Source organism: Oncorhynchus clarkii, chromosome 17 (genome assembly GCF_045791955.1).
Source record: "Oncorhynchus clarkii lewisi isolate Uvic-CL-2024 chromosome 17, UVic_Ocla_1.0, whole genome shotgun sequence".
Classification (NCBI taxonomy): Eukaryota; Metazoa; Chordata; class Actinopteri; order Salmoniformes; family Salmonidae; genus Oncorhynchus; species Oncorhynchus clarkii.
The window spans coordinates 44,050,002-44,110,949 of record NC_092163.1 but is presented as its reverse complement, the minus strand read 5'-3'; the positions used below and the strand labels follow the sequence as shown (position 1 = coordinate 44,110,949).

At 41.7% G+C, this 60,948-nt stretch overlaps 1 protein-coding gene across 1 annotated transcript; it reads right to left on the bottom strand.

Annotated features, from left to right (window-relative positions):
- Positions 1 to 6,155: 6,155 nt before the first annotated feature.
- On the bottom strand, positions 6,156 to 46,282 carry LOC139370892 (sodium- and chloride-dependent GABA transporter 2-like). Its single transcript, XM_071110755.1, has 15 exons — positions 46,240 to 46,282; positions 24,520 to 24,728; positions 18,242 to 18,376; positions 16,996 to 17,136; positions 16,535 to 16,625; positions 16,260 to 16,392; positions 16,013 to 16,147; positions 15,535 to 15,638; positions 13,851 to 13,975; positions 13,546 to 13,658; positions 13,236 to 13,373; positions 12,799 to 12,901; positions 10,932 to 11,032; positions 7,674 to 7,844; positions 6,156 to 7,008 (listed from the first exon to the last, which is right to left on the bottom strand). The coding sequence occupies exons 2-15, from the start codon at positions 24,722 to 24,724 to the stop codon at positions 6,847 to 6,849; spliced, it is 1,857 nt and encodes a 618-aa protein (XP_070966856.1). The 5' UTR covers positions 24,725 to 24,728; positions 46,240 to 46,282; the 3' UTR covers positions 6,156 to 6,846.
- Positions 46,283 to 60,948: the final 14,666 nt, after the last annotated feature.

Sequence of the window (60,948 nt, the reverse complement as noted above, 5' to 3'; positions counted from 1 at the left end):
TATTGAATTTGGCCATCAATGGCCCTTCAATAATTTGGTGCGTGACACCTCTGGTACCATAATAATCATCTTATTATTATTATTATTATTACAAAAGTACAATCAATGTATGTATATTCAATCAATATGACTTTACCACAACCATATCCATGTCACAGTTGTAGTGCGTTAGTACCACCAACTGTTCATGCAATGTTACTACAGGTGGTTCTGAGTTCCTTGGTGAGTGAGTGGTGATCGTTTTTGTCCCAGTGAAAGTAAGTCATTTACCTACAAGTAGTTGTACTGTAGGTGGCAATAGCGCACTAGTTTCAAGCACTTGTCATGCAGTCAGTACCATTTGAATGATGTCAGAATGTAAGACTGTAGTGGTCTACGGGTATGGGTGGACTGTGACCAGAAATTGTTATTTCACTGCTGCTCTTCAATTACTTGTTACTTTTATTTCTTATTCTTATTTGTATTTGTATTATTATTTTTTTTACTGCATTGTTGGTTAGGGGCTCGTAAGTAAGCATTTCACCTGTTGTATTCAGTGCATGTGACTAATAAAATTTTATTTGATTTGATTTCTTTGCCACATTCTTTGCAATTTTACTTTAGTGCCTTATTGCAAACCGGATGCATGTTTTGGAATATTTTTACAGACTTCATACTTTTCACTGTGTAATTTGGTTAATATTGTGGAGTAGCTACAACGTTGTTGTCACATCTTCTCCTGCTCCTCCCCTCTGGCATACGATGTTGCCGGAATACTAACCACCGGTCCTGGGATTCATCATTACGCACACCTGGCTATCGTCATTACGCACACCTGTTAATCCTTATGATTCACACCTGGTATTCATTACCTTTGTAAGGCGTCTAGGCATAGCAGGTAAGGCAGAGTCAGGCACAGGACACAGAGATGAGTAATTCACGTAACTTTACTCAAAACAACAAATATTCCAAGAAGGAAAATAATCAAGCTCACAAATATTGACCAACAAACAAACACACACAAAACCATGGGAGAACCAGAGGGTTAAATAAGGAACATATAATTTTGGGAATGGAAACCAGGTGTATACAATGAAGACAAGACAAATGGAAAATGAAAAGTTGATCGGTGGCGGCTAGAAAACCGGTGACGTCGACCGCCGCCCGAACAAGGAGAGGGACCAACTTTGGCGGAAGTCGTGACAACCTTCATCATTTCCTACCCTTTATATGTCAGTCTTTTATGGTCACTCACCAGTTGGTATCATTCGTATGTACCGGCGTGTAGCCTTATGGAATTGTTTCGTTCCTGGTTTTGATGTTTTATTAAACGTTTCACCTGCACCTACTTCCCGACTCACAGCTCAATTATTACAGAGTACCAACTCAAACTATGGAAGCAGCAGGAAAATCAGATATCTATCAGACGGTCGACGAGCAAGGGTACCTTCTACGTCAACACAATGACCAGCTGGCTCAACTGGGGAAGGCCATGAAAGAGATTCTCCACAGTCTGCAGCATCTCGAACACCCCTGAAAGATGTTTCAGCCAAGCAGCGGAGGATACTCTAGAGCCAGTCTACACTGCGAGCCAGCGCAACGGCCCATTCAGCAACCCACTCAGGTCAGCGATGCCCGTCTATCCCTCCCGGAGAAAAATGACGGTACACCATCCAAAGGCAGTGGCTTCCTTCTTCAGTGAGCCATCTATTTTTCATACCTGATGGGAGCCCCACCACCGAGAGGTCTAAGGTTGCCACGGTTATTTCTCTGCTGACCGGGTGGGCATTGGAATGGGCTACGGCCATCTGGGAGAGAGGAGAGGAGGAGCTAGATTCTTATGAGTGGTTCATGGCTCTGTTTAAATGCATTTTTGATCATCCCGTGGAGGGTTAGAGAGGGAGGTGAGCATATGCTTCAGCTACAGCAAGGGGATCAGACGGCTGCTGAGTATGTGCTCAGCTTCCAGTGGATGGAGTGAGCCGGTGCTTCGCACACTATTTAGAAGAGGTCTGTGTGAGGGGGTCCAGAAGGAACTGGCCTGTCGTGACGGCAACCTCACCCTGGACGCACTCATTGTGATAGCCATCCATCTGGATAACCTTCTCTGGGAGCGTCGGAATTCTCATTACTTCTCTCCCTCTTTTATGGATCAGACCCTTGCCTCCTCCCTCAACATTACCATCTACCTGCTCTGCTGTCCTTTTCCAGTTCAGGGCCTCGACTGTCGGCCATTAGGATCTGGAACCATCACATACATCACTCAACCACTCACCCTCACTGTGGAGTCCAATCACCAGGAGAACATCCCCTTCTTCATCACCAGTGCACCAGTTCACAACATCATCATTGGCCTCCCTTGGCTCCAATGCCATGACCCTACCATCTCATGGTTGAATATGATAATCACAGACTGGTCACCTGAATGCCAGAAGACCTGCTTCCCTGTCCCCTGTGGTGCCACTTTGGTTGAGAGTCCTGTGGTTGCCCTTCAGCCCAAAATCCCGTAGGAATACCAGGATATAAGGGCGATATTCTCCAAAACCTGCGCTACCTGTCTCCCTCCTCATTGCCCCTGGGACTGTGCCATCGACGTGTTTTCCCGTGCTACACCTCCGCGCAGACGCATCTAGCTGAGACCCAGGCCATGGAGGATTACATTCAAGAGGCCCTCCAATAGGGTTTCATCCTCACTTCCACGTCTCCTAAATCGGCTGGTTTCTTCTTCGTGGCCAAGAAGGAGGGAGGATTATGCCCATCTATTGATTACGAGGACTCAATGACATCACCACAATGTATCGGTACTCCTGTTGGTGCCGTCAGCCATCGAGCAGCTCTGTTGGGCCCAGTTCTTCAAAAAACTGGTCCTGCGGAGTGCCAACAATCTCATCCGCATCCGGGTGGGGATGAGTGGAAGACAGTGTTCAGCATGATGTCAATGCTCCGTCAGTGTTCCAGGAATTCATCAACGAGGTGTTCAGGGACATGATTGTGTACATCGATGACATCCTGTTCTTCTCGACCAACCTGGAAGATCACATCACCTACGTTCGAGCAGTCCTGGAATGCCTCTTAGCCAATCACCTGTTCGCCAAGGCGGTCTCCTTCTTGGGTTATCAAATCAGCCCGCAGGGATTGAAGATGAAGGACAAGAAGGTAGATGCGGTAAGGTCATGGCCAGTCCCAACCACAAATCAAGGGGATACAACTGTTTTTGGGGTTTGCCAACTTCTACCGCCGCTTCATCAGGAACTTCCGTGCCGTCGCCGCCCCTCTCAGCTCAAGGGTTGGCCTCATAGGTTGGTTTGGTCTCCAGCAGCTGACGAGGCCTTTCGTCTCCTCAAGGGGCGTTTCACCTCTGTCCCCTTGCTAAAACACCCAGATCTAACTCTACCTTTTGCGGTTGAGGTAGACGCATCTGAGGTGGGCATGGGGGAAGTTTTGTCACAAAGACAGGGTAACCCATTGAGATTGTATCCTTGTGCTTTTTTTCTCCAAGAAACTGTCCTCCACAGAGAGGAATTACGATGTCGGCGATCGAAAGCTCCTTGCGGTGAAGTTGGCATTAGATAAATTTAGACACTGGCTGGAGGGCGCCAAGGAACCATTCGTCATACTCACCAACCATCGGAACCAAGAGTACATATGGACAGCAAGGAGACTGAATCCACACCAATCTAGGTGGGCACTTTTCTTCACCAGGTTCGACTTCTCACTAACCTATCGCCCAGGTTCTAAGAACATCAAGGCCGATGCCTTGTCCCGTATCTACGATTCGGCAGAGGTTCCTGTCCAGAGGGTACCCATAATCCCATCCTCCCAAGTCGTAGGGCCAGTGGTTTGGGAAGTAGATGTGGACATCCGCCATGGTCGAGAGAGGGAGCCCGCACCCGGAATTGTCCTCCAAATCGCATCTACAGTGGTTCCTCCTCTAAAAGTTGTGAGCTTACACCGCAGGACTCAGAGGGACCCAAAAATATATAAGCATGGAGAAACAAACATTTTCCATGATATTCTTAAGATATGTGTTGTCTGAATATAAGCAAGTGATGTCTGCTAAATAATCAAGTTATGTTTCTCCAGAAATACATTTTTCTAAATATCAAACTGACTTTATTTACAAATTAGTGAGAATGTCTCACCCTATGTTCAAGAACTGCCTTTTTCTTGCTCACTCTAGGTCAAATGAAAACGAAATCTCCAAAATATTGTTAGTTTTAAACAAATTGATTATTATTAATTAATTTAGAATTATATACTGTAAAAGCCACTTAGATATTCTCAGATATTATCACAGATCCTAATGGAAAATGACCCTTAGATATTAATTTAGAGTTCTCCAATCCTCTAAATGTAATTAGTGGGGGAGAGTCACGTCATTGAAAACAATATTTTTCGATATACTGTAGGCCTACCATAGATGAAATGAGTCTCACTAGTGTTGAGTAATGTGCTATTGAAAATGGTGTAGGTCTTATTTATTTAAAGAGCATATTGAAGCAAAAGCCTACAGCTATTTTAACATCGTTTCGCGTTGCTCTGAGGCAGGCATCGGGACCGGTCTTGATAAATCAATGAGATTTTTATTTTCACTTCATCTCCGTTTGGGTATTGGTTAGACAAAAATTAGAAAATTACAGTGCAGAAATGTTATGCTCTTAGTGTAACCTTTATTTAGCTAGGCAATGTTGTTGATCCATCCTCAGTTGTCTCCTATCTATGGAAATAAAAGTGAAGTCAGAAGACACCATTTCAGTTGATGAGATAGTGTGTCGCTGTTGTAGGCTTAGATGTATTATATATTCACTACAAGTCATATTTTACCTGTTGTAACTCGTGTGTTATTTTTTACTGCAGAACCCATAAGTTCTCAGGTGGAGGTAATGTAAAATATCTTCAACCAGAAATAAGGCTTGTTATACTCAGGCACTAAGCTCTCAGCTCTCTTTCCTTCTGGCCCGAAATGTCAAATACAGAAAGGGTCCAAGTGTCATTTTATAATTTGACATATGAATGCAGAAGGCAATAAGACAAAATACAACTTGTCACTCATCACAGTCACAATGAGAGATCTCATCGTACTACATACGGTAGGCATGTTGTACGACCTGATAACTGGCACACTTTTAATAAGCATTCTGTCTTACCTTACATACAACGATAAACTTGTCTAGTATTACAGCTATTACAACTTGCTGAAGCACTCCAGATGATAGCCTGACATGTGGAGTGACACAACCAACTACTGGACCACAATGGCAAATACTAGTGGAATACATCATGTGCAGCTGGGGAATTGTGTAAAATGATAACGAGAACAACAATAAAATATCAAAACCTTGAAACTCTATTATCACCCTAACCTGCTACACTGAGGGTTGTAATGGTATCTATAAATGAAGAAACACAAACTGTCATCAGGGATAGTAGAGCTGGAGCTGACACCTTTGGTCAGCAATCAGAGAAATGTGTACACTGTAATACAGCCCATAATAAGTAATTAAAGGATGAACATAGATATTGTACAAACAACTGTCTAAAGCTACGAGTACTAATTTTTCAAATCAGGCTAAATTCGCCTTAGACACAATTGCAGGCGGGGTGTGCTCTGTGTTGGTTTAGCCTGAACTGGCAGTTAATAACTGCTGTTACCTACTGGTCTTATCAGTAACTCATAGAAGGGCATTGTTCCTGTATTTGTCTTCAGCTCGGCTATGGAACACAGTCTGTACCCTGTTTGGAAAAAGTATTTACATTCAGTGGAATGACGATGTCTCTGTTCAATTACCTCAGAGTAGGAGCGCTTATATAGGTTAAGTTTAGCCTTTTCTATGATCCTAGATCAGCACTTCTACTCTAGGACACTTTATAAATACAGGTGCAGGTCTCAGATGAATGTTACATCTGAATATATTTCTGCAGCGAATTACACTTTTAATTTAACGTACTCCAAAGAATAAGGGTGGAAAAATAAGATATAAATCATGGCACAAGGTTTGATGAGTTTATTGATATTGGCATCAAATCCTATCACAGTATTTTACAGTGTTTCTACTATATATGCATTGTTGTGTCTTTACTATCATTAAATTAAGACTTTTAGTTTTTATCAAAGATTCTCTGCAATTAGTTTTACGCGATCAAACTGACCGGCATCGCGGCAGCATCTACACAATCCCTTTTCATTAACCATCGATATATTTTCACAAATGTCATACTTCACAAAGTCTTAAGTAATTACATAGTAGTAGAAAAACTACTGTATGTCGGAATATTAAACCCACCCAAATATAAGATAAAATGTATCTTTAAAAAAATATTTGTTTGTTCACTTGTTTATACAGACTCAGTTAACCAACTGGGACCAAAAGTACGAATGTCATGTTTTTGTTTCCTCCATTACTCTGCCAAGACCCAAGTCTGCCATGACCCGGTCACTCTGTCATGACCTGGTTAATTCTTCCGGACCTTACGCAATATCTCATGCTTTCTCTGCATTCTGACATGAGACAGCAAGATGGACCTGTAATTCTATTAATTCTAGGTAGAGTTTTCTTGGTCAAACAGAATGACCACACCTCTTTTTTCACACCAAGACTTCCCAGAACCAGTGCTTCTACATCTCATCAGCGCTACATACAGGAAATAGTGTGTGTTTTGGAAACACCCACATCTCCCTCCCAAGAAAAAGGCATGGGGTGGATTATGTTCTGTACTAAGCCACTCAGACCTAGCAAAGGGTCACATTTGTCTCTGTTACACAACAGGAAGTATTTGTATTGTTTATGTCAGGACCTTGAGTGACTGGCTGGATCTGCTTATCTCTAGTCCTATAGGGATGGTAGCTGAGAGAGGGGGCCAGTGTCTCTACAGGGGGCCAGTGTCTCTGTCTTGGAGGTTGTGGCCCCAGGCTGGTATCTCCGTGTCCCCCAGGGGTCTGTCCTGCTCTGACTGCTTGGCCAGGAGGGAATGCTTCTGGGCATTGGTCATGGGGAGATCCTCTGACGGCTTGGTGAGGATGGACAGTCTCTGAGGAATAAGAGACAGAGTAGCATTTCAAAGAGAGACCACCAAAGGAATGAGACATAAAATAACTGGTGATGTTTGCAGAACGTTGATTGTTTTTCCTCTTTCTTAGTTGGTAGAAGAAACAACATCATCAGTGTGTATTGGGGAGTAAATGGGGTTTTGGTAATTGATCTGATCATTGTAGAAATAGAGACATAACTAGCGGTAACAACACAAATGGTACCTGCCAACTTTTAAAAGATCTGAAGTTTGGAATTGATAGTGAGAAATTAACCATGGCCTCTCATGACCATTGCTCCATCTTTGGAGAATGTACTCAAAGACTTAGGCTCTATCGCCAACCTACGTAACTAGCTATAGCTATGCTATCTATGATATATTGATTGTTTTTTGTTGCTTTTGGACCACTTTGAGATGCTTTTCTGTTTTGAAACTCCAGTGCTTGACTTGGGCTGAGACAGTTGCCGGTACTCATGTTTGGTGCCGGTACTGTTTACATTTAGGTGCAGGAGCTCCACAATACTTTTGAGATAATATTGTAAAAAAGGAACAGGAGCTCAAGCTGTTAAACATTTTAGGTGCCGGTACTCAGCTCCGGAGAGCTCCTGCCCAAGTCAAGCAATGTGAAACTCTATAGAAACATAATAAATGATGTCCCTATTTACCTGTCGCAGTGTACCAGGAGTGACGCTCACGATGTAAACCATCCATAGAGGAACCATGAGGGTGGAGGAGAGAGTGAACCACCAGCCAACGGCGGAACCCCACCAAGGATACTGAAAGGTGTTGTTGAACTTCAGCGGAGTAAACTTTATCAAGGAGAAGACAAATGTAGCCTAGAACAAAAGATATGGATGGATGTTGTATAATAAACATTAAAGAACACAATGTATTTTCTGATAGCATTGTACTAATTATAACATATTAGGGTAACAGTGAGGGTTGACTGAGGACAGAGATGAACAAGATAAGGTTTAGAACAAGGTTATAGTTTCTCCAGTACGTTTAGGTCAGGCTTCTGGTGAAACATTTATAATGGTCTAATAAAAAGCATGAGCTGGAGCACACCCAATATGTTCCCCCTGTTCATGATGCGTATCAGGCATTATAGTTGAAACAAAAGATTACATGTAACAAACATTTTATGAAATTGGAAACAATTAAATACACATTACTAGTCAAAAGTTTGGACACACTTAATCATTCAAGTTTTTACATTTATTTTTACTATTGTCTACATTGTAGAATAATAGTGAAAACATCAAAACCATGAAATAGCATACATGGAATAATGTAGTAACCAAAAAAGTGTTAAATCAAAATATATTTTATATTTGAGGTTCTTTAAATTATTCACCATTTGCCTTGATGACAGCTTTGCATACTCTTGGCATTCTCTCAACCAGTTTCATGAGGAATGCATTTCAATTAACAGGTGCGCCTTGTTAAAAGTTAATATGTGGAATTAATGCATTTGAGCCAATCAGTTGTGTTATGACAAGGTGGGGGTGGTATACAGAAGATAGCCCTATTTGGTAAAAGACCAAGTCCATAAGATTGCAAGAATAGCTCAAATAAGCAAAGAGAAATGACAGCCCATCATTACTTCAAGTCATGAAGGTAAGACAATGAGGAACATTTCAAGTGTTTCGAGTGTAGTTGCAAAAAACATCAAGGGCAACGATGAATCTGGCTCTCATGAGGACCGCCACAGGAAAGGAAGACCCAGAGTTACCTCTACTGCAGATGACAAGTTCATTAGTTAACTGCACCTCAGATTGCATCCCCAAAAAATGCAAATTCAATTCAATTAGAGTTCAATTAACTTAAGGTATAGGGGGCAGCATTTTCACTTTTGGATAAATAGTGTGCCCATTTTCAACTTTGCTACTCATGCCAGGAATATAAGATATGCATATTATTAGTAGATTTTGATAGAAAACACTGAAGTTTCTAAAACTGTTTCAATCATGTCTGTGAGTATAACAGAACTTATGTAGCATGCAAAACCCCGAGGACTAACCGTTCAGAATGGTATATTTTTGGTCTCTGTCCACTGAGTTCTCATTGGCAAATTCTATTTCTTAGGAACCTGTTTTCAGTTCCTACCACCAGTCTTTGGAATTTGGTTGAGGTTATTCATTTGTGCAATGAAGAAGTAGGCCATCTAGGAACTCGGGAACACTGTTGAGAGTGCGCAAGATGTGAAAAGTAGCGTTGGTTTGTTGTCTTCCTGTATTGAACACAGACCCGTCTACAATTTGATCAATTATTAACGTTTAAAAATACCTAAAGTTGTATTACAAAAGTCGTTTGAAAGATTTTGGCAAATTTTATAGGCAAATTTTGAAATATTTTGTTGTGACGTTGCGTTTTTAAGAAGCTGTTTTTTTCTGGATCAAACGCGTCAAATACATGGACATTTGGATATATATGGACGGAATTAATCGAACAAAAGGACCAATTTTGATGTTTATGGGACATATTGGAGTGCCAACAAAAGAAGCTCGTCAAAGGTAAGGCATGTTTTATATTTTATTTCTATGTTTTGTGTAGCGCCTGCAGGGTTGAAATATGCTACTCTCTTTGTTTACTGTTGTGCTGTCATCAGATAATAGCTTCTTATGCTTTCGCCGAAAAGCCTTTTAAAAATCTGACATGTTGGCTGGATTCACAACGAGTGTAGCTTAAATTGAGTATCTTACATGTGTGATTTAATGAAAGTTAGATTTTTATATAATTTTTTTGAATTTGCCGCACTGCATTTTCCCTGTTTTTTTGCCAAAGTGGGACGCAACCGTCCCCTATACCATAAGAAGTTAACAGATACATCTCAACATCAATTGTTCAGAGGAGACTGCGTGAATCAGGCCTTCATGGTCAAATTGCTGCAAAGGAACCACTACTAAAGGACATCAATAAGAAGAAGAGTCTTTATTGGGCCAAGAAACATGAGCAATTGACATTAGACCAGTGGAAATCTATCTTTTGGTCTGATGAGTTCAAATTTGAGATTTTTGGTTCCAACTTCCATGTCTTTGTGAGATGCAGAGTAGGGGAATGGATGATCTCAGCATGTGGGGTTCCCATCGTGAAGCATGGAGGAGGAGGTGTGATGGTGGGGGGTGGAGGGGGGCTTGGATGAGCATTCCTCATGAAGCTGGTTGAGAGAAAGTCTAGAGTTTGCAAAGCTGTCATCAAGGCAAAGGGTGGCTACTTTGAAGAATCTAATGTAAAAAATATATTTGATTAGTTAACACTTTTTTGGTTACTACATGATTCCATATGTGTTATTTCATAGTTGTGATATCTTCACTATTATTCTACAATGTAGAAAATAGTAAAAAGAAAGAAAAACCCTTGAATGATGAGATGTGTTCCAACTTTTGAGTGCAACTGAATATGTTAAATTAAATTAAACAGTAATGTATGTTAATGTTAATCCTATGCTTGTGCTAATGGTAACACAAGCCTAATATATTAAATATGTAGTAAACTATTGTCTCCTAATAGTTTCACTCCTAATCAACCTAGTAATTATGACACACCCCTCACTATTGTCATTAGTTGCACTAATTGCACTGTTTTGTCTACATAACCTGGTTCAGGCATTCATGACATTACCCTGAAGAGGGAACAATGATGTCGAAACGTTGGTGGTTTACCCAATAAATTACAGTGAGATTATACATAGAGTGTGCGACTCTCTTTGTTTTTATAGAAGCATTTATAATGAACATAAAGTTGGGATTTTCTACTTTACATAGGTTACACATAGGAATCCATTTATATTTCTCTGTATTGTCATCTTAACATTTGGCTTTCTGTAAATCACTTGTATTACTGTGACATCAATGTCATGTTTACTATAACTATAATTGGAAAAATAACAAATTAGCTGTTGACAGTGGGGTGTAACTTACAGTGCAGATGACTGGAGTGACATACTTCAAACAGTACTTAATGATGGGTAATGGTCGATAACCGATCATGTCCTCTATATTATCGTACAGACGGTCTGCACCTGTGGAGTAAACATATCAACAGGGACTCAAAATAACAGCAGTCAATAAAAGTGTTTGGTCAGTTGGTCTGTCAAATACCCAGGTAAACATTCTCAAACCACCAAGTGACAGACAGGTTCAGATTAGGAAACCTGGACAACAGCTCTAACCAGGGTTTCCCAAACCCGGTCCCGTGCCCCCCACAGCTGATTAACTCATAACTAACTCATCATCAAGCTTTTATTATTTGATTCAGTTGTGTAGTGCTATGGCAAAGAACTAAATATGCACCCAGGGGTGGGCCCCATGACCGAGTTTAGGAAACACTGGTCTAAGGTACCTGTATTTCTTTGTTTAGAAAAAAAGAGTTTATGTTATGGCCATTCTTCTGAAAAACTGGTGAAAAATAAATCGAATTAATATAAAAAGAGGACCAGTGTCAAGTGTACTCTCTCTCCGGCTCTCTAGGTCACCAAGGCCGCTCATCATTATGCACACCTGTCACTTCCGTTACGCGCACCAGCACCTCATCAGACTCACATGCATTTCATCACCTTCCTGATAAACCATCCCTATATATCTGTTCCTTCCCCAGGTGTTATTGTTTCTGTTCCGGTGTTCATGTCTGTACGCTACCTATATATTTTTTTATATGTTCGATGTTAATTGAGTTATTAAATACACTCCCTGAACTTGCTTCCCGACTCCCAGCGTACATGTTACAACCAGAACCTGTGATGTGAATCCTCAAGAACTATAAGGTTCTACGTGCAAAATTAATAGTTTTGAGATAATGAAAATGTTTCAAGTCACAGATCTAAGAACTGTTTTGTGATGTCCTCCTGTTTTCATGTATATCACCTTATGTACAATTATATTGACAACATAGCATTGTGATTGGATTACATATAGAACCTTATAGCACCAAGTTAAAAGGTGTTTGTGTAGATAGAACTTCCTATTTTTCATTTTCTTTCATTGTAAATTAACTTTTTCAAAAATACTACTTATCTCACACGTAAAGGACCACCTAAAGAGCAACGCCATGTGAATAACTCATTTTTGAACAACATGTCAGAACCTGATAATCTCAAGGTAATGAGATGTAGTTTCACATCAATTTCCAAAGTGGCAATGTCTGCTAGAGGAACAACTTGGAAAACGCCAAAAACTCCTTAAACAGAAACATCCTGAGGGAAGCTGACCTGCAATTAGGGTTTCTGTGATTGATTATCTGGGATTGATGGAATGGGGCCATGCAGGCAATTTTACAGCTCCTTGTTATCAGGGATCCTTGGGATGTTCCGACTCAATTGCAGTTAACATTTAAAATGGTTAAGGTAAGGGTTAAGGTAAGGGTAGGTGTTAAGGTTAGGGTTTAAGGTAGGGACGTCCCAAGGATCCCTGATAGCACTGACCATATTTTACTCTTGTCTTTTCATAACACCTTCAATGATAGTGGTAACAGTTAATAATAACTTACATGAAAATGCCTTCATGAACGTTTGTAATATAATACAAGGTTTAGATAGCTGGCTAGACTAACTTACCTAGCCAACTATAACATGGTAGCTGACATGGGCTAATTGGGTGACTGTCAGTGACCGACATAACAAGAGGAAAACTGCAGATGCACCACCACATTTCAAAATGTCACATAGTAGAATACACAATCTTAACTAACAGTAAGTTGAGACCCTGACTGACATTGAACAAAAGTGGTTGAGGGCCATAAATGGGAACTTATACTTAGAAACGGCACTGGGAGTAGGCCGGGCTATCTCACCATAAACCCAGCTGATACACACTGACTGTAGTATAGCGAAGAGAAGCAGAGTCATCCCACTGCATGCATAGTAATCAAACAGCTGGAAGATATACAGGCCTCCCTGCAAATAGAGGAGGGGTAGAAAGAAAGTGTAAGGTACAGTCTTACTGAGCACAACAATAAGACTATAATCTACCTCCAGAGTCTACAAAACACTCAGACAATGATCGTAGGTGTGTCCAGCAGCCCAATCGCTTACGGAATAAATCAACTAACAATTCTGCGGAACGAGGAGGTTTGTTGAAATACAGGGATATGTTGAAACAGATCACTTGGAAGGTGCATTTTTGATCATATCTCGTTACTGTCATGATTGATCTAATAATGATGGCATTTCAATTCTATATTTTATATCCTATATCCTTATAGAATGATGACTTCAAAAGACCTCTCACCTCTGTGACCATGACCAGGCCGATGAAGAAGCTACCCACACTGATGATGAGGAGGAGGACTTTACGCCGATGGCCAACCAGGAACAAAGAGGGATACATGTCTGAGATGGCTGTCATCAATGCCTCCAGACCTACAAACTGAAGGAGAGATGACGGGGTTCAGTGGAAACTCTCTTCTTTGAAATACTAGCTACTCATTCACAGTTTCACATCCAAAAGTTTAGTGATGATTGTAGCATCTACTGTAGGTTATGTAAATATCCTTCGCAAAGAAAATATTTTGTAGACCTTCAGGGCCACTCTAACACACCTCACTGTCTAAACCCAGTAGGATTATCATGATGAAGAAGAAGATGGCCCAAAGCTGGGGTAATGGCATCATGGCCACGGCACGAGGGTAGGCGATGAATGCCAGGCCAGGACCTGTATGCAGCAATACAGGTAAACTCATTACTGAACTCTCAGGGGCAGAGGGAATAGTTAGATCCCTGAAATGCTTAGACACCTGCCTTGTAACAAACCAGAATTTACAAGAGTATTTTAATTTGTTTGTTTGTGCATTAAGTTGTTTTTTCATGAATTCATTCATTCATATCTCACTGCTGCAACACTTACCTGATTCGGCCACGGTTGAGATGTCTGTCCCTTGTTCATAAGCCATGAAGCCCAGAACAGAGAAGATCGCAAAACCGGCCACAAAGCTGGTTCCACTGTTCAAAAGGCACAGGTACACACAGTCCCTAAAAAGAGATTCACTTCCCTGTTAGTCACAACACAAAGGCATCCAAATGACCTACAATATGTAGATCATTAAACTTTCCAGGTACTCTACCATTTCTTCAACCCAGCCTCCAAAGAATTATGTGCACAGGTGACGTTTTTGCAGGCAAGAGAAAACGTTCTGCCAGCACATTTTATCTAGTGTCGTGATGTTGTATTGATTAATGTGATGACTGCTGTTCATCGAATAATTAACTGTTTATAATTACGTGATTAAATTAATCAGGTAATTATTATCACTGCAACCTGGGCACCATGGGAAAGTTTGGTTTTATTGAGGTTCCATTTCCCAAATTAACTCAAAGAATGTCAGTATATTGATTTTTACAAAAGTCGCTAATTAATTAATTTCCTCCACAGTCTCGTCCTGAATATCGCATAATCTGTGAATCTGCACAAACCCGAGTCCCACTAAATAAGTCTGTACCACACCAATTGAGTTGATTATTTCTTTACTAACAAGCTAAATTATGATATAAGATACACAAGCACACAGTCTAGGCTATTGATTAGAACTTAGTACACTGAAACAGGTCCCTAGCGGGTCAACACAGTATGGCACGTGTTACACAAAATGGGGATTTAAAAAGAGAGAATGCACAAGTAAAAGGCACATTTGTGAACATTTGTAAACTATGCTAAATTTAGCCCTAACCTTGCCCCGAACTGCCGCTCTTATATGTTTAGAATATAATGATGTAATTATGTGTCGAAGGTCTCTGGTGGGGTAGCTCCTCGTGGACCGAGTTCCTCCTTCTCCACTGATGTTACCGGGTGTAAGTCTCTGATTGTCCACACGATTTAAGTGTCCTTTGTCTTAGTGGTCTGTTTCCTCGCTCTTGTTCTGAAAAGGGGTCTCCTGAGGACGACTAATTAGCGTATAGGTGGTTCCGGTGTGGGAATGAAAGCAGTGTAGACACACGATTCCTTGGAGAGAATAACCAGTTGGTCCTGCTTGCATTCACCCTCTTAGACACAGCTACTCATCTGTAGCATAGATTAAGAGCTTCCTTTGTCTTCTTCGATCTCGTGTTGCATTTTGTGTTTGCGACTACTGTACCATGACCCTGGTCACCTAGTCTGCTATGTAAATTCTTAACTCACATGTTTAATATCCTCGGGTCAGAAAGGGGCGTTTCCGCCTTATGGCAAGTTCTCTGGGCGTCGCTAGTTACGAGGCAAGGTCTGGATTTTACTCAGATCCAATTTAGACAACTAACTTCCCATTTCACCTTTACAAAAACATTCTATTTCATCTGGACATTTTCCACATAACGTACAGTATGTAAACATCAGGTACATATTATGAAAACTCTTCAAGTTACAATGTTTCCTTTATAACGTTGTAAGTTAACTTTTCATAACATAACAAAAACGACACTCGTTTTCATGTTCCATCTATCGTCATTACCCCCATTTTGACTGACGAAACATATTGTCCCAAAGTCCATTTATTGTATGTTACTGTTCTGAGTTAGGTTCTCCATAGGCCCATCATACATTCCATTCCTCCACTCACTTGTAACAGTTGTTGTCATATTTGTTGTAGCTGCCAAGAGCAGTCAGACAGCCGAGGCAGATAGCATAGGAAAAGAAGATTTGTGTTCCAGCATCCATCCACACCTGTGAGACACACCAGAGAGAGACACAATAGTCTTCATAGTTTCACAATTCCGATATACTAGTCTCATCCCAGGGTATTAGAGGTGAATTCAAATTGGTACCTATTTTGACCTTGTAGAGGTCAACAGGAAATGCATTTGTTTTTATCAGGTATTGATATTGTAACAAATCTGATGCTCTTAAAACCACAAACTGTTGCACCAAGGGAGTTACATTTCTTGTGCCAGTTGTAATGGTTACTGCCCTCGGTCATTTTGACCAGGGTTCAAACACCGACAGAGACGTTACCATTTATCCCCCACGAATCACTACAGTATGTACTGATAGTTTTTGTTACACCTGGACACAAATTATACAGTGAAGTGTGTTCCTACCTGTGGGTCAGTGAGGCGGGCTGGATCTGGGTAAAGGTAGAACTTGATGCCATCTATTGCCCCCGGCAGTGTGAGTCCACGGACCAGCAACACCACCAGCATCAGATAGGGGAAGGTGGCAGTGAAGTAGACCACCTGAGGGGAGGGGAACCAGACCAGCATTACATTCCCTCAGTCTATGGCTCATCTTAACAACTCTACAGTATTCATGGTGTCATCAGGTTGAATGGCAGAGATCCCACTTTACCTTCCCAGTAGACTTCACTCCTTTCCAGACACAGAAGTAACAGAGAATCCATGACAGTAGAAGACACAGAGCCAGCTCCCAGCGAACACTGCCTAGCATGTTTGGACTGTCTGTGAGACTCAAAACTCTCCTTCTGAAATCATATTTTCAGTTACAATCCCACCTCTTGCTTTTCACCATTCTCTCAACGCCTTCAAAACGGGAACATAGCCATGATTTCCATCTGTAAGGACTTAATAAGGAGTTGATAAATTGGAATGATTTTGTGTACTCACTCCCAGAACTCTCTCACTGGCGATGTTGCGTTCCCTGCTACTGTCCAATTTAGATGTCCCACTACTCTTCTGTCAAACTCCATGCAGGTTGCTGGTTAGGAGGAAATTACACAATAACAAGCATGTCTCAGAACTCTCTGAATCTTTCCTGGATAAGGAGACATTTACAAAAATAAAACATTAATCAACTCACTTGTCAAAAACGGAATATCTCAGTGGATATCCCAGTGGTGTCCAACAATTTAAGATACTATCTATAATTTGGGAATGACAAAGGTATGTCAACGTCAACATGTCTACACACTGAAGTTAAACTGGTCCCAGATCTGTTTGTGTTCTATGCAATGCCACCTCTATTGATGTCCTTGTCAATCCAAACAGGTTTGCTATGACAATGAATGACAGGCAGTTGGTATGACATCACAAGCAGACTGGCACTCAGGCTACACTGATATACATACCTGTGTTCCAGCTGTTTCTACAACTGGCCCAGGGGAGCTCAGAGCTGAATGAGGAGAAGAGGTAGAAGAAGGCCCAGGCTAGAATGATGATGTAATAGATGCTGGAATATAGAACCACCACCTGACTACCATAACCCAGTCCTGAGGAGGAAGATGAGGAGGAGGAGATTTTATAGACAAACATGGAGATTTAAATGCAAAAAAAAGGCTTCTTCTAAGAAATAGATGCGACATATGTTATATCCAATCACATTCTCAACCTAAAACCATAAAAAACATTGAACTGTGTTTCTTTTTGATGTGGATTAGACTCCTTTCAAAGTCGCCAGCTCTGATTAATAAGTTATGGTGCCATTCCAACAAGACAGACATTTGTGAATGTTTGAACACAAGACAAGTGTCCTGAATGCACGTGTCATGTCACATTAAAGACTCTATCATGTAATAGCTCATGAATTGGTGTGAGCCTGTGGTATCCTGTTGATGTTTAATCCAAGCTTCATCCAATAACTTGAGTGAAATGTCTTGAATCATGTTGAATCAGGTTAGAAACAGACCAGTCATTCCCAACCAAGCAATCTAAAATGTATCCTTATATTGTTTCAAACTGGTAAAGCAATGTGATTAAAATCATGGTGGATTGACTTTTACAAATACAATAGTGCAATATCATTTACAGAAGGAAAAGCCTGCTTGTACTGTGCATATACTGTACCTATTATGGCTAATTGTCTGGCCCTATATGTCACCCTCAACCAGCACATTATTGACAAAGGCTCCAGACAGAAACCTTGAGTTTACGTGCTGAATATCAATTAAAATCATATTGACATAGCTTTGGATTGCAATACTACTTTCTCAGTTTTCTTGAGTACAAATACAACAAACAGACTAAGTTTGTCCTGCAGTGCCTCTGAATGTTATCTATTTTTTACTGAAGGCTTTAGCCTTTCTTCCTTCTAGCTGTCAGGCTTTCATGTCTATTTCCCCAAGATGGCATCCACCGTAGGAAGTAAATGCTATCAATGGTCATATAAACACTGACAATTGAATCCCTAATATGGATGCAATACGTACAACAAGGCCCCATGGCCGCATTCATAAAGCATACCAGTAGGATGGCTGATCTAGAATCAGATTAGCCTTTTAGATCATAATGACTAAGCTTATACGGACAGAGACTACCTGATTCTAGATCGGCAGTCTTATTCAATGACCCTTTATAAATATGAGACCTGATATTTACCTTCAAACAAGGGGCAGATCTTCCTCCAGCAGGTGATGCTGCCCTGCGTGGTGTACTGGCCCAAGGAGGTCTCCAGGAGAAAGAGTGGAATGCCACAGGTGAACAGAAAGAGCACATAAGGGATGAAGAACACCCCTTACGAACAACACAAGTTAATCCACTGCCGAAATTGTTGCAGCCCATATTACTAGCCTGTTCAACCTCTTTCGTATCGTCTGAGATTCCCAAAGATTGGAAAGCTGACGTGGTCATCCCCCTCTTCAAAGGGGGTGACACTCTAGATCCAAACAGTTACAGACCTATATCTGTCCTACCCTGTCTTTCTAACGTCTTCGAAAGCCAAGTTAACCATCAGATTACCGACCATTTCGAATCCCACCGTACCTTCTCCACTATGCAATCTGGTTTCAGAGCTGGTCATGGGTGCACCTCAGCCACGCTCAAGGTGGTAAACGACATCATAACCACCATCGCTAAGAGACATTACTGTGCAGCCGTATTCATCGACCTGGCCAAGGCTTTCGACTCTGTCAATCACCACATTCGTATTGGCAGATTCGACAGCCTTGGTTTTTTAAAATGATTGCCTCGCCTGGTTAACCAACTACTTCTCTGATAGATTTCAGTGTGTCATATAGGAAAGGCCTATTGTCCGGACCTCGGGCAGTCTCTATGTGGGTGTCACAGGGTTCAATTCATGGGCCGACTCTCTTCTCTGTATACATCAATGATGTTGCATTTGCTGCTGGTTATTCTCTGATCCACCTCTACTCAGATTACACCATTCTGTATACTTCTGGCCCCTCTTTGGACACTGTGTTAACTAACCTCCAGACGAGCTTCAAATCCCTACAACTCTCCTTCCGTGGCCTCCAACTGCTCTTAAATGCAAGTAAAACTAAATGCATGCTATTCAATCGATCACTGCCCGCACCTGCCCGCCCACCCAGCATCACTACTCTGGACTGCTCTGACTTAGAATACGTGGACAAATACAAATACCCAGGTGTCTGGATAGACTGTAAACTCTCCTTCCAGACTCACATTAAGCATCTCCAATCCAAAATTAAATCTAGAATCGGCTTCCTATATCGCAACAAAGCATTCTTCACTCATGCTGCCAAACATACTCTCGTACAACTGAACATCCTACCGATCCTCGACTTCAGCGATACACTGTAAATATACTTTTTTTCCCTATTGTGTTATTGACTGTACGCTTGTTTATTCCATGTGTAATTCTGTGTTGTTGTTTGTGTCGCACCACTTTACTTTCTCTTGGCCAGGTCGCAGTTATAAATTAGAACTTGTTCTCAACTGACCTACCTGGATAAATAAAGGTGAAAAAAAATATATGTGTATATATATACAGTGGGGCAAAAAAGTATTTAGTCAGCCACATATTGTGCAAATTCTCACACTTCAAAAGATGAGAGGCCTGTAATTTTCATCATAGGTACACTTCAACTATGACAGACAAAATGAGGAAAAAAAATCCAGAAAATCACATTGTAGGATTTTTAATGAATTTATTTTCAAATTATGGTGGAAAATAAGTATTTGGTCAATAACAAAAGTTTATCTCAATACTTTGTTATATACCCTTTGTTGGCAATGACAGAGGTCAAACGTTTTCTGTAAGTCTTCATAAGGTTTTCACACACTGTTGCTGATATTTTGGCCCATTCCTCCATGCTGATCTCCTCTAGAGCAGTGATGTTTTGGAGCTGTTGCTGGGCAACACGGACTTTCACGGACCTCCCTCCAAAGATTTTCTATGGGGTTGAGATCTGGAGACTGGCTAGGCCACTCCAGGACCTTGAAATGCTTCTTACGAAGCCAGTCCTTCGTTGCCCAGGCGGTGTGTTTGGGATCATTGTCATGCTGAAAGACCCAGCCAAGTTTCATCTTCAATGCCCTTGTTGATGGTCGGCTTTGTTACTTCGGTCCCATTCACTAGGTCCCCCCGTGTGGTTCTGGGGTCCCCCGTGTGGTTCTTGTGATCATTTTGACCCCACGGGGTGAGATCTTGCGTGGAGCCCCAGATCGAGGAAGATTATCAGTGGTCTTGTATGTCTTCCATTTCCTAATAATTGCTCACACAGTTGATTTCTTCAAACCAAGCTGCTTACCTATTGCAGATTCAGTCTTCCCAGTCTGGTGCAGGTCTACAATTTTGTTTCTGGTGTCTTTTGACAGCTCTTTGGTCTTGGCGATAGTGGAGTTTGGAGTGTGACTGTTTGAGGTTGTGGACAGGTGTCTTTTATACTGATAACAAGTTCAAACAAGTGCCATTAATACAGGTAACGAGTGGAGGACAGAGGAGCCTCTTAAAGACGAAGTTACAGGTCTGTGAGACCCAGAAATCTTGCTTGTTTGTAGGTGACCAAATACTTATTTTCCACCATAATTTGCAAATAAATTCATAAAAAATCCTACAATGTGATTTTCTGGATTTTGTTCCCTCATTTTGTCTAGCATAGTTGAAGTGTACTCTCATCTTTTTAAGTGGGAGAACTTGCACAATTGGTGGCTGACTAAATACTTTTTTGCCCCACTGTATATATTATTCCCCGCAAACCCTACCACCCCTCCCCCAATTTCAGTAAACAAATAAATAATCAAACTTAGGCTTCTACTTCTAGCTTATACATACTATATACATTTTACAGACACAAAGTAATTTACAGTAGTTATACTTTTTTTTGTTGTCCTGGCCTTCCTCTATTTCTGATGTTTATATTTGCCATATACAGTGGGGAGAACAAGTATTTGATACATTGCTGATTTTGCAGGTTTTCCTACTTACAAAGCATGTAGAGGTCTGTAATTTTTTATCATAGGTACACTTCAATTGTGAGAGACGGAATCTAAAACAAAAATCCAGAAAATCACATTGTATGATTTTTAAGTAATTAATTAGCATTTTATTGCATGACATAAGTATTTGATACATCAGAAAAGCAGAACTTAATATTTGGTACAGAAACCTTTGTTAGCAATTACAGAGATCATACGATTCCTGTTGTTCTTGATCAGGTTTGCACACACTGCAGCAGGGATTTTGGCCCACTCCTCCATACAGACCAGATCCTTCAGGTTTCGGGGCTGTCGCTGGGCAATACTGACTTTCAGCTCCCTCCAAAGATTTTCTATTGGGTTCAGGTCTGGAGACTGGCTAGGCCATTCCAGGACCTTGAGATGCTTCTTACGGAGCCACTCCTTAGTTGCCCTAGCTGTGTGTTTCGGGTCGTTGTCATGCTGGAAGACCCAGCCACGACCCATCTTCAATGTTCTTACTGAGGGAAGGAGGTTGTTTGCCAAGATCTCGCGATACATGGCCCTATCCATCCTCCCTCAATACGGTGCAGTCGTCCTGTCCCATTTTCAGAAAAGCATCCCCAAAGAATGATGTTTCCACCTCCATGCTTCACGGTTGGGATGGTGTTCTTGGGGTTGTACTCATCCTTCTTCTTCCTCCAAACACGGCGAGTGGAGATTAGACCAAAAAGCTCTAAATTTTGTCTCATCAGACCACATGACCGTCTCCCATTACTCCTCTGGATCATCCAGATGGTCAATGGCAAACTTCAGACAGGCCTGGACATGCGCTGGCTTGAGTAGGGGGACCTTGCGTGCGCTGCAGGATTTTAATCCATGACAGCGTAGTGTGTTACTAATGGTTTTCTTTGAGACTGTGGTCCCAGCTCTCTTCAGGTCATTGACCAGATCCTCCCGTGTAGTTCTGGGCTGATCCCTCACCTTCCTCATGATCATTGATGCCCCACGAGGTGAGATCTTGCATGGAGCCCCAGACTGAGGGTGATTGACCGTCATCTTGAACTTCTTCCATTTTCTAATAATTGCGCCAACAGTTGTTGCCTTCTCACCAAGCTGCTTGCCTATTGTCCTGTAGCCCACCCAGCCTTGTGCAGGTCTACAATTTTATCCCTGATGTCCTTACACAGCTCTCTGTTCTTGTCCATTGTGGAGAGGTTGGAGTCTGTTTGATTGAGTGTGTGGACAGGTGTCTTTTATACAGGTAACGAGTTCAAACAGGTGCAGTTAATACAGGTAATGAGTGGAGAACAGGAGGGCTTCTTAAAGAAAAACGAACAGGTCTGTGAGAGCCGGAATTCTTACTGGTTGGTGGGTGATCAAATACTTATGTCATGCAATAAAATGCAAATTAATTACTTAAAAATCATACAATGTGATTTTCTGGATTTGTGTTTTAGATTCCGTCTCTCACAGTTGAAGTGTACCTATGATAAAAATTACAGACCTCTACATGCTTTGTAAGTAGGGAAACCTGCAAAATCGGCAGTGTATCAAATACTTGTTCTCCCCACTGTATTTATAACTGTGCTATTTCACAACAGTTCTGAACCTATATACATTTTACAGACCCCATATGTTTTACATTTGTTATCTTGTTGCTATTATTCCCACCCTTCAGCTCCATTCAACCCCTCCCATCTATCTCTTAACACCATCCACATTGGATTTTCCTTTTTCTACATTTTCCTTTTTATTTAAAATGTCGCCAAAACAAGAAAGAAAGCAAGAAAGCAAGAAAGCAAGAAAGCAAGAAAGAAAGAAAGAAAGAAAGAAAGAAAGAACCGTGAAGCTTACAGGACTATTGTGCCACTAACAAAAGTCAACTACCCACACTGAAAGGAGGGAAAAAGGGATACCTAAGTATGATTCCTAATCAGAGACAACGATAGACAGCTGTCCCTGATTGAGAACCATACCCGGCCAAAACATTGAAATAAATAAACATAGAAAACAAAACATAGAATGCCCACTCCACATCACACCCTGACCTAACCAAAAAGAGAAATAAAACGGCTCTCTAAGGTCAGGGCGTGACAGATGATTCACAAAAGTACTGAACCTTTCTATTCTCATAGTTTCTACAGATTATAAATGAAAGATAAACATTTTTGCTAAAATAATAATTATTTCATTGATCAATGGACTATGACTTTTTAAATCACCTAGTATTGCTATCTGCAGCATTAGCTCAAGGTAAATGTTGCAATTCTTCAGCTACATATGGACGGTACCAAAATAAATGATCTGATGACTCTGCCTTCACGCAGCAAAATCTGCAGAGCTGGGAAAATTGTATCCCCTATATATATAACATTCTATTGGTTGCAAGAATTTAGCAAATTAATTTAAATTGAACAATTCAAAGTTTTGAATCCGGTGTCGCTTTTTGTGTCAATTCATAAACCACGTGCCATGGAATCAGTGCATCAAAAATCTCTTCACAACTATTTTGCAATTTTTATGGCACAGCTGTCAATGTTTTGGTCCTTAAATAAAACTGGTATATATTTTTATTTATCACAATGTTCTTTAACCAATTTTGGTCTTTAAGGCAGGGCCGACAGACAAGTTCCTTACTTTATGCCCCTTCCACTTGCCTTTTCCATTTTTGAGGAAATGCTGCAATTACTTGGTTATAATTTTAGGTAGAGCAGACATTTCCACATGTCTGTGTTAGCTGCATGTGTGACATAACTCCACCAGTCCTATTCATGATATAATTCATAAAGATTATACTTTTTTTTTTAAATATCGAAAAAAAATCTATTAGTATGTTTGAATTTAACCACAGGAATGCAAGTATGTGTTTGTGTAGCTGACGGACTTAGCTACCACCTGAAGTGTTGTGCGTCCATTTGTCATGTAAATGTTAGGGATATTATCATGGGGTTGCTGGGAAACGCTCAGTCGCCTAACATCATCGAACATTGCAGATAGAAAGGCCATGAAGAGTCATTGTGATTCCTAATTCTACATGTCAGAGAGGCATGTTTGTACTTCATAGCATATTTCTATCAGAGCGCAACAAAACGTTGTACAGTAGTGATGTGCATATCAGTATAGAGATTCTGGAAGCACCTAGAAGGGTTTGGATCCTTTTGGGCACACAGGCAGGCGCTGTTGTTTTTATGATTGTGCCCGCCTGATACCCTGGTGTGTAAATATCCCTATAATATTATAGCAACCACTGATATGTTTATATCAGGCCATGATTACACATCTCTTAATGATTATTCCATTACCGTCTTGTAATTGTGTGATTTCAATATTAGCCTAAGATATGAAATGAACAACTCTGTACTGTCTCCACCACAATGAAGTTAAATGAAGTGACTAGCTCGTTTGCATTGATAATGTAAAAGACAAAGGCTCACCTTGCCATACATTTAATGTGTGTTTAAATGTATGACCATGTAAAGATGCTATGTGAGACTCACCTCCTCCATTTTTGTAGCACAGATATGGGAACCTCCATACATTCCCCAAGCCTATGATCTGTCCGGCCACAGCCAGGAGGAACTCCAGCTTGCTTGACCACTGTCCCCTGGTCTGGGTGCTTGGCACAGGGACAGGATGGACCAGACCCATCTCCTGCTGGGAAAGCATATTGAACCTCAAATTGGGATCATTATGCTTTTCCATAACACTGAGGAAGACAAAGACAAAGTTGGTTTTATGCGGTGAACACACGTTAATCTAACATAGTCTGTGTGTTATGAAGACAGTATAAGGACACACAGCTAACAGCTACATACTGTATGACCTGCTACATGAGAACAGCTACATATGACCAGCTCCATTTGACCAGTTACATATGAACAGCTACATATGAACAGTTACATATGAACAGCTACATATGACCAGTTACATATGAACAGTTACATATGAACAGCTACATATGACCAGCTACATTTGACCAGCTACATTTGACCAGCTACATATGAACAGCTACATATGACCAGTTACATATGAACAGTTACATATGAACAGCTACATATGACCAGCTACATATGACCAGCTCCATATGACCAGCTACATTTGACCAGTTACATATGAACAGCTACATATGACCAGCTACAGTACATGTGACCAGCTACATATAAACAGTTACATGTGACAAGCTACATATGACCTGCTACACATGACCAGCTACATATGAACAGTTACATATGACCAGCTACATATGAACAGCAAGACTAAATCAAATCAAATGTATTTATATAGACATTCGTACATCAGCTGATATCTTAAAGTGCTGTACAGAAACCCAGCCTAAAACCCCAAACAGCAAGCAATGCAGGTGTAGAAGCACGGTGGCTAGGAAAAACTCCCTAGAAAGGCCAAAACCTAGGAAGAAACCTAGAGAGGAACCAGGCTATGTGGGGTGGCCAGTCCTCTTCTGGCTGTGCCGGGTGGAGATTATAACAGAACATGGCCAAGATGTTCAAATGTTCATACATGACCAGCATGGTCCAATAATAATAAGCCAGAACAGTTGAAACTGGAGCAGCAGCACGGCCAGGTGGACTGGGGACAGCAAGGAGTCATCATGTCAGGTAGTCCTGAGGCATAGTCCTAGGGCTCAGGTCCTCCGAGAGAGAGAAAGAAAGAGAGAAAGAGAGTCAGGATGACCACATCAGTGACTCAACCCACTCAGGTGACGCACCCCTACCAGAGACGGTATGAGAGAGCCCCAGTAAGCCAGTGACTCAGCCCCTGTAATAGGGTTAGAGGCAGAGAATCCCAGTGGAAAGAGGGGAACCGGCCAGGCAGAGACAGCAAGGGCGGTTCGTTGCTCCAGAGCCTTTCCATTCACCTTCCCACTCCTGGGCCAGACTACACTCAATCATATGACCCACTGAAGAGATGAGTCTTCAGTAAAGACTTAAATGTTGAGACCGAGTTTGCGTCTCTGACATGGGTAGGCAGACCATTCCATAAAAATGGAGCTCTATAGGAGAAAGCCCTGCCTCCAGCTGTTTGCTTAGAAATTCTAGGGACAATTAGGAGGCCTGCATCTTGTGACCGTAGCGTACGTGTAGGTATGTACGGCAGGGCCAAATCAGAGAGATAGGTAGGAGCAAGCCCATGTAATGCTTTGTAGGTTAGCAGTAAAACCTTGAAATCAGCCCTTGCTTTGACAGGAAGCCAGTGTAGGGAGGCTAGCACTGGAGTAATATGATCAAATTTGTTGGTTCTAGTCAGGATTCTAGCAGCCGTATTTAGCACTAACTGAAGTTTATTTAGTGCTTTATCCGGGTAGCCGGAAAGTAGAGCATTGCAGTAGTCTAACCTAGAAGTGACAAAAGCATGGATTCATTTTTCTGCATAATTTTTGGACAGAAAGTTTCATATTTTTGCAATGTTACGTAGATGGAAAAAAGCTGTCCTTGAAATGGTCTTGATATGTTCTTCAAAAGAGAGATCAGGGTCCAGAGTAACGCCGAGGTCCTTCACAGTTTTATTTGAGACGACTGTACAACCATTAAGATTAATTGTCAGATTCAACAGAAGATCTTTGCTTCTTGGGAACTAGAACAAGCATCTCTGTTTTGTCCGAGTTTAAAAGTAGAAAGTTTGCAGCCATCCACTTCCTTATGTCTGAAACACACGCTTCTAGCGAGGGCAATTTTGGGGCTTCACCATGTTTCATTGAAATGTACAGCTGTGACATATGACCAGCTACATATAAACAGTTACATATCACCAGCTACATATGAACAGTTACATATGAACAGTTACATATGACCAGCTACATATGAACAGCTACATATGACCAGCTACATATGAAAAGTTACATATGACCAGCTACATATGACCAGCTACATATGACCTGCTACATATGACCTGCTACATATGACCTGCTACATATGACCAGCTACATATGAACAGCTACATACGACCAGCTATAGTACTGTCTGCTGTGAATTACAAGTATATTTTATACAAATGTTTAACTTGGCTATAAAACCTTTGTAACTTTGTCTCAGGGCTCTCAACGAATCATCTGAGGGTGATTCATCGACCAGCTATCATTATTGTAGATCACTCAATTGATTCACTTTGTGTGTTGTATTGACTTGCTCCCTTATTAATAAGTCAATAAAGATTTGGTTTAAGTATAACTTTGACTTGTGTGATAAGTATTTTTCTTCTCATTTGATAGTAAATAAATGAACCACCACATTTGGCGACGAGGATGGGATGTGAATCTTCACTTGGTGACCGCTCCTGACGACCTGTGTAAATGGTGCACCAGGGATCCCTCAAACTTGGGATCTCAGGGAGACCACACTTTGGGAACAAAGCAGATTGACCCACCTTTGATCTGAGAGGCAGCGAGCCGAGTGGATACCACGTCCCGAACTTAGTTTTAAAAAAGAAAGAGGTGAGCGAAACATGCAAAGTGAGTTTTTAAGACAAGCCTCTGTTACGTAGGCTCTGAGTGTGTATTCCTGTGTGAGGGGGGCACCTTGGAGGCGTAAACAGGGCCGAGTCAGTGGAGTATGATCTGAGAGTTAGTCGACTCAAAGACACCTATCATTGGTCAGTTGCGGGCGACCTAGAGCCGTCCTGACACTGAATTGATCACAGAGGGGATTGGTGCGGTCTGTAGGAGTGATGGGCCAGGGTGACTGTGGGATATTTGTGAAGCACGGTACCTTGTGAAACCCTATTGGAAGAAGGACCTCATTCTGAAAAGTGTCTGTGTGACCGTCTAAGTGACCCTCAGAAGTGGTGAATTCCAATTATTTTAAATGTGCTAACCAGGAATGCCCTGGGTTTGGTCATTTAGCGTTAAACATCTAGTATCTGTGTGAACTAGTTTTGGCCATTTAATGTTAAAACATCCAGAATCTATGTGACCTGGATGAAAACTAGAATCTGTGTGAACTAGGTAAGACCATTTATGATATAGTATAAGATAGTAAGGTGCACCAGTATTGTTTTAAACCTGTACCCCATTTTAGAACTATTGAAAGATTTAAATGTATGAGTTACATAATCATAGTAACTAATGAGATGAGATAGAAATGAGAAAATATTCCTGCAGGTTAAACTCTAATTGATTAAGCATGTTTGGGAATAGCATTGTGTGAATGTGATATGAGAGTTGTGTGAGTGTAAATAAGATTTAGACATTTGCATAATATGATGATTGAAATTTGGTAGTCAGAGTTGATATAATGTTATTTTGGGGTTCTGTCCATTACTGCCCATCATAGAATATCTCTGGGTGCCATTGAGAGCGGGATGTTAGCAGCAAGTCTATTGTTTCTGGGAGGCTAGACTTTCCCGTGGTTTCTGGGGGGTTAGATAACCGTTGAGGATTCCATGACAGACCGGTCATTGTCCGCGAAACAAAAGTTGGGAGTATGTTTGGAGAGCTTCTTGCAACCAATAAAATGTTATATATATATATATATATATATATATATATATATATATATATATATATATATATATATAGGGGATACAAATTTCCCAGCTCTGCAGATTTTGCTGCGTGAATGCAGAGTCATTAGATCATTTATTTTGGTACCGTCCATATGTAGCTGAAGAATTGCAACATAGCTGTGGAGAGTCCTTGAAAATGCAAATGGAATGGTTGATGTAAGTACCTAAGAAATTCTTACACTTTATATGGATTCTGTGACGATATGAAAATATGATGAATTGTATGTGTGTATAATCAATTACTGGAGATTTGATAAAGTAATACTGTGAATATAATGAAATGCAACTGAAACAACCCATACGTAGACGTACGTAGGTTTTGAGTTGGTCCCTTTAACCTCAACCAAATTCCAAAGACTGGTGACATCCAGTGGAAGGCGTACGAACTGTAAAATGGTCTCTATCAAATATCCCTTGGCAGGCAAAGACAACAGAGGGAACGGTTAGAGGCAAAAAAAAATAAAAAATCTGAACAGTTAGTCCTCAGAGTTTTGCCTGCTGCATAAGTTCTGTTATATTGACCGATATGATTGAAACAGTTTTAGAAACCTCAGAGTGTTTTCTATCTACACCTACTAATTATATGCATATCATATATTCCTGGCATGAGTAGCAGGAAGTTGAAATTGGGCACGCTATTTATCCAAAAGTGAAATGCTGCCCCCTAGGTTAATAATTTGTGCAACGAAGAAGAAGCACATCCTGGAAGTACGGCCATCTAGTAACTGGGTAACACTGTTGAGAGTGCGCAAGACTTGAAAAGTAGCATTGGTTTTGTAGTGTCTTAACACTTAGTACTTATTTATGTAATAAGAAAGACTCGGAATACAAGCAATTGAACTGGAGCTTCACATTTACTCAAACTAGTTAGTACCAGAATAACATAGAACAATACTGCGCATGACCAAGGGTGCTCCATCCTTAAAGGGGACATCAGTAATTAACAGAACATAACATTCCTTCTCTTATACAATCAGAGTTACTTTTACCAAACCACAACTGAAACATTTCACAGAACTTGTTGTAGTTATTTTGCATCTTTTAAATTGAACTTGAACAGTTCGTTTTTGTTTGTTTGTTTATAAGTCTAGTCTGTCTGGTGGACGGTGCCTTCGTTCTGGGTAGCGCCTCAGATTGTCTGGAGGCTCCTGAACATCCTCAGTGTGTGCTTGTTCCATTATAGCGTCTGCTATAGCAGCACCTTCATCAACACGTTCCCTTCTTTCAGCCTGGGGTCTCTCTACTGCCCCACCGTCCTCTACAGTTCCCTGTGTGTCACTCTCAGGAGCTCTCTGCGCCTGTTCTCTCTCGATTGTTGTGCTGTTTTCCCTGGAATGCATTTGGTTAATGTGACGCCGCCACATTATGTCTGGGCTCACTTGAACCTGGTAAGTTCTGGGTCCCGTTTGTGTGTGTACGGTCCCTCTTGTCCATTTCCCTCCTCTTCTGTAGTCTCGCACCATCACTTCCTGTCCTGTTTGGAGATGGCGCTTCCGGCCACCGGAGAGCATCTTGGCTTGTTTGTTCAGCACTTCATTACGCCTTTGGCTTCATGATGTCCAGCTGTGTGCGGAGAGGCCTCCCGAACATCAGTGCGGCTGGGCTTTCATTTGTCGTGGCATGTGGGGTGTTTCGGTAGGAGGCCAGGAACTTGGCCAGTTTTGTTTGCAAAGTCCCTTCGTCTCGTTTTGCTGCACGGAGTCCTTGCTTTAGGGTTTGCACAAAGCGTTCTGCCAGCCCATTGGTGGCAGGGTGGTACGGAGCTGAGGTTGAGTGTTTGATTCCATTTACTGACATGAATCTTGTAAACTCGTCACTTACAAAAGCTTGCGCGTTGTCACTTACCAGCTGCAGTGGCAAACCGAAGCGTGCAAATGTTGTTCTGAGACACTCTATCGTCTGAGCTGAGGTGGAGGAGTCAGTGCAAAACACCTCTGGCCATTTGGAATGGGCATCAACTATAACCAGAAACATGTGCTTTTCAAAGGGACCAGCGTAGTCCACATGAATTCTCTGCCATGGCTCTGCGGGCCATTCCCATGGGTGGACTGGGACAGGAGCAGGCATGTGAAGGGTTTCCAAACATCCACTACAGTTCTTTGCCATATTTTCTATCTGTTGGTCCAGACCTGGCCACCAGAAGTGGCTCCTTGCGAGCAGCTTCATTTTGACAATTCCAACATGACCTTCATGTAGTTGCTGCAAGACTAGATGTTGGCATTTCTGGGGTATCATGACTCTCATTCCCCACATCAAACATCCTTGGTACGTTGTAATTTCGTTTCTCCGCTGGAAATACGGAGTCAGCTCCTTTCTGCCAGTAGCTGGCCATCCTGACATGGTGTAGGTGTACACTTTTGACAAGGTCACATCTTTCCTTGTCTCCTGTTTGATAACTGTGCTTGTGACAGGTAGGGCCTCGAGCTGAGCGGTATGGAACATGTCCACTGCATCCACCCTCCTTTGTCTTTCTCTTGTACACGGCAGTCTGGATAATCCATCTGCATTTGTGTGGAGGGATGACGGCTTAAACTCAATGTCATACATATGACTGGCAAGGAACAGGGCATATCGCTGTAACCTGGCTGCTGTCATTGCCGGAATGCCTTTCTTTGGACTGAAAATGGAAAGCAACGGCTGGTGATCTGTAACCAGTGTGAAACGCTTGCCATATAGGTATGCGTGGAATTTCTTGACGCCCCACACTAGTGCCAGTGCTTCTTTGTCGATTTGTGAGTAGTTTTTCTCTGCATCATTCAATGTTCGTGACGCAAATGCAACTGGCCTCTCTGACCCATCTTTCAGTGTGTGTGAAAGGACTGCCCCTAATCCATAAGGGGACGCATCACAAGCCAACTTCACTGGCATTTCAGGGTCGTAATGCATCAGGACCTGTTCAGATGTTATGAGCCGTTTTGCCTCCAGAAATGCATTTTCACACTGCTCTGTCCACCGCCATGTCCTATTCTTTTCCAGGAGCTGATTTAGAGGCTGGAGTACTGCTGAAAGGTTTGGGAGGAATCTTCTGTAGTAATTGATCAGTCCCGTGAAAGATCTTACTTCTGTGATATTTTGTGGTCGTGGTGCCTGTACCACTGCCTCGATTTTGTCCTGTGTTTTGTGCAATCCATTGCAGTCAATCTCATGTCCACAGAAGACAATCTTGTCTTTGAAGAACTCACACTTCTTTAAGTTTGCCTGTAGACCATACTCTTTCAGTCTTTTCAGGACCTCTTCCAGGTTAGCCAGGTGCTCTTTGTCGGTGCGTCCTGTTATGATCATGTCATCCAGGATACACTGGGTTCCTGGGATTCCTTGCAAAATCTGGTCAATAGTTCGTTGCCAAATGGCTGGGGCTGATGCAATGCCAAAAACCAGGCGGTTATACCTGTATAGACCTTTGTGTGTGTTTATTGTCAGGTACTGTTTGGAACTCTCTTCAACCGGTAGCTGCAGGTAAGCCTGTTTCAGATCGATTTTACTGAAGTGTTTCCCACCAGCTAGTGCAGCAAAGATGTCATCCAGACGTGGTAGGGGGTATTGGTTCACATGCAACATTGAATTCACAGTTACCTTGAAGTCCCCACACATTCTAACAGACCCGTCTTTCTTCACAATAGGAACTATGGGTGTGGCCCATTCGCTTCTGTCCACTTTCGTCAGGATCCCTGTATCCTGCAAGCGATCGATTTCCGCTTCCACCTTTGGTCTCAGGGAGTATGGAACAGATCTGGCTTTGCAGAATTTCGGGGTTGCGTCATCTCTTAGTACAAGTTTTGCTGTGAAGCCTTTTACTGTTCCCATCTGATCACTGAAAACTGTGTTGTATTTCTTCCGCAAGTGTTCCAGTGTTTGGTCTGTGCCTTTCTCTTTGGACTGGAACGTGTGGAGCATTTTCAAGTCACACCAATTCAGCTTTATTTTTGAAAGCCATTCCCTGCCAAATAATGGGGGGCCAGTTCCAGGCACCACATACAGCTGTAACTGCTGTGTTTGCCCTCCATAATGCACTCTGACCTGCAACGCCCCCATTGGGCTTAATCTCTCTCCTGAGTATGTCTTCAGCAACACATTTGTGTTCTTCAGCTTGATAGCCTTAAAGTGCTCATTGTAGACAGTAGTGGAAATTATAGACACTGCAGATCCTGTGTCCAGCTCCATTTTGAGGGGTTTGCCTTCGATATCTGGTGTCACCCATATTATGCTACTGCTGGGAGAAGTCACTGTGTTTAACTCCATTGTACCAATTAATCGTTCATCTGAATCACTGCCACTGTTCTCTGCTAGTGCATTCACCAACCCTTTAATTTTCTCAGTTTTACTGTTGTGACTGAATTTTGCTTTGCATGCTCTTTGAATGTGCCCCCTTCTACTGCATTTGTGACAAATTTCGTCTTTGAAACGGCAGTCCTCTGCTTTGTGACCATCTCTGTCACACCTGTTGCATTTTTCGGCCACACGGGGGCGCTGTCGACTGCGTGAAAACTTGTGCAGGGAAATTTGTGACAGGTCAGTACTTCTTTTACTTTGCAACTCAAATGCATCTTTAGTCGCGATTTCCATAGCCACAGCAATTTCAACAGACTTTGCAAACGTGAGCTCTGATTCTGTGAGCAAACGTTTTTAAATGTGTTCATGTTTCAGTCCACACACAAATCTATCCCTTAATGTGTCATTTAGGTTCTCTCCCAACTGGCAATGTTCAGACAGTTTCTTCAACACTGCTACATATGTACTAACACCCTCCCCCTCATTCTGATCTCTCTTGTGGAAACGAAAACGTTCCGCGATGAGGAGTGGTTTAGGTGATAGGTGATTTTGCAATATCTCCACAATCTCTGTGAATGTTTTATTTGAGGGCTTCAGAGGGGCAGTCAGATCTCTTAGCAAACTGTATGTTTTTGGGCCAATTAAACTCAACAACGCTGGTACTCTTTTGTTATCAGCAATGTCGTTTGCAATGAAGTACTGTTCCAGTCGTTCAATGTAAGTTGCCCAGTTTTCTTGCGTGTCATCAAACACATCTATTTTCCCGATGCTAGCCATTCTCTTTACCTCCGGCTCCACGGGTCTTTGATCTGCCGCCTCGTTCTCGTTAGCTCTCCCCTCGTCTTCACTGCTTGCTAGCTGTTGTGCTACAGGGTCAAAATCTTCCTCTCTTCCTACGAACTCCATCTGTATTCGTGATGCACACTGCAGGTAATCATCCTCGTCGCCATTGTAGTGTCTTAACACTTAGTACTTATTTATGTAATAAGAAAGACTCGGAATACAAGCAATTGAACTGGAGCTTCACATTTACTCAAACTAGTTAGTACCAGAATAACATAGAACAATACTGCGCATGACCAAGGGTGCTCTATCCTTAAAGGGGACATCAGTAATTAACAGAACATAACAGGTTTGTTGTCTTCCTGTATTGAATACAGATTGCCCCGTCTACAATTTGATTGATTATTAATGTTTACAAATACCTAAAGTTGTATTACAAAAGTAGTTTGAAATATTTTGGCAAAGTTTATAGGCAACTTTTGAAATGTTTTGTAGTGACGTTGTGTTTTGGTAAGCTATTTTTTTCTGGATCAAACGTGCTTTATAAATGGACATTTTGGGTATACATGGACGGAATTAATCGAAAAAGGACCAATTGTGATGTTTATGGGACATATTGGAGTGCCAACAAAAGAAGATCGTCAAAGGTAATGCATATTTTATATTTTATTTCAGCGTTTTGTGTAGCACCTGCTACGCTAGCTCTTTTGTTTATTACTGGTTCAGATGGGTGCATGCTATCAGATAATAAAAAGCTTTTGTCGAAAAGCATTTTACAAATCTGACATGTTGTTTGGATTCACAACGAGTGTAGCTTTAATTTAGTATCTTACATGTGTGATTTAATGAAAGTTTGAATTTTATAGCATTTTATTTGAATCTGGCGCTCTGCATTTCCCCAGGCAATTAGCCAGTTGAGACGCTAGCGTCTCCCTATCCTCAAGAGGTTTTAACTTCATTAGGATGGGGGGCAGCATTCTGAATTTTTGATGAAGTGTGCCCAGTATAGTATATACATATAATTGGTAGATTTGGATAGAAAACACTCGTCTGTGAGTATAACAGAACTGATATGGCAGGCGAAAACCTGAGGAAAATCCATCCAGGAAATGCTTTTATTTTGAAATGCCTGTTTTTCCATTGAAAGCCTATCCACCATACAAAGACTTATGACGCAGTTCACAATCCCCATCGCTTCCACTACATGTGGCCAGTCTTTAGGCATTTTTTCTAGCTATTACTCTGAAAAATTAGGGAGATGCAGCACTTTCAATGAGAGGACAGTGGAAATTTTCAGACATGAGTCCAGCGTGACCGGGCGCGTGCCTTTCTTGTTTTTCTTTTCTATTGACGAAGCTATCGTCCGGTTGAAATATGCTGATTATTTATGACAAAAACAAACTCAGGATTGATTATAAAAATCGATTGACATGTTTCTACAAACTTTTATGGTACTTTTTTGATTTTTCATCTATCTGCTTTTTGCCAATCGATTACTGAACAACATGCGTGAACAAAAGGTTTTTGGACATAAACATGGACTTTATCGAACAAAATTAACATTTATTTTGTAACATGGAGTCTCATGAGTGCAACCATCCGAAGATCATCAAAGGTAAGTGATACATTTTATCGCTATTTCTGACTTTTGTTACTCTGCTTGGCTGGTTACTGTTTGTAATAATTTGTCTGCTGGGCACTGTTCTCAGATAATCACATGGTATGCTTTCGCAGTAAAGCCTTTTTTAAATCTGGCACAGCGGTTGGATTAACAAGAAGTTTATCTTTAAGCCCATATATAACACTTGTATGTTTTAAGAATTTTTATTATGAGTATTCTGCACTTGAGTTGCGTTCCCATGCAAAACTAGACAGATAGCTAACAACTAAGTCTTCAATAAAACTCCCAAGGCGTGACTTTTCTTGAATGAATATATTGAAAACGTTTATGTTGTGAAACTGCAAAATACAGAAAAGAATATACTTTAGTATTCAATTTACACCAATATACTGTAGCTGTATATTATACATTTGAAGTTGCATAAATACAAAGCACGTGCTAAGGTACCATGCATCTGGCATGATGCCAAACCACATAGCTAATTGTTACTAATATGGTAATTGGCTAACTGCTTTCATTACTCTAATAATGTACAACCATCTATGTAGAATAACAAAGCATATTACACTAGAAACAGTAACAAAACTACAGTATTGTATATTTTACAATTCGTTTGCATGACGCACGAGCAAAGTAATACAGCTAACGACATACATGAAAGGCATTGCAATTTGTGTAAGTAAATGCAACCAACATTGATATGTAAGCAACTCTATCAATAACAAGATTATCATCACTAGCTAAATGCTTGAATCGAACATACAAACAACTATTTTCCAAGGCTGAAGCGTGACAAGAAATAACTACACTGAAAGACCTGCACCGTAGCGTTGTTTTTAGCTGCTTCTATGCGTGCGGAACAATTCTCTACTTCCTGTTTGCGTACAGTCTAAGTACCAGAAAGTACCAGAAAACCCAGGTGGCAAATAACACCATTGAACACAATGAAAATACATTTTAACCTGATGACGGGTTAGGGTTCCCTTTTGGGAACGACCCCTCCCACGTTCAGCTGGAACGTGGCGCATGGAACGCAAAAATATTCTTAGAAATATTTAACCTCCACACATTAACAAGTCCAATACCTCAAATGAAAGATAAACACCTTGTTCATCTACCCAGCATGTCAGATTTTTTAAATGTTTTACGGCGAAAACACACCACATATTTATATTAGACCACCACCGAAACGAAGACAAGAGGCAGCCATTTTGTCCCAGAAAATATAAAATTATAAAAGCAGGATTAAAAAATAAATCATTCACTAACCTTTTGAAAATCTTCATCAGATGACAGTAATAGGACATGTTACACAGTAAAAAAATTTTCTCAATAATATGCCATTTATATCCATAAATGTCCATTTACATTGAATTCATGTTCAGAAAATACTCAAAAATGTCCGCAGAAAATTTAGGTAGCGCCGCAAGATAACGTAAATAGACATCATAAACTTTGACTAAATATACATGTTCTACATATAGTTAGAAAGATACACTGCTTCTTAATGCAATCGCTTTGTTACATTTATTTTTAACGTTACAGAAATCGGTCACTATTCAATATTCTGAGACGGCGCTCAGATATAAGCAATATTTCTCCGCTATGTTGGAGTCAACAGAAACACACAATTTCAGCATAAATATTCCCTTACCTTTGATGGTCTTCGTTCAGAATGTACTGGAAGGGTTCATACTTACCCAAAACATTGTTTGGTTTCAAGTCTTGTGCCTTTGTATTAGCATCTGCTAACAATATCCGCTGAAATGCACCCAAAATGTCCTCTGGTCCGGAAAAGTTGCACATCAAAACTTCAAAATTACATATTATATGTCGACTAAACAGGTCAAACTAAGTGCAGAATCAAGCTTTAGGATGTTCTAAACGTACAAAACAATTTTCAATTCAATCGGTCATTGTTAGTTCTCCTCCGGAGTGCTGGAACAAAGGAATGGATGGGACCAATTCGCGCCCTAACGCACAGGTATTTTCTCGCGGCACTCACTCAATTCACTCCCATAGGGCCAAAACTCGCGGGATTTGAACGATTAAACGCTCTACTGAATGAGGACATCTAGTGGAAGACATAGAAAGTGTCCCCAGATCCATAGCTGGTTGGGAAGGGTGGGGGCGATCACGTCAAAGTTGCCCCAACTTTCATGACCACAAAACTAGTTTGGAAGAATGCCTGCCCTGTGAGTTCTGCTATACTTACAGACATAATTCCAACGGTTTTAGAAGCTTTAGAGTGTTTTCTATCCAATAATAATTATTATATGCATATATTAGCAATTTTTGACAGATTTTTTTTCAGTTTACTATGGGCACGCAATTCCTCCAAAGGGGGGCAGTATTCTGCCTAGCCTTATTAACCATTGCAATAAAAATAATCTGTTACCTTCTAACAGGATGGCAGCACAATAAGTATTTCTGTTTTTGAATTTGGCGCTCTGCAATTTCACTGGATGTTGGCCAGGAGGGACGCTAGCTTTAAGCATTATTATTATTTGCCAGCAGCATACCACCCTGCATACCACTGCTGGCTTACTTCTGAATCAAAGCAGGGTTGGTCCTGGTCAGTCCCTGGATGGGAGACCAGATGCTGATGGAAGTGGTGTTGGAGGGCTAGTAGGAAGCACTCTTTCCTTTGGTCTAAAAACATCCTAATGCCCTAGGTCAATGATTGGGGACACTGCCCTGTGTTGGGTGCCGTCTTTCAGATGGGAAGTTAAACGGGTGTCCTGACTCTCTGAGGTCATTAAAGATCCCATGGCACTTATCGTAAGAGAAGCGGTGTCCTGGCTAAATTCCCAATCTGGCCCTCAAAAAACCATCACGGTCACCTAATAATCCCCAGTTTACAATTGGCTCATTCATCCCCTGTAACTATTCCCCAGGTTGTTGCTGTAAATGAGAATGTGTTCTCAGTCAACTTACTTGGTAAAATAACGGAAAAAATTAAAAGTTAAATTTAAGTCTGGACAATTGTCTCAGAAACTGATTGGAGTGTGTCCACTTTTGATTAATTTACCCTAACGATGTAACTATAAAACGCTTATTGGATTTTCTCCTTTCGGGTACTACATTTGAAATAAAACTGCCCTTGAGGCCTGAAAATTGTTTTTTTTTGTTTCCTTCCCAGTATGAGAGGAGTTGCTATATTTATTGAATAAACCTTTTTCCATAAAGTTAGAGCAAATCCACCTTTCATTTGATTTCATTGGAAGTCAAAAGTAAAAAATAGCAGATATTTTGAGAACTTCACACACACCCTTAAAAAAGTGCTTTCTGGACCATTTTTCGAAATTCTTTCGAATTTTGTGTCAATTACAAACGTATAAGAACTGTATCAACATACTTTAGTCATATTTTATTATCAATATATATATATTTTTACTTGTGCATAAGGCATATGTTTTGCCCATTTGCAATATGATTTCATAGGAAGTCAAAAGTCAAAGTCAGAAGTCACTTTTTTTTGGCCAAATGCCATAAGAAATGTCCAAATGCAATATGAAAGATTTCAAAATGCCAAATCAGGATGTTATGTCCATTTGCCATGTACCATCGCATATTTGACATGCTCAAAAATACTGCAGAAATGCAAAATTGACTGGCCTGATGAACACAGGATGGCCGGGCAGTGATAGTTGTTCCTTTCCATCGCTCGTTGTGTTGATTTCATCATGTCCATTTGGTGATGTTTTTTTCACTGTTGAATCATATTGCAAATGCACATGCAATCCACTTTTTCCCATGCCTTGCTACGGGGTCCTTGAATGAGCTATCAGACAGAAACATTGGGGTCCGTCTCTATGGGCCGAGCCGGTTTCAATGCACCTAGTCTTGCGTCTCGGAGACTTTTCCAAATGTCATCATTTTCGTAATGGTCAAAATTAATTGAAGTCATTGCAAATGTACGAGGCTGTTTCTCGGTCCGAGAACCATCTAGAGCCAAGTAACTCACCACGCACTATCGACCTGAGGTCTATAGAACGGGTTTCTAAAGTTTCAGAACTCTAGGTCTGACGGTTATTTTTAGCTCGAACAAAGCTAACTATTGGAGGCACTGTCTGTCTCTATGCACACCAATACGTCCCTCCTTCCAAGCTGTGTGTGTGTGTGTGTGATTTAGTTTTTCTTTGATATTTTATGGGAGAAATGACTGACTTACAGTTCATGGGGGTTGCCTAATCACACATATGAAGTTTTGAAAATATCTGACCTTTCTAACCCTTGGAAACAGCACCTATGACACCATTTTAAGGCACTTCCGGTTTACACAGGAATCTGAAAGTGAACACCTATCCTCCTTGGGGTAGGCAATTATAGAATTTTGAGTTTTAAATCTTTATGTTAAGAACTGACTTATTTACGGAGCGTTTAGTGAGTGTGTGTTATTTCAGAAAATCACAGAAAATCACAGAAATCTCGCAGAGCTCCGAAGCACACTTTAAAAAGATTCGTATGGACACGCTGCAACTGGATCGGTAACTGTTTAAAAAAAAAAAACTATTTTTGAACATCACCAATTTGACATTGTACGATTTCTCTTAAATGACGATAGAGAAATGGCCTGTTCTTTTTTTATTGACACCGGAGGCTCCTTGACTTTGACGTGAAGTGGAAAAATTATTGCTCTATTTTCATTTTGGACCTTTAATCCCAGAAAAATGGCCATAACTCAAAAACCGTTGAGGCCTAGACGCCATCTTGTTTGGGGCCAACTGCCCATTATGCCAAACCTATGCTCACCAAGTTTCAGCTTCAAAATATTTTCCGTTTAGGAGATAAAGCCACGTCGTGATTTGTGATGTTTTGTACATTTGCAATATGATTGCATATGCCCTCTTGTGGGATTTACCGGGACAGCGGAAGAATGACCAAAATGTGATTATTTTATAAAACGGAATGTCCGAGAGAGTTCATTTGATGACTTCCCGGAAGATCCGGCCCTGCCGCACAGCCCGACGCCGTCCGCAAATTTTACAAACGTTTTCGAACGTCTAGTAAGGGACCGTACATTTGCAATGTGGTCGGTCTCACTAACCATATGGCGAATGTCAAAATGTTCCCTTAATTATGGCTGCGATCCCTGTACAGGGATCAACATCAGGGGAAATTTCAGAGTGACAACTAAAAATACAACATCGTAACATTAAACATTCTTGAAAATGTAAGTGTCTACACCCTTCAAAAGATTGGAATCTTGGTAATCAACCTACGTTTTCCAATTTAAAATAGCTATTACAGAGAACAAATTCCACTGCTTTTGTTTGAGAAGAGCAATCAACAACAGAAACATTTTCCGCCATGACAGTTTTTACACATTCACATCTGAAGGTAAAATTATGACTTACATTCTGATATCTTCCTCTTATTTCTCTTCCTGAGGATCCCAGTGATCAAATGAAGTGCCGTTTTCTTTGATAAAATCCATTTTTATAGCTTAAATCGAAACATTTTGTAACCCGTTTGTGCCGTGAATTCCATCTCTATCAATTTTTTTACGGAGCATTCAACGTAATTACACACGGTAAACCATCGTTTATCTAGTCATGGTTGGTTTCAGTGCATTCCTCTGGATGTTTGCAACACAGCCAAACGTCTGTGTTTTTTTTGCGGGGAGTATTGATCGAAGAGAACTGATTTGAAGACAACGAGCAATGACTACCTTGCGCACCAATCATTTTAGCGAAGCTTCATTGATGGACTGTATTTCTGCCCATGACCACTGATCTTCTTGAAATCTAGCTGGGTAGATAGCCAATGAGCTGAGGTAAACGCCAGTATGTAATGGTTTTAGGTTGGACCACCATTCCTTGTTTGTAATCGCAAGCGTAACGAACTCCATTCTTGCCTTGACGATCAGAGGAGTTGCTGTGAGGCTTGTTACGCGCAGCAGTATTTCGGGAAGTTGTATTTTCAACGATTTCATTGAAGATATCATGGCGAATAAATCAGGAAAAGCGAAGTCAAAGATTAAAGTGAAAGTGAAAAAGTGAAAGTGAGGAAAGAGCTTTATGATTCAAACAGGAACTGAGGAGCTGTTTCTGCAAGGACAGGACGTACTTCTGGACGGGTAAGTGCTAATGCCGTTTTATGAAATATAAATATATATATATTTTTTTTTTGCAAAAAAAAATATATACTGTATAATTTTTTTTATTTGCAATGAAATGTGCCGTTTGTTTGTGTGTGTGTGTGTGTATATATATATATATATATATATATATATATATATATATATATATATATATATATATATATATTCCATGTCAGATATATATATTTTCCATGTCAGATTATATTTTCAATTTTTTTATTCAAATGGAATGGAGTAGAACAGCAAACACACACATGGCCACTGCACCTGCTACTCCTCTCCATTTCCATATGAAATAGCCATTGGGTGCTGTTCAGGGGAGGGCAGTACCAGTTAGGTGTAGCAGGGTGGAAAAGAGGGTTTTTATTCTTTATACAATAAATGTGTGTTTCTTTTAACCTTTGTATTCTGAGTATGACACCATTGTGGGTGTCAAAAGGGGGAGTTGAAAAGCATATATCAGTTGTTGATTTTTTCTGTTTCTGTAAAAAAAAATGAATGAATGATAAACTTTTTATTATTTTCATGAAATGCTATTAACATATTACTATTTTGTGACCCCTAAAATAAAGGATAAGGAGTGACACCCTAGGGGGTGTCAAAAGGGGGACTCAAATGTAGCACCGTTTTATTCTGTTTTTAAATGAGCTGTTGTTCTCTTTTGAAATTAGCGTTTTAAGTTCCTAGGTGGCTGGTAGTGTCACGTTCTGACCTTGATTTTCCGTTGTTTTGTATTTATTTAGTATGGTCAGGGCGTGAGTTGGGTGGGCAGTCTATGCTTGTTTTTCTATGTTTTGGGGCATTTCTATGTTTTCGGCCTAGTATGGTTCTCAATCAGAGGCAGGTGTCATTAGTTGTCTCTGATTGAGAATCATACTTAGGTAGCCTGGGTTTCACTGTGTGTTTGTGGGTGATTGTTCCTGTCACTGTGTTTGTTGTCACAGGATAGGCTGTATAGGTTTTTCACGGTCCGTTTGTTGTTTTGTAGATTTAAGTTATTTCATGTATCGTTCATTTTCCATTGAAGAACATGAGTAACCACCACGCTGCTTTTTGGTCCGCTTCTCCTTCTATAGACGAACGTCGTTACAGAATCACCCACCAACCAAGGACCAAGCGGCATGGTAAACTGAGGCAGCAGCAACAGCAGCAGCAGGAGAAGCGACTGGTGCAGCAGGAGCAACAGCAGCAGCAGCAAAAGCAGCAGCAGGAGGAGCAGCAACAGCAGCAGCAGCAAAAGCAGCAGTGGGAGAGGCTGCACTACTTGGAGAGATGCACTTGGGAGGAGATTCTAGACGGGAAAGGACCCTGGGCAGAGCCAGGAGAATATTGCCGCCCCAAGGCCGAGCTGGAGGCAGCAAAAGCAGAGAGGCGGCATTATGAGGAACTAGCACGGCAGAGCGGATGGAAGCCCGAGAGTCAGCCCCAAAAATTTCTTGGGGAGGGGCTCACAGGGAGTATGGCTACGCCAGGTAGGAGACCTGAGCCAACTTCCTGTGGTTACCGGGGGGCTAGAGAGACCGGGCAGGCACCGTGTTATGCGGTGGAGCGCACGGTGTCCCCAGTGCGGGTGCACAGCCCGGTGCGGTACATTCCAGCTCCGCGTATCGGCCGGGCTAGAGTGGGCATCGAGCCAAGTGTCATGAAGCCGGCTCTACGCATCTGGTCTCCAGTGCGTCTCCTTGGGCCGGCTTACATGGCACCAGCCTTGCGCACGGTGTCCCCGGTTCGCCTGCATAGCCCAGTGCGGGCTATTCCACCTCGCCGCACTGGCAGGGCGACCGGGACCATTCAACCGGGTAAGGTTGGGCAGGCTCGGTGCTCAAGAGCTCCAGTGCGCCTGCACGGCCCGGTCTATCCGTCACCACCTCCACGCACCAGCCCTCCGGTGGCAGCCCCCCGTACCAGGCTGTCTCTCCGGCCCATCCTTACAGGGGCTTCCTCCTCTCCAGCGCTGCCGGAGTCTCCCGCCTGTTCGGCGCTACGACAGCTACTCAGTCCGGCGCTTCCAGAGCCTTCCTCCTCTCCAGCGCCGCCAGTGCCGCTCGTCAGCCCAGCGCCGCCAGTGCCGCCCGTCTGCCCAGCGCCGCCAGTGCCGCCCGTCTGCCCAGCGCCGCCAGTGCCGCCCGTCTGCCCAGCGCCGCCAGTGCCGCCCGTCTGCCAGGGGTCGCCAGTGCCGCCCGTCTGCCAGGGGTCGCCAGTGCCGCCCGTCTGCCAGGAGTCGCCAGTGCCGCCCGTCTGCCAGGAGCCGCCAGTGCCGCCCGTCTGCCAGGAGCCGCCAGTGCCGCCCGTCAGCCAGGGGCCGCCAGTGCCGCCCGTCAGCCAGGGGCCGCCAGTGCCGCCCGTCAACCAGGGGCCGCCAGTGCCGCCAGTCAGCCAGGGGCCGCCAGTGCCGCCAGTCAGCCAGGGGCCGCCAGTGCCGCCAGTCAGCCAGGGGCCGCCAGTGCCGCCAGTCAGCCTGGGGCCGCCAGTCAGCCAGGGGCCGCCAGTGCCGTCAGTCAGCCAGGGGCCGCCAGTCAGCCAGGGGCCGCCAGTGTCGCCAGTCAGCCAGGGGCCGCCAGTAAGCCAGGGGCCGCCAGTGCCGCCAGTCAGCCAGGGGCCGCCAGTAAGCCAGGGGCCGCCAGTGCGGACTAAGACAATGATGAAGTGGAGTCCGCGTCCCGCGCCAGAGCCGCCACCGCGGACAGACGCCCACCCAGACCCTCCCCTATAGGTCAAGGTTTTGCGGCCGGAGTCCGCACCTTTGGGGGGGGGGGGGTACTGTCACGTTCTGACCTTGATTTTCCGTTGTTTTGTATTTATTTAGTATGGTCAGGGTGTGAGTTGGGTGGGCAGTCTATGTTTGTTTTTCTATGTTTTGGGGCATTTCTATGTTTTCGGCCTAGTATGGTTCTCAATCAGAGGCAGGTGTCATTAGTTGTCTCTGATTGAGAATCATACTTAGGTAGCCTGGGTTTCACTGTGTGTTTGTGGGTGATTGTTCCTGTCACTGTGTTTGTTGTCACAGGATAGGCTGTATAGGTTTTTCACGGTCCGTTTGTTTTTTGTAGATTTAAGTTATTTCATGTATCGTTCATTTTCCATTGAAGAACATGAGTAACCACCACGCTGCTTTTTGGTCCGCTTCTCCTTCTACAGACGAACGTCGTTACAGGTAGCCTATCTAGTACCTAGTGGGATCGAATGGAGGACATGAAGGTATTTTAAACTTTGTAGCTTTTAAATGATTCATTGCTTAATTTTTTATTCACACCCAATAGGGGGGGGGGGGGGGGATTGTGAGGGTTGAAAATATGCTTGGTCTATCATGAGGGTGTTTGTGTGTGTTAGAAGTAACATTAGCGGAAAGGCAATGGCTAACCTTGGGTATAGGCTGTTATCATAAGTTGTGGGGGACACATACAGAACGTAGTGTAGCAAACAGACTGTCTTTTGTTAGAACTTAAACTTAGCAATAACAGGAACCAGATGTGTGATAACGGTATCTAGGGTATAAGTGCATAGATATTCTACACAGCAACAGTTACATCTATCAACTGGAGCGCCGGGGGCTGGGACCAGCCTGTGCGCCAACGATAGGCTGAGTGAGTTTAAACCACGCCCAGTCTCTACTCTGACAGGCCAGCTCAGAAGAGGAACTACTTCTGTCAGAGTATTTTAGAAGATAATATTAGTGTGCTGGCTAGTTCTCTGTTCTGCCCTGCGTGGTATTACAGCGAACCCGTATATATGAAAATTGCATTTACCATTTATTGCTTAGCTAATAAAAGTACATAGTATACAATCGGTGACTCTGTCATAACTTGTTCTGATACCAGATTCGAATTGACGCAACCCTAACACTAGGTATCCCCCTTTCCCTTGGGGCAAGCCCACATCATAGCTAAGAGTTGGCGACAGTTAGTTTTGACTATTACGCTGCTAGGCAAGTCAGTTACGAACAAATTCTTATTTACAATGACGGCCTACCAGGGAACAGTGGGTTAACTGCCTTGTTCAGAATGACAGATTTTTACCTTCTTAGCTTGAGGATTCGATCCAGAAACATTTCAGTTACTAGCCCAACACTAATCACTATCCACCACACCTATCGCACCAAATGTGAATGCTGAAAGGGCATGGATTTGTGTAATGTGAACAAATAAACTCTCTGCATTATGACTTTACAATGGATAGAGGATAGAGAAGTGACAGAACACGAGCACTTAAATTATTAGGAAAAGGGGGCACAATACATTTAATGTACAGTTCTTGCAAAACTATTGAAATGTAATGGAGAGTGATAATGTTACATCTAGTTTGACAGATGTCTTTTTTTATTACCTCATACCAAAGTCCACTGATTTCAACAGTGTAAAATATGCTGTATATTATGCAGTATTTCAACATATCAGCATGATCAACAATTGCTAGTTTGATGGACTGTGCCTAATGACTGTGGATGGAATCTAAAACTTCAGCCAATGAAATATGATTTAAATAAAAGCATTCTGTCAAGGCCTCTTAAGGCCCATAGTGTGATTCCATATGTGCTATTTCATAGTTTTGATGTCTTCACTATTATTCTACAATGTAGAAAATAGTCAAAATAAAGAAAAAACATTGAATGAGTACAGTAGGTGTATCCAAACTATATTTTACAGCACATAAATGACCAGCCATTTACTAAGAAATAACATGTCAATGACACAGTAATTATGTTAAAGTAGTGTACACACATCCAGTGACCTTCAGGTGAGGGTCACGTAAAGAAAATCTGTTACATTTTACATTACAGTGTAAGTACAGTATAATAATGAGTAATTACAATACTGTTGCACTGTACTTACAGGAATAATTCCACTGTAATAAAGGCACTGTAATATAAAGTGTTACCAAAACATCTAGCTCAAAGAAAATAATGAAATCTGTAGTGCTCACCATTCTCCATGCTTTGTAGCTGAGCAGCATTCTTCAAGAATTTCCTCTGAACGCCTCTCAACTTCATTCATCACAATGTTTTTCTCGTATTTTTATTACGTGAATGTTGTGCTATAATTGTCTATGTGGACTTACTGTATGGCAGAGCACTCTGAAAAGACAAAACTGAGAAAGATGCTCCTTTATTCTAAGTGTTGATAAATGATCTACATTTCACGGTTCTGGCCAAAGGTTAGAGATCACTCAATTGTGTCAACACACAAAACGTTATGTAAGACTGTGATATAAAAGTGATGTTAGTTACTTATAAACATAAAAATTCAGGATCCTTCACTGTTATCCCCCTATCTACCCCCTATTAGAAAAACGATCACCTTACTGTTATACAAGTTTTCTTGTACTAACAGGTGTCTTTTTCTACTAGCACTGTCTTTGTAATGACTGGTTTTGACAAATACTGTCATATCTAGCAATCTTTAGTTGAATGAGCTGACTCTGGAGAAGAGCGTCTGATAAATTATCAAAATGTATAAATGTAAGATATTGTCAAATTAAAAATATATTGAATTTGGCCATCAATGGCCCTTCAATAATTAGGTGCGTGACACCTCTCATAATAATAGTCTTATTATTATTACAAAAGTATAATCAATGCATGTAGTTCCAATAACATTACTTTACCATATCCATGTCACAGTTGTAGTGCGTTAGTACCACCAACTGTTCATGCAATGTTACTACAGGTGGTTCTGAGTTCCTTGGTGAATGAGTGGTGATTGTTTTTGTCCCCTTGAAAGTAAGTCATTTACCTACAAGTAGCTGTACTGTAGATGGCAATAGTTTCAAGCACTTGTCATGCAGTCAGTCCCATTTGAATGATGGCAGAATGTAAGACTGTAGTGGTCTATGGGTATGGGTGGACTGTGACCAGAAATTGGCCCTGGCATTTTAAACACATCAACACTTTTTTTTCCTTGTGGCCCCCACACCGGCCCATTTTTGTTCTCAAGTCCCCCATTGTTAGCCAGATAGTGATTATTTTGAGCAAAAAACCCAAGTTAGACAGGCCCACTGGGCTAATGATGGCCAGTCCGCCCCTGGCTACTGGACACTATAGGCCACATTTGAATTATAACTATAATTATATCAAATGAATTATATTTTATACAATTACATTTGAAAAAGTTCTAAACATTGTCCCTTCTTTTGTTTGATATGAGAGGAATGCTTCATGGAATGCATTTCATGTCAATTGGCTTCGTCTTGTTTACCTTCAGTTTGTCATTTTAGGTGCCAGTGCCCAATGTTGGTGCAAATGTTTGCAACAGTTTCTACCTCTAATTATTAGCATTGTCTAACCAAAATGGTATTTAATAGGCAGAATCTACCACACACCCAGAGCTGATTGGTGAATAGTTAGTGATCGTAAGATGGCGCCGGAGAAGAAGGCTGACGTTTTACATGTTCATAACCAATTGTGTTTTTTTGTTTTTCTTTTTTCTTCTTATTTTGTACATAATGTTGCTGCTACTGTCTCTTTTGACCAAAAATAACTTCTAGCCATCAGAACATCGATTACTCATCACGAACTGGCAGAATACTTTTTTTCCTTTAATGAGTCTGACGAGCCCGTTGTGAATGACATACTGCTTTCCCGGGAACAGTTCCAGATCCCCGTCATTTGTGTGAAGAGGAGGCGAAGAAAAAAGGGACGGAGGTCGGACTGCCTTCTGAAAATTCGTAGGCGATCGAATAAACCCCCACTGCCTTGCTTTCTGCTAGCAAACGTGCAATCTTTGGAAAATAAAATCGATGATGTACACCAAAGATTAAACTACCAATTGGACATTCAAAACTGTAATATCTTATTCTTCACAGAGTCGTGGCTGAACGACGACATTATCAACATACAGCTGCCTGGTTATACACTGTATCAGCAGGACAGGACAGCGGCGTCTCGTAAGACAAGAGGTGGCGGACTGTGTATTTTTGTAAATAACAGCTGGTGCACGATATCTAAGGAAGTCTTGAGGTTTTGCTCACCTGGGATAGAGTATCTAATGATAAGCTGTAAACCACATTATCTAGCTAGAGAGTTTTCATCTGTATTTTTCATAGCTGTGTACATACCACCACAGACCGATGCTGGCACTAAGACCGCACTGAATGAGCTGTATTCCGCCATAAGCAAACAGGAATATGCTCACCCAGTGGTGGCGCTCCTAGTGGCAGGGAAACTTAAATCTGTCTTACTGAATTTCTGTCAGCATGTTAAATGTGCAACTCTGGACCACCTTTACTCCACAGACAGAGATAAATACAAAGCTCTCCCTCACCCTCCATTTGGAAAATCTGACCATAATTCTATCCTACTGATTCCTGATTATAAGCAAAAATGACTAAAGCAGGAAGCACCAGTAACTCGATTAATAACAAAGTGGTCAGGTGAAGCAGATGCTAAGCTACTGGACTGTTTTGCAAGCACAAACTGGAATATGTTCCGGGATTCTTTCGATGGCATTGAGGAGTACTCCACATCAGGCATTGGCTTCATCAATAACTGCATCGATGACGTCGTCCCCGCGGTGACCGTACGTACATACCCCAACCAGAAGCCATAGATTACAGGCAACATCCGCACTGAGCTAAAGACTAGACTGTTGCTTTCAAGGAGCGGGACTCTAACCCAGAAGCTTATAAGAAATCCTGCTATGCCCTCCGACGAACAATCAAACAGGCAATGCATCAATACAGGACTAAGATCGAATTGTACTACACTGGCTCTGATGCTCGTCGGATGTGGCAGGGCTTTCAAACCATTACAGACTACAAAGGAAAGCAAAGCCGAGAGCTGCCCAGTGACACGTCTAAGCTCGCTTCGAAACAAATAACACTGAAACATGCATGAGAGCACCAGCTGTTCCAGAAAAGTGTGTGATCATGCTCTCCGCAGCCAATGTGAGTAGACCTTTGAAAAGGGCAACATTCACAAGGCCGCAGGGCCAGACGGATTACCAGGACGTGTACTGTGAGCATGCTCTGACCAACTGGCAAGTGTCTTCACTGACATTTTCAGCCTCTCCCTGTCTGAGTCTGTAATACCAACATGTTTTAAGCAGACCACCATAGTCCCTGTGCCCAGGAACATTAAGGTAACCTACCTAAATGACTTCCGACCCATAGCACTCACGTCTGTAGCCATGAAGTGCTTTGAAAGGCTGGTCATGGCTCACATCAACACCTTTATCCCAGAAACCCTAAACCCACTCCAATTTGCATACCGCCCTAACAGATCGACGGATGATGCAATCTCTACTGCATTCCACACTGCCCTTTCCCACCTGGACAGAAGGAACACCTTCAATTGAAGTCGGAAGTTTACATACACTTAGGTTGGAGTCATTAAATCTCCTTTTTCAACCACTCCACAAATTCCTTGTTAACAAACTATAGTTTTGGCATGTCGGTTAGGACATCTACTTTGTGCATGACACAGGTAATTTTTCCAACAATTGTTTACAGACAGATTATTTCACTTATCATTCACTGTATCACAATTACAGTGGGTCAGAAATGTACATACACTAAGTTGACTGTGCCTTTAAACAGCTTGGAAAATTCCAGAAAATTATGTCATGGCTTTAGAATCTTCTGATAGGCTAATTGACATAATTTGAGTCAATTGCAGGTGTACCAGTGGATGTATTTCAAGGCCTACCTTCAAACTCAGTGCCTCTTTGCTTGACATCATGGGAAAATCAAAAGAAATCAGCCAAGATCTCAGAAAAAAAATGGCAGACCTCCACAAGTCTGTTTCATCCTTGGGAGCAATTTCCAAATGCCTGAAGGTACCACGTTCATCTGTACAAACAATAGTACGCAAGTATAAACACCATGGGACCATGCAGCCGTCATACCGCTCAGGAAGGAGATGCGTTCTGTCTCCTAGAGATGAACGTACTTTGGTGTGAAAAATGCAAATCAATCCCAGAACAACAGCAAAGGACCCTGTGAAGATGCTGGAGGAAACAGGTACAAAAGTTTCTATATCCACATTAAAGCGAGTCCTATATCGACATAACCTGAAAGGCCGCTCAGCAAGGAAGAAGCCACTGCTCCAAACCCGCCATAAAATAGCCAGACTACAGTTTGCAACTGCACATGGTGTGACGACCCTCCCACTCTGTCTGCCGTATTCTGTCTTTGTTATTGTTTCCTTATTAGGATGCCGGTGGGCGGAGTTGAGAGGGTCGTCAGCTTCATGGGAAACACCTGGACCCGGTGTCTCCCAGGATAAATAGACCTCTTCCACATTCATTGAGGAGACTCTCTCCATGCAGACACCTTTGTAGATTGTGTTGTGGTTCTTGGTGGCCTTTTGTTTGTTTGCTTTGGCACCTTTCAACACCCTGCATTATCACATTCATGCATGCAAAACACTCACTTACACTACTGATTACACACACCATTGTATATTTTCCTTAGTTGCTTTAGTTAATAAATATATATTTTGTTACTCCTTATCTCCACGTTGTCTCCCTTTATTACGGGCTTTGAGCCGGTTCGTGACAATGGGGACAAAGATCGTACTTTTTGGAGAAATTTTCTCTGTTCTGATGAAACAAAAATAGAACTGTTTGGCCATAATGACCATCATTATGTTTGGAGGAAAAAGGGGGAGGCTTGTAAGCTGAAAAACACCATCTCAAATTTGAAGCACGGGGGTGGCAGCATCATGTTGTGGGGGTGCTTTGCTGCAGGAGGGACTGGTGCCCTTCACAAAACAGATGGCATCATGAGGGATGGAAATTATGTGGATATATTGAAGCAAAATCTCAAGACATCAGTCAGGAAGTTAAAGCTTTGGCGCAAATGGGTCTTCAAAATGGACAATGACCCCAAGCATACTTCCAAAGTTCTGGCAAAATGGCTTAAGGACAACAAGGTCAAGGTATTGGAGTGGCCATCACAAAGCCATGACCTCAATCTCATAGAAAATTTGTTTGCAGAACTGAAAAAGCATGTGCGAGCAAGGAGGCCTACAAACCTGACTCACAAATCAAATCAAACCAAATGTATTCCCTTCGTACATCAGCTGATATCTCAAAGTGCTGTACAGAAACCCAGCCTAAAACCCCAAACAGTAAGCAATGCAGGTGTAGAAGCATGGTGGCTAGGAAAAACTCCCTAGAAAGGCCAAAACCTAGGAAGAAACCTAGAGAGGAACCAGGCTATGTGGGCTGGCCAGTCCGCTTCTGGCTGTGCCGGGTGGATATTATAAAAGAACATGGCCAAGATGTTAAAATGTTCATAAATGACCAGCATGGTCAAATAATACACCAGCTCTGTCAGGAGGAATGGGCCTAAATTCACCCAACTTATTGTGGGAAGCTTGTGGAAGGCTACCCAAAACGGTTGACCCAAGTTAAATAATTTAAAGGCAATGCTACCAAATACTAATTGAGTGTATGTAGACTTCTGACCAACTGGGAATGTGATGAAAGAAATAAAAGCTGAAATAAACCATTCTCTCTACTATTATTCTGACATTTCACATTCTTAAAATAAAGTATTGATTCTAACTGACCGAAAACAGGGATGTTTTACTAGGATTAAATGTCAGGAATTGTAAAAAACAGAGTTTTAATGTATTTGGCTAAGGTGTATGTAAACTTCCACCTTCAACTGTATGTGAGAATGCTGTTCATTGACTACAGCTCAGCGTTCAACACCATAGTGCTGTCAAAGCTCGACAATAAGCTAGAGACCCTGGGACTAAACACCTCCCTCTGCAACTGGATTTCCTGATGGGCCGCCCCCAGGTGATAAGGGTAGGTAACAACACATCCACAACGCTGATTCTTAACACAGGGGCCTCTCATGGGTTCGTGCTCAGTCCCTTCCTGTACTCCCTGTTCACTCATGACTGCACAGCCAGGCACGACACCAACACCATCATTAAGTTTGCCAATGACACAACAGTGGTAGGCCTAATCCCTGACAACGACGAGACAGCCTATAGGAGGAGGTCAGAGACATGACCGTGTGGTTCCAGGACAACAACCTCTCCCTCAACGTGATCAAGACAAAGGAGATGATTGTGGACTGGAAAAAGAGGACAAAGCACTCCCCTATTCTCATCGAAGTGGCTGTAGTGGAGCAGGTTGCGAGCTTCAAGTTCCTTGGTGTCCACGTCACCAACAAACTAACATGGTCCAAGCACAAAAAGACAGTCGTGAAGAGTTCACAACAAAACCTTTTCCCCCTCAGGAGACTGAAAAGATTTGTCATGGGTCCTCAGATCCTCAAAACAGCTGCACCATCGAGAGCATCATGACTGGTTGCATCACTGCCTGGTATGGCAACTGCTTGGCCTCCGACAGCAAGGCACTACAGAGGGTATTGCGTACAGCCCAGCACATCACTGGGGCCAAGCTTCCTGCCATCCAGGACCTCTATTACAGGCGGTGTCAGGGGAAGGCCCTAAAAATTGTCAAAGACTCCAGCCACCCTTGTCATAGACTTTTCTCTCTGCTACCGCACGGCAAGCGGTTCCAGAGTGCCAAGTCCAGGTCCAAGAGGCTTCCCACAATCCATAAGCCATAAGACTCAAATGGCTACCCAGACTATTCACATTGCCCCCGTCCCTTTTTACACCGCTGCTACTCTCTGATGTTATCATCTATGCATTGTCACTTTAATAACTCTATCTACATGTACATATTACCTCAATTACCTCGACTAACCGGTGCCCCCACACATTGACTCTGTACCTGCTCCCTCCTGTATATAGTCTCGCTATTGTTATTTTACTGCTGCTCTTTAATTACTAGTGTCACGACTTCCACCAAAGGTGGCTCCTCTCCCTGTTCGGGTGGCGCTCGGCGGTCGTCGTCGATGGTCTACTAGCTGCCACTGATCCTTTTTTCCTTTTCTTTTAGTTATGTCTGTTTTGTGTTTCATCTGGTTTCATTTGGGTTAATTAGGGGGGTGTTTATCTCGACATTTCCTTTGGGGTTTTGTGCGGGATTGTTTTCATGTGACTGTCAGTGAGTTTGGGTTTCGTTTTCATTAGTTCATGTTTAACAGGTGGTTTTTCCCTGGACTGTGTCTGAGTGGGGTTTCGTGGCTACTGCTGTAGTGTGTCCTGTTATTTTTTGAGCTGGTTGAAAAAAACGCCCTTTTCTTCTAAACTTGTTTCTCCTGCGCCTAACTCCACACCCACATCTCCTTGGGGAGATCTGATAACTAGTTACTTTTATTTCTTATTGTTATTCATATATATATTTTTAATTGCATTGTTGGTTAGGGGTTGGTTAGGGGCTCGTAAGTGAGCATTTCACCTGTTGTATTCGGAGCATGTGACTAATAAAATGTGACTTGATTTTAAGGTGCTGGTGCAAAAGGCAAAATCTCTTCAAATGTTGATCTTTGGTTGCGCTGACAATCAATCGCAATTCAATATCACTAACTATCATTACATTCTAACCACAGCTTGAAACCCTAGGCCTATTGATTTTTCTATTTTTAGTTGAATTCTGGGTTGAATTTAAGCAACAGCTGTCCTTGGCAAATGCTATAGGCCATCTTGAAGAAGTGTCACGTTATGTGTACTGTTTGATAGTTGCGCAAGACAAGAAAGCATGCTTGAGTTTGTTTTCTTCCTGTATTGAACACAGATCATCCCATCTTCAATTTTATCGATCATTTACATTTAAAAATACCTAAAGTTGTATTACAAAAGTAGTTTGAAATGTTTTGGCAAAGTTTACAGGTAACTTTTGAGATATTTTGTGGTGACGTTGGTCAAGTTGGAACCAGTGTTTTTCTGGATCAAACGCGCCAAATAAATGGACATTTTGGATATATATGGATGGAATTAATCTAATAAAAGGACCATTTGTGATGTTTATGGGACATATTGGAGTGCCAACAAAAGAAGCTCGTCAAAGGTAAGGCATGATTTATATTTTATTTGTTGAAGTATGCAACTCTCTCATTGTTTACTGTCGTGCTATCATCAGATAATAGCATCTTATGCTTTCGCCGAAAAGCCTTTTTGAAATCTGACATGTTGGCTGGATTCACGAGTGTAGCTTTAATTTGCTATCTTACATGTGTGATTTAATGAAAGTTTGATTTTTATAGTATTTTATTTGAATATGGCGCTCTGCATTTTCCCCGGCTATTGGCAAAGTGAGACAATTGCGTCCCACCTATCCCAGAGAGATTAAATGGCTTCATTGATGATGAGTGATAAAGCCAGTGTTTTTCCTCTCTTGTTTTGAGTAACTTAGTCATGCAGCCAAAGACAAAGGGCCATTTGAGCAGTGTTGCCAACTAATGTTCAGGGGAAGTTGCTAGAGGCAGGTTGATTTGTTGCTAAATTATGTTGTGATGTCAATAAGTGATGAGGTCATTACGTAATAACATAAAACTGCTTCATTACGTAGAATACACAATAACATTACTCAAATTGACTGGCCATCTCGGTGATAAATCTGATTTGACATTTGTTAGTTTATTATCACATATTTTCTTTTTTAAAAGTAATATAAACACAACACATTTTATATGATCAGATATTTTAATTTTTAAACACAACACATTGAAATATTGAACAATTACACATTACAAACTATTGAACAATTACATTTGATTTATTTTCTTTTTAACTAGTAAACCTACACATTATTAACAATTATACTTTTAAGCAGTGTATTGGTAGTTAGTTAACATGCAACCTAACTGATCAACAATTATAGGTACAAGCTAATAACAAGGTATATATGCTATCTTTTTGAACAAGCAACTTAACTAAATAATGATGTGTGCACCATGCATCTCTCTCCAGATCTCTCCAGGTTGTTGTGATGCTTGGCTGTCTAGCTGCTCAATGCTGTCCTCCAGGTATTGCCACTTTTCTCACTCACACTGCAGTACACACTGCCCCCATCAGCTGTGTGTCTCCGCCAGTCGGAAAGTCCACTCCTTGCATATGTACTGTAAATATGATGAATCGAAGATTGGCAAGGAAATCTTCTTCATCTACACTGTCCAACTGTATTGTCATGGAGCTGGAACCAGCAGAAGAGGATGGAGTGGCCTAAAAGTTGTATGTTGCTGTGGTGCCAAACTGATGCAGAACTTCACTTGGTAGTTTATGCTGGTAACAGGTATCACCAGCCAGCTTCAGTCCGTACCGCACCAGGAGTACGGAGTTGAGTGTGTAGTGACATTCTATTTCTTAACTTTGACTTAACCACACTCAGTTGGCTGAACAGCCGTTCAACCTCCGCATTTGAGTGTGGCAAGGAGATGGCAGTGAGTGCAGCTTTGCACAGTTCTTCAAATGGATTTGACCTGGAAGAGTCTGTGTAGTTATTCACTTCCCTCCAAAACTCGACTGTATTTTCAGTTGAGTCCAACCTAAACAGATGGATGTTTCTCCATTTGGAAACAATTTGATAAATTGTTTGCGATTAGTACCCCAGTAGCTCAGCTACTTTAATAATTTCAGGGGTGCCTTTATTGTACTTTAGCTTTTCCTTAACACTGAACAAGGCCATGTTTCGCAAGGCGTCTAGGTTGTCTGGAAGCCTTGCTTGCAGCCCCTTGCTTAAAGCAAAAATGTAGTTGATGCACTGTCTACGATTAACCTTTTTGTCCTCTGGCGCAAGACTGAGTTGGACACCGTGCTCTCGAAAAGGTACCCAAGGCATGGTGATGGACTGAGATGTCCATCAATTTTTGCCATAGGGTTGACTACTAGGCTGCACATTAATTTTAAGAGGTGTACCAGATTGTCCAAAAGCTGGACAGGATCTGTTTGCTCTCCCTCAGCTGACTTCACTACAACTTGTATGTCGGACAGGATTGATTTCCAGAATGTCAGGTAGACATATTTGGTCTTGTCCATGTACATGGCGTGGAGCACATCCACCATGTAGCAATGCTCACTGGCCTTTGTCAACTGAAAGTCAACTAAAACCCACCGTTGCTGGAGCAGACAGGACTGGCAAAAAGTGCTCTTCACTGACGAGTCGCGGTTTTGTCTCACCAGGGGTGCTGGTCGGATTCGCGGTTATCGTCGAAGGAATGAGCGTTACCCCGAGGCCTGTACTCTGGAGCGGGATCGATTTGAAGCTGGAGGGTCCGTCATGGTCTGGGGAGTTGTGTCACAGCATCATTGGACTGAGCTTGCTGTCATTGCAGGCATCCTCCTCTCTCATTTGGAACCCTTCCTGCAGGCTCATCCTGACATGACCCTCCAACATGACAATGCCTCCAGCCATACTGCTCATTCTGTGCGTGATTTCCTGCAAGACAGGAATGTCAGTTCTTCCATGGCCAGCGAAGAGCACGGATCTCAATTCCATTGAGCACGTCTGTGACCTATTGGATCGGAGGGTGAAGGCAAGGGCCATTTCCTCCAGAAATGTCCTGGAACTTGCAGGTGCCTTGGTGGAAGAGTGGGGTAACATCTCACAGCATGAACTGGTAAGTCTGGTGCAGTCCATGAGGAGGAGATGTACTGCAGTACTTAATGCAGCTGGTGGACATACCAGATACTGACTGTTACTTTTGATTTTTACCCCCCCTTTGTTCAGGGACACATTATTCCATTTCTGTTAGTCACATGTCTGTGGAACTTATTCAGTTTATGTCTCAGTTGTTGAATCTTGTTATGTTCATACAAATATTTACACATGTTAAGTTTACTGAAAATAAACGCATTTGAGAGTGAGAGGATATTTCGTTTTTTGCTGAGTTTATATATACATCTACACAATCCCTTCGCATTAACCACTGATATATTTTCACAAATGTCATACTTCAAAGTCTTAAAAAATTACATAGTAGTAGAAAAAAACTACTGTATGTCGGATTATGAAACCCAACCAAATCAAAGAAAAAATTAGATGACAGTTGCCTTGATGACAGCTTTGCATACTCTTGGCATTCTCTAAACCAGCTTCACGAGGTAGTCACCTGGAATGCATTTCAATTAACAGGTGTGCCTTTTTAAACATATATATATGGAATGAATGCGTTTGAGCCAATCAGTTGTGTTGTGACAAGTAGGGGTAGTATACAGAAGATAGCCCTATTTGGTTAAAGACCAAGTCCATAAGATTTCAAGAACAGCTCAAATAAGCAAAGAGAAATGACAGTCCATCGCTCGCAAAAGCGATCCTCACGAAGCTGGTTGAGAGAACTACATGATTCCATTTGTGTTATTCCAAACCCTTGAATGAGTAGGTGTGTTCAAACTTTTCAGTGCTACTGTATATGTGAAGTTAAATTAAACAGTAATGTATGTTAATATTAATCCTATGCTAGTGCTAATGATAACAATGTTTAATATATTCAATATGCTGTGATCTGTAGAGAGAATATACAGTGCCTTGCGAAAGTATTCGGCCCCCTTGAACTTTGCAACCTTTTGCCACATTTCAGGCTTCAAACATAAAGATATAAAACTGTATTTTTTTTGTGAAGAATCAACAACAAGTGGGACACAATCATGAAGTGGAACGACATTTATTGGATATTTCAAACTTTTTTAACAAATCAAAAACTGAAAAATTGGGCGTGCAAAATTATTCAGCCCCTTTACTTTCAGTGCAGCAAACTCTCTCCAGAAGTTCAGTGAGGATCTCTGAATGATCCAATGTTGACCTAAATGACTAATGATGATAAATACAATCCACCTGTGTGTAATCAAGTCTCCGTATAAATGCACCTGCACTGTGATAGTCTCAGAGGTCCGTTAAAAGCGCAGAGAGCATCATGAAGAACAAGGAACACACCAGGCAGGTCCGAGATACTGTTGTGAAGAAGTTTAAAGCCGGATTTGGATACAAAAAGATTTCCCAAGCTTTAAACATCCCAAGGAGCACTGTGCAAGCGATAATATTGAAATGGAAGGAGTATCAGACCACTGCAAATCTACCAAGACCTGGCCGTCCCTCTAAACTTTCAGCTCATACAAGGAGAAGACTGATCAGAGATGCAGCCAAGAGGCCCATGATCACTCTGGATGAACTGCAGAGATCTACAGCTGAGGTGGGAGACTCTGTCCATAGGACAACAATCAGTCGTATATTGCACAAATCTGGCCTTTATGGAAGAGTGGCAAGAAGAAAGCCATTTCTTAAAGATATCCATAAAAAGTGTCGTTTAAAGTTTGCCACAAGCCACCTGGGAGACACACCAAACGTGGAAGAAGGTGCTCTGGTCAGATGAAACCAAAATTGAACTTTTTGGCAACAATGCAAAACGTTATGTTTGGCGTAAAAGCAACACAGCTGAACACACCATCCCCACTGTCAAACATGGTGGTGGCAGCATCATGGTTTGGGCCTGCTTTTCTTCAGCAGGGACAGGGAAGATGGTTAAAATTGATGGGAAGATGGATGGAGCCAAATGCAGGACCATTCTGGAAGAAAACCTGATGGAGTCTGCAAAAGACCTGAGACTGGGATGGAGATTTGTCTTCCAACAAGACAATGATCCAAAACATAAAGCAAAATCTACAATGGAATGGTTCAAAAATAAACATATCCAGGTGTTAGAATGGCCAAGTCAAAGTCCAGACCTGAATCCAATCGAGAATCTGTGGAAAGAACTGAAAACTGCTGTTCACAAATGCTCTCCATCCAACCTCACTGAGCTCGAGCTGTTTTGCAAGGAGGAATGGGAAAAAATGTCAGTCTCTCGATGTGCAAAACTGATAGAGACATACCCCAAGCAACTTACAGCTGTAATCACAGCAAAAGGTGGCGCTACAAAGTATTAACTTAAGGGGGCTGAATAATTTTGCACGCCCAATTTTTCAGTTTTTGATTTGTTAAAAAAGTTTGAAATATCCAATAAATGTCGTTCCACTTCATGATTGTGTCCCACTTGTTGTTGATTCTTCACAAAAAAATACAGTTTTATATCTTTATGTTTGAAGCCTGAAATGTGGCAAAAGGTCGCAAAGTTCAAGGGGGCCGAATACTTTCGCAAGGCACTGTATTAGATGGAATATGCCAAAAAGTGATTGATGAGCTATTTTTAGTGTCATGTGTTTATACCCTTTTATGGTCATCCTGCCCGGATGTTCTCACGCTATCGAGTGAGTGTTTATGTAACATGATAGCGCAGCTGTTCCTTTGAAGTTAAGCAAATGTTTGCAATAAAAATGTCCTGGTGATAATGTATAGTGACCTTGTTGAACTGTTGAATGTGTCTGAACATTTGAAACAGTTGGGATTTTATGTAGTGTGTGGGGGAGGCCTGAGTTTGAAAAGTTTAGACATTTGGGAATTTTTGTAGTGAATTTATGGAGTTAGCTTGTGAGCCCCTTGTATATGAATAAGTAATTTCCGGGGTACGTTTGTCTGAGTATAAGAAAGGGTTAGACTAGTCCTGTGTCATGTCTAACACAGATAAACTATAGAAAACATGTACCCTAGACCGATTCTAGGTGTTTTGTGTCCTTCATGTCTGGGACACAATGACAAAACCATCTTAAGCCATTTTCTCCTGCATTTCACTTGAGAGAATGACTTAAGATAATACTTGCTCTCTGTCAGATCGAACAGGCCCTGGGTGGAACATCCCTGCCTGGCTTTTCATTGTGAGAGGACATCTGCAGGCGAGGTGATTTGAAAGCCATGAGAATCTCTTCAGTCGCATATAGTCCAGACTCAAAAGTGACAATTTTAGGTAGTGCCAAATTCAATAGCTCAAATGCCACCAAATTTCTTAGTTAGTATTTATCTTCAAAAGCAAGCACATAGGTCAACTTTAGCTTCAGGTGGGGAGATTATTTTAAAGTGCTTGATATCATGAAAGAAGCATAGCAGTTTTTTCACCATCGTGAACATTTACGAATATGGGCCCTCCTGTTCCTCAATACATAACTTGGGTAACGGCAAGAAGGTTGATCTATCATGGAAAAGAAAACATTCAAAACCTGTAAGGCCCTGGAGATCCAGGGTGGAAGAGACATTGTCTGAGGTGCTCACAGCTTGAATAAGGGGATTTGAAGACTCATGGGGGTGTTGGGTTAGAATTGGCCATTCCCAAGGGCTTCTTTTTCTCTAAGAAAGGAATAAAGATTTAGAATAAAATAAAGTTAAAACCATTTTTCTTTACATTCAATGAATGAAATCTCTCCTCTAAGAGGTGTGTGTGTGTGTGTCTGAGGCCTGGTGTCGGGTTACATGCAAAGAGTGAGAGAGAGAGAGAGAGAGAGAGAGAGAGAGAATCCCTGAGCAAACCTTATTTTCATGAACAAAATAAATTTTAAAAACAGTCTTTCCACCAAGTGTATTTATACATATGAACACTTATTGGTGTACTATTGTGAAATAATATGTATGATTTATATACAGGCTTAGTAAAAATAAAAAATAATAATACAAAAAATAACATTCTGGCATATTTTGATATTGTATAGTAAACTTTTAATAATTGCAATATGTTTAAATGTATGTCCTAAAGTTTAGAAGGAAAAATAAAAGGACTTTAAAAAGAAAATTGTATTTACCTTCAATGAATGACAGCTCTTCCTCTGGCCCTATGTCTGTGTGTGTGTTTGTGTGTGTGTGTGTTCAGGATCCAGGCTGCATTGGTAGGTAGATTACAAGCAGAGAGAGGTACAGAGAGAGAGAGAGAGAGATCCCTGAAAAGGATCAAAAACATTTAAAAAGCTTT

Bases quoted from the DNA above. Each gene is read 5' to 3' on its own strand.
- LOC139370892 (XM_071110755.1), bottom strand. From the start codon at position 24,724: ATGGAAAAGCATAATGATCCCAATTTGAGGTTCAATATGCTTTCCCAG. The intron at 13,659-13,850 runs GTAAGTGTTGCA...TGCTGCATACAG, and splicing joins CTCAACCGTGGCCGAATCAG to GTCCTGGCCTGGCATTCATC. The intron at 13,374-13,545 runs GTGTGTTAGAGT...TCTCTCCTTCAG, and splicing joins TACTGGGTTTAGACAGTGAG to TTTGTAGGTCTGGAGGCATT.